Source organism: Colletes latitarsis, unplaced genomic scaffold (assembly GCF_051014445.1).
Source record: "Colletes latitarsis isolate SP2378_abdomen unplaced genomic scaffold, iyColLati1 scaffold0013, whole genome shotgun sequence".
Lineage (NCBI taxonomy): Eukaryota > Metazoa > Arthropoda > Insecta > Hymenoptera > Colletidae > Colletes > Colletes latitarsis.
In genome coordinates this window covers 3,334,301-3,406,389 of record NW_027488368.1, presented here as the reverse complement: position 1 = coordinate 3,406,389, position 72,089 = coordinate 3,334,301, and positions in this window count along the sequence as shown.

Sequence of the window (72,089 nt, the reverse complement as noted above, 5' to 3'; positions counted from 1 at the left end):
GATTGCAAATACCAGAACTATCCCAAACGTAACCAGCGTTATCCTCCAAACTATTAATCGGAACCAGCTTTTATTGACTGTTTCAGTGTGGTACCACATTACTACGTTATCCAAACCAGATGAAACCCAGGATATGTCCAACAAGTATGCGAAAAACGCGTAAGTATGAGCCAGATGATTGCAAATACCAGAACTAACCCAGACATAACCAGCGTTATCCTCTAAAACACTAATCGGAACCAGCTTTTCTTGACAGTCTGGTACCACATTACTACGTGATCCAAGCTAGGAAAAGCCCAGGATCTGGCCAACAAGTATGCGAAAAATGCGAAAGTACGAGACAGATGAGGGCAAATACCAGACCTAACCGAGACATAACCGGCGTTATTCTCTAAAATATTAATCGGAACCAGGTTTTTTTGACTGTTTCTGTGTGGTACCACTTTACTACGTGGTCCAAGCCAGAAGAAGGCCAGGATCTGGCCAAAAAGTATGCGAAAAATGCGAAAGTACGAGACAGATGAGGGCAAATACCAGACCTAACCGAGACGTAACCAGCGTTATCCTCTAAAATATTAATCGCAACAAGGTTTAGTTGACTGTTTCGGTGTGGTACCGCATAACTACGTGATCCAAACCGCAAATATCCCAGGATCTGGCCAACAAGTATGCGAAAAATGCGAAAGTATGTGCCTGGTGATTGCAAATACCAGAACTAACCCAAACATAACCAGCGTTACTCTCCCAAATATTAATCGCAACCAGGTTTAATTGACTGTTTCGATGTGGAACCACATTACGACGGGTTCCAAACCACAAAAAACCCGAGATCTGCCCAACAAATAAGCGAAAAATGCGTAAGTACGAGCCAATTGAGGGCAAATACCAGACCTAACTCAGACATAACCGGCGTTATCCTCCAAAATAGTAATCGCAACCAAGTTTAATTGACTGTTTCGGTGTGGAACCACATTACTACGGGATCCAAACCAGAAAAAAACCCAGGATCTGGCCAACGGCTATGCGAAAGACGCGAAAGTATGAGCCAGATGATTGCAAATACCAGAACTATCCCAGTCATAACTAGCGTTATCCTCTAAAATACTAATCGAAACCAGCTTTTATTGACAGTCTGGTACCACTTTACTACGTGGCCCAAGCCAGAAAAAGGCCATGATCTGGCCGACAAGTATGCGAAAAATGCGAAAGTACGAGCCAGATTAGGGCAAATACCAGACCTAACCCAGACATAACCGGCGTTATCCTCTAAAATATTAATCGGAACCAGGTTTAATTGACTGTTTCAGTGTAGCACCACATTACTACCTGGTCCAAGCCTGAAAAAGGCCAAGATCTGGCCAACAAGAATGCGCAAAATGCGAAAGTACGAGCCAGATAAGTCCCAGACCTATCCGAGACATAACTGGCGTTATCCTCTAAAATAGTAATCTCAACCATGCTTAATTGACTGTTTCGGTGTGGTACCGCATTACGACGTGATCCAGACCAGAAAAAGGCTAGGACCTGGCCAACAAGTATGCGAAAAATGCGAAAGTACGAGCCAGATGAGGGCAAATCCCAGTCCTAACCAAGACATAACCGGCGTTATCCTCTAAAATACAAATCGGAACCACCTTCTGTTGACTGTTTCGGTGTGGTACCGCATTACTACGTGATCCAAACCAAAAAAGGCCAAGAACTGGCCAACAAGTATGCGAAAAATGCGAAAGTACGAGCCAGATGAGGGCAATTCCCAGACCTAACCGAGACATTACCGGCGTTATCCTCTAAAATACTAATCGGAACCAACTTCTGTTGACTGTTTCGGTGTGGTACCGCATTACTACGAGATCAAAACCAAAAAAGGCCAAGTACTGGCCAACAAGTATGCGAAAAATGCGAAAGTACGAGCCAGATGAGTGCAATTCCCAGACCTGAACGAGTCATAACCGACGTTATCATCTAAAATATTAATCGCAACCAGGTTTAATTGACTGTTTCGGTGTGGTACCGCATTACTACGTGATCCAAACCAGAAAAAGGCCAGGATCTGGCCAACAAGAATGCGAAAAATGCGAAAGTATGAGCCACATGATTGCAAATACCAGAACTAACCCAGACATAACCAGCGTTATCCTCAGAAATATTAATCGGAACCAGCTTTTATTGACTGTTTCAGTGTGGTACCACATTACTACGTGATCCAAACCTGAAAAAGCCCAGGATCTGGCCAACAAGTATGCGAAAAACGCGAAAGTACGAGCCAGATGAGGGCAAATCCCAGACCTAACCGAGACATAGCTTGCGTTATCCTCTAAAATATTAATCGCAACCAGGTTTAATTGGCTGTTTTGGTGTGGATCCACATTACTACGGGATCCAATCCAGAAAATACGCTGGATCTGGTCAACAACTATGTGAAAAACGCGAAAGTATGAGCCAGATGATTGCAAATACCAGAACTAACACAGACATAACCAGCGTTATCCTCTAAAATACTAATCGGAAACAGCTTTTATTGACTGCTTCAGTGTGGTACCACATTACTACGTGATCCAAGACTGGAAAAGCCCAGGATCTGGCCAACAAGTATGCGAAAAACGCGAAAGTACGAGCCAGATGAGGGCAAATACAAGACCTAACCCAGACATAACCGGCGTTATCCTTCAAAAGAGTAATCGCAACTAGGTTTAATTGACTGTTTCGGTGTGAAACCTCATTACTACGGGATCCAAACCAGTAAAAAACCCAGGATCTGGCCAACAACTATGCGAAAAACGCGAAAGTATGAGCCAGATGATTGCAAATACCAGAACTATCCCAGTCATAACCAGCGTTATCCCCTAAAATATTATTCGCAACCAGGTTTAATTGACTGTTTCGGTGTGGTACCACATTATTACGGGATCCAAACCAGAAGAAGGCCAGTATCTGGCCAACAAGTATGCGAAAAATGCGAAAGCATGAGCCAGATGAGGGCAAATACCAGACCTAGCCCAGACATAACCGGCGTTATCCTCTAAAATATTAATCGCAACCAGGTTTAATTGATTGTTTCGGTGTGGTACCGCATTACTACATGATCTAAACCAGAAAAATGCCAGGATCCGGCCAACAAGTATGCGAAAAACGCGAAGGTATGAGCCAGATGAGGGCAAATACCAGACCTAACCCAGACATAACCGGCGTTATCCTCCAAAATATTAATCGCATCCAGGTTTAATTGATTGTTTCGGTGTGGTACCACATTACTACGTGATCCAAACCAGAAAGCACCCAGGATCTGTCCAACAAGTATGCAAAAAACGCGAAAGTATGAGCCAGATGATTGCAAATACCAGAAATTTCCCAGACATAACCAGCGTTATCCTCTAAAATACTAATCGGAACCAGCTTTTATTGACAGAGTGGTACCACATTACTACGTGATCCAAACCAGAAAGCACCCAGGATCTGTCCAACAAGTATGCAAAAAACGCGAAAGTATGAGCCAGATGATTGCAAATACCAGAAATTTCCCAGACATAACCAGCGTTATCCTCTAAAATACTAATCGGAACCAGCTTTTATTGACAGAGTGGTACCACATTACTACGTGATCCAAACCAGATAAAGCCCAGGATCTGGCCAACAAGTATGCGAAAAATGCGAAAGTACGAGACAGATGAGGGCAAATACCAGTCTTAACCGAGACGTAACCGGCGCTATCCTCTAAAATATTAATCGGAACCAGGTATAATTGACAGTTTCATTGTGGTACCACATTACTACGTGGTCCAAGCCAGAAAAAGGCCAGGATCTGGCCAACAAGTATGCGAAAAAAGCGAAAGTATGAGCCAGATGATTGCAAATACCAGAACTTTCCCAGACATAACCAGCGTTATCCTATAAAATACTAATTGCAACCAGCTTTAATTGACTAATTCGGTGTGGTACAGCATTACTACGTGATCCAAACCAGAAAAAGGCAAGGACCTGTCCAACAAGTATGCCAAAAATGCGAATGGACGAGCCAGATGAGGGGAAATACCAGACCTAACCTATACATAACCGGCGTTATCTCTAAAGTATTAATCGCAACCAGGATTAATTGACTGTTTCGTTGTGGTACCGCGTTACTACGTGATCCAAGCCAGAAAAAACCCAGGATCTGCCCAACAAGTATGCGAAAAACGCGAAAGTACGAGCCAGATGATTGCAAATACCAGTCCTAACCGAGACGTAACCGGCGTTATTCTCTAAAATATTAATCGGAACTAGCTTTTGTTGACTGTTTCAGTGTGGTACCACATTACTACGTGATCCAAACCAGAAAAAGGCCAGGATCTGGCCGACAAGTATGCGAAAAATGCGAAAGTACGAGCCAGATGATTGCAAATACCAGTCCTAACCGAGACGTAACCGGCGTTATCCTCTAAAATATTAATCGGAACCAGGTATAATTGACTGTTTCAGTGTGGTACCACATTACAACGTGGTCCAAGCCAGAAAAAGGCCAGGATCTGGCCAACAAGTATGCGAAAAGTGCGAAAGTACGAGCCAGATGAGTGCAAATCCCAGACCTAACCGAGACATAACCGGCGATATCCGCTAGAATATTAATCGGCACCAGCTTTTATTGACTGTTTCATTGTGGTACCACATTACCACGTTATCCAAACCATAAAAAACCCGGGACCTGCCCATCAAGTATGCGAAAAACGCGTAAGTATGAGCCAGATGATTGCAAATACCAGAACTAACCCAGACATAACCAGCGGTATCCTCTAAAATACTAATCGGAACCAGCTTTTATTGACAGTGTGGTACCACATTACTACGTGATCCAAGCCAGAAAAAGCCCAGGATCTGGCCAACAAGTATGCGAAGAGTGCGAATGTACGAGCCAGATGAGGGCAAATCCCAGACCTGACCGAGACATAACCGGCGTTATCCTCCAAAATATTAATCGCATCCAGGTTTAATTGATTGTTTCGGTGTGGTACCGCATTACTACGTGATCCAAACCAGAAAAATGCCAGGATCCGGCCAACAAGTATGCGAAAAACGCGAAGGTATGAGCCAGATCATTGCAAATACCAGAACGAACCCAAACGTAACCAGCGTTATCCTCCAAACTAATAATCGGAACCAGCTTTTATTGACTGTTTCAGTGTGGTACCACATTACTACGTGATCCAAACCAGAAAGCACCCAAGATCTGTCCAACAAGTATGCGAAAAACGCGAAAGTATGAGCCAGATGATTGCAAATACCAGAAATTTCCCAGACATAACCAGCGTTATCCTCTAAAATACTAATCGGAACCAGCTTTTATTGACAGAGTGGTACCACATTACTACGTGATCCAAACCAGATAAAGCCCAGGATCTGGCCAACAAGTATGCGAAAAATGCGAAAGTACGAGACAGATGAGGGCAAATACCAGTCTTAACCGAGACGTAACCGGCGCTATCCTCTAAAATATTAATCGGAACCAGGTATAATTGACAGTTTCATTGTGGTACCACATTACTACGTGGTCCAAGCCAGAAAAAGGCCAGGATCTGGCCAACAAGTATGCGAAAAAAGCGAAAGTATGAGCCAGATAATTGCAAATACCAGAACTTTCCCAGACATAACCAGAGTTATCCTATAAAATACTAATTGCAACCAGCTTTAATTGACTAATTCGGTGTGGTACAGCATTACTACGTGATCCAAACCAGAAAAAGGCAAGGACCTGTCCAACAAGTATGCCAAAAATGCGAATGGACGAGCCAGATGAGGGGAAATACCAGACCTAACCTATACATAACCGGCGTTATCTCTAAAGTATTAATCGCAACCAGGATTAATTGACTGTTTCGGTGTGGTACCGCGTTACTACGTGATCCAAGCCAGAAAAAACCCAGGATCTGCCCAACAAGTATGCGAAAAACGCGAAAGTACGAGCCAGATGATTGCAAATACCAGTCCTAACCGAGACGTAACCGGCGTTATTCTCTAAAATATTAATCGGAACCAGCTTTTATTGACTGTTTCAGTGTGGTACCACATTACTACGTGATCCAAACCAGAAAAAGGCCAGGATCTGCCAACAAGTATGCGAAATATGCGAAAGTACGAGCCAGATGATTGCAAATACCAGTCCTAACCGAGACGTAACCGGCGTTATCCTCTAAAATATTAATCGGAACCAGGTATAATTGACTGTTTCAGTGTGGTACCACATTACAACGTGGTCCAAGCCAGAAAAAGGCCAGGATCTGGCCAACAAGTATGCGAAAAGTGCGAAAGTACGAGCCAGATGAGTGCAAATCCCAGACCTAACCGAGACATAACCGGCGATATCCGCTAGAATATTAATCGGCACCAGCTTTTATTGACTGTTTCATTGTGGTACCACATTACCACGTTATCCAAACCATAAAAAACCTGGGACCTGCCCATCAAGTATGCGAAAAACGCGTCAGTATGAGCCAGATGATTGCAAATACTAGAACTAACCCAGACATAACCAGCGGTATCCTCTAAAATACTAATCGGAACCAGCTTTTATTGACAGTGTGGTACCACATTACTACGTGATCCAAGCCAGAAAAAGCCCAGGATCTGGCCAACAGCTATGCGAAAGACGCGAAAGTATGAGCCAGATGATTGCAAATACCAAAACTATACCAGTCATAACTAGCGTTATCCTCTAAAATACTAATCGAAACCAGCTTTTATTGAGAGTCTGGTACCACTTTACTACGTGGTCCAAGCCAGAAAAAGGCCAGGATCTGGCCGACAAGTATGCGAAAAATGCGAAAGTACGAGCCAGATTAGGGCAAATACCAGACCTAACCCAGACATAACCGGCGTTATCCTCTAAAATATTAATCGGAACCAGGTTTAATTGACTGTTTCAGTGTAGCACCACATTACTACCTGGTCCAAGCCTGAAAAAGGCCAAGATCTGGCCAACAAGAATGCGCCAAATGCGAAAGTACGAGCCAGATAAGTCCCAGACCTATCCGAGACATAACTGGCGTTATCCTCTAAAATAGTGATCTCAACCATGCTTAATTGATTGTTTCGGTGTGGTACCGCATTACTACGTGATCCAGACCAGAAAAAGGCCAGGATCTGGCCAACAAGTATGCGAAAAATGCGAAAGTACGAGCCAGATGAGGGCAAATCCCAGTCGTCACCAAGACATAACCGGCGTTATCCTCTAAAATACTAATCGGAACCATCTTCTGTTGACTGTTTCGGTGTGGTACCGCATTACTACGGGATCCAAACCAAAAAAGGCCAAGAACTGGCCAACAAGTATGCGAAAAATGCGGAAGTACGAGCCAGATGAGGGCAATTCCCAGACCTAACCGAGACATTACCAGAGTTATCCTCTAAAATACTAATCGGAAACAGGTTTTATTGACTGCTTCAGTGTGGTAGCACATTACTACGTGATCCAATCCAGAAAAAGGCCAGGATCTGGCCACAAGTATGCGAAAAATGCGAAAGTATGTGCCTGGTGATTGCAAATACCAGGACTAACCCAAACATAACCAGCGTTACTCTCCCAAATATTAATCGCAACCAGGTTTAATTGACTGTTTCGATGTGGAACCACATTACGACGGGATCCAAACCACAAAAAACCCGAGATCTGCCCAACAAATAAGCGAAAAATGCGTAAGTACGAGCCAATTGAGGGCAAATACCAGACCTAACTCAGACATAACCGGCGTTATCCTCCAAAATAGTAATCGCAACCAAGTTTAATTGACTGTTTCGGTGTGGAACCACATTACTACGGGATCCAAACCAGAAAAAAACCCAGGATCTGGCCAACAGCTATGCGAAAGACGCGAAAGTATGAGCCAGATGATTGCAAATACCAGAACTATCCCAGTCATAACTAGCGTTATCCTCTAAAATACTAATCGAAACCAGCTTTTATTGACAGTCTGGTACCACTTTACTACGTGGCCCAAGCCAGAAAAAGGCCAGGATCTGGCCGACAAGTATGCGAAATATGCGAAAGTACGAGCCAGATTAGGGCAAATGCCAGACCTAACCCAGACATAACCGGCGTTATCCTCTAAAATATTAATCGGAACCAGGTTTAATTGACTGTTTCAGTGTAGCACCACATTACTACCTGGTCCAAGCCTGAAAAAGGCCAAGATCTGGCCAACAAGAATGCGCAAAATGCGAAAGTACGAGCCAGATAAGTCCCAGACCTATCCGAGACATAACTGGCGTTATCCTCTAAAATAGTAATCTCAACCATGCTTAATTGACTGTTTCGGTGTGGTACCGCATTACGACGTGATCCAGACCAGAAAAAGGCCAGGACCTGGCCAACAAGTATGCGAAAAATGCGAAAGTACGAGCCAGATGAGGGCAAATCCCAGTCCTAACCAAGGCATAACCGGCGTTATCCTCTAAAATACTAATCGGAACCACCTTCTGTTGACTGTTTCGGTGTGGTACCGCATTACTACGTGATCCAAACCAAAAAAGGCCAAGAACTGGCCAACAAGTATGCGAAAAATTCGAAAGTACGAGCCAGATGAGGGCAATTCCCAGACCTAACCGAGACATTACCGGCGTTATCCTCTAAAATACTAATCGGAACCAACTTCTGTTGACTGTTTCGGTGTGCTACCGCATTACTACGAGATCAAAACCAAAAAAGGCCAAGTACTGGCCAACAAGTATGCGAAAAATGCGAAAGTACGAGCCAGATGAGGGCAATTCCCAGACCTGAACGAGTCATAACCGACGTTATCATCTAAAATATTAATCGCAACCAGGTTTAATTGACTGTTTCGGTGTGGTACCGCATTACTACGTGATCCAAACCAGAAAAAGGCCAGGATCTGGCCAAGAAGAATGCGAAAAATGCGAAAGTATGAGCCAGATGATTGGAAATACCAGAACTAACCCAGACATAACCAGCGTTATCCTCTGAAATATTAATCGGAACCAGCTTTTATTGACTGTTTCAGTGTGGTACCACATTACTACGTGATCCAAACCTGAAAAAGCCCAGGATCTGGCCAACAAGTATGCGAAAAACGCGAAAGTACGAGCCAGATGAGGGCAAATCCCAGACCTAACCGAGACATAGCTTGCGTTATCCTCTAAAATATTAATCGCAACCAGGTTTAACTGGCTGTTTCGGTGTGGATCCACATTACTACGGGATCCAATCCAGAAAATACGCTGGATCTGGCCAACAACTATGCGAAAAACGCGAAAGTATGAGCCAGATGATTGCAAATACCAGAACTAACACAGACATAACCAGCGTTATCCTCTAAAATACTAATCGGAAACAGCTTTTATTGACTGCTTCATTGTGGTACCACATTACTACGTGATCCAAGCCTGGAAAAGCCCAGGATCTGGCCAACAAGTATGCGAAAAACGCGAAAGTACGAGCCAGATGAGGGCAAATACAAGACCTAACCCAGACATAACCGGCGTTATCCTCCAAAATATTAATCGCATCCAGGTTTAATTGATTGTTTCAGTGTGGTACCACATTACTACGTGATCCAAACCAGAAAGCACCCAGGATCTGTCCAACAAGTATGCGAAAAACGCGAAAGTATGAGCCAGATGATTGCAAATACCAGAAATTTCCCAGACATAACCAGCGTTATCCTCTAAAATACTAATCGGAACCAGCTTTTATTGACAGAGTGGTACCACATTACTACGTGATCCAAACCAGATAAAGCCCAGGATCTGGCCAACAAGTATGCGAAAAATGCGAAAGTACGAGACAGATGAGGGCAAATACCAGTCTTAACCGAGACGTAACCGGCGCTATCCTCTAAAATATTAATCGGAACCAGGTATAATTGACAGTTTCATTGTGGTACCACATTACTACGTGGTCCAAGCCAGAAAAAGGCCAGGATCTGGCCAACAAGTATGCGAAAAAAGCGAAAGTATGAGCCAGATGATTGCAAATACCAGAACTTTCCCAGACATAACCAGCGTTATCCTATAAAATACTAATTGCAACCAGCTTTAATTGACTAATTCGGTGTGGTACAGCATTACTACGTGATCCAAACCAGAAAAAGGCAAGGACCTGTCCAACAAGTATGCCAAAAATGCGAATGGACGAGCCAGATGAGGGGAAATACCAGACCTAACCTATACATAACCGGCGTTATCTCTAAAATATTAATCGCAACCAGGATTAATTGACTGTTTCGGTGTGGTACCGCGTTACTACGTGATCCAAGCCAGAAAAAACCCAGGATCTGCCCAACAAGTATGCGAAAAACGCGAAAGTACGAGCTAGATGATTGCAAATACCAGTCCTAACCGAGACGTAACCGGCGTTATTCTCTAAAATATTAATCGGAACCAGCTTTTATTGACTGTTTCAGTGTGGTACCACATTACTACGTGATGCAAACCAGAAAAAGGCCAGGATCTGCCAACAAGTATGCGAAATATGCGAAAGTACGAGCCAGATGATTGCAAATACCAGTCCTAACCGAGATGTAACCGGCGTTATCCTCTAAAATATTAATCGGAACCAGGTATGATTGACTGTTTCAGTGTGGTACCACATTACAACGTGGTCCAAGCCAGAAAAAGGCCAGGATCTGGCCAACAAGTATGCGAAAAGTGCGAAAGTACGAGCCAGATGAGTGCAAATCCCAGACCTAACCGAGACATAACCGGCGATATCCGCTAGAATATTAATCGGCACCAGCTTTTATTGACTGTTTCAGTGTGGTACCACATTACCACGTTATCCAAACCATAAAAAACCCGGGACCTGCCCAACAAGTATGCGAAAAACGCGTAAGTATGAGCCAGATGATTGCAAATACCAGAACTAACCCAGACATAACCAGCGGTATCCTCTAAAATACTAATCGGAACCAGCTTTTATTGACAGTGTGGTACCACATTACTACGTGATCCAAGCCAGAAAAAGCCCAGGATCTGGCCAACAAGTATGCGAAGAGTGCGAATGTACGAGCCAGATGAGGGCAAATCCCAGACCTGACCGAGACATAACCGGCGTTATCCTCTAAAATATTAATCGCAACCAGCTTTAATTGACTGTTTCGGTGTGGTACCGCATTACTACGGGATCCAAACCAGAAAAAGGCCAGGATCTGGCCAACAAGTATGCGAAAAGTGCGAAAGTACGAGACAGATGAGGGCAAATACCAGACCTAACCGAGACGTAACCAGCGTTATCCTCTAAAATATTAATCGCAACAAGGTTTAGTTGACTGTTTCGGTGTGGTACCGCATAACTACGTGGTCCAAACCAGAAATATCCCAGGATCTGGCCAACAAGTATGCGAAAAATGCGAAAGTATGTGCCTGGTGATTGCAAATACCAGAACTAACCCAAACATAACCAGCGTTACTCTCCCAAATATTAATCGCAACCAGGTTTAATTGACTGCTTCGATGTGGAACCACATTACGACGGGTTCCAAACCACAAAAAACCCGAGATCTGCCCAACAAATAAGCGAAAAATGCGTAAGTACGAGCCAATTGAGGGCAAATCCCAGACCTAACTCAGACATAACCGGCGTTATCCTCCAAAATAGTAATCGCAACCAAGTTTAATTGACTGTTTCGGTGTGGAACCACATTACTACGGGATCCAAACCAGAAAAAAACCCAGGATCTGGCCAACAGCTATGCGAAAGACGCGAAAGTATGAGCCAGTTGATTGCAAATACCAGAACTATCCCAGTCATAACTAGCGTTATCCTCTAAAATACTAATCGAAACCAGCTTTTATTGACAGTCTGGTACCACTTTACTACGTGGTCCAAGCCAGAAAAAGGCCAGGATCTGGCCGACAAGTATGCGAAAAATGCGAAAGTACGAGCCAGATTAGGGCAAATACCAGACCTAACCCAGACATAACCGGCGTTATCCTCTAAAATATTAATCGGAACCAGGTTTAATTGACTGTTTCAGTGTAGCACCACATTACTACCTGGTCCAAGCCTGAAAAAGGCCAAGATCTGGCCAACAAGAATGCGCAAAATGCGAAAGTACGAGCCAGATAAGTCCCAGACCTATCCGAGACATAACTGGCGTTATCCTCTAAAATAGTGATCTCAACCATGCTTAATTGACTGTTTCGGTGTGGTGCCGCATTACTACGTGATCCAGACCAGAAAAAGGCCAGGATCTGGCCAACAAGTATGCGAAAAATGCGAAAGTACGAGCCAGATGAGGGCAAATCCCAGTCGTTACCAAGACATAACCGGCGTTATCCTCTAAAATACTAATCGGAACCATCTTCTGTTGACTGTTTCGGTGTGGTACCGCATTACTACGTGATCCAAACCAAAAAAGGCCAAGAACTGGCCAACAAGTATGCGAAAAATGCGAAAGTACGAGCCAGATGGGGGCAATTCCCAGAACTAACCGAGACATTACCGGCGTTATCCTCTAAAATACTAATCGGAACCACCATCTGTTGACTGTTTCGGTGTGGTACCGCATTACTACGTGATCAAAACCAAAAAAGGCCAAGTACTGGCCAACAAGTATGCGAAAAATGCGAAAGTACGAGCCAGATGAGGGCAATTCCCAGACCTGAACGAGTCATAACCGACGTTATCATCTAAAATATTAATCGCAACCAGGTTTAATTGACTGTTTCGGTGTGGTACCGCATTACTACGTGATCCAAACCAGAAAAAGGCCAGGATCTGGCCAACAAGAATGCGAAAAATGCGAAAGTATGAGCCAGATGATTGCAAATACCAGAACTAACCCAGACATAACCGGCGTTATCCTCTAAAATACTAATCGGAACCACCTTCTGTTGACTGTTTCGGTGTGGTACCGCATTACTACGTGATCAAAACCAAAAAAGGCCAAGTACTGGCCAACAAGTATGCGAAAAATGCGAAAGTACGAGCCAGATGAGGGCAATTCCCAGACCTGAACGAGTCATAACCGACGTTATCATCTAAAATATTAATCGCAACCAGGTTTAATTGACTGTTTCGGTGTGGTACCGCATTACTACGTGATCCAAACCTGAAAAAGGCCAGGATCTGGCCAACAAGAATGCGAAAAATGCGAAAGTACGAGCCAGATGAGGGCAAATCCCAGCCCTAACCAAGACATAACCGGCGTTATCCTCTAAAATACTAATCGGAACCACCTTCTGTTGACTGTTTCGGTGTGGTACCGCATTACTGCGTGATCAAAACCAAAAAAGGCCAAGTACTGGCCAACAAGTATGCGAAAAATGCGAAAGTACGAGCCAGATGAGGGCAATTCCCAGACCTGAACGAGCCATAACCGACGTTATCATCTAAAATATTAATCGCAACCAGGTTTAATTGACTGTTTCGGTGTGGTACCGCATCACTACGTGATCCAAACCAGAAAAAGGCCAGGATCTGGCCAACAAGTATGCGAAAAATGCGAAAGTATGAGCCAGATGATTGCAAATACCAGAACTAACCCAGACATAACCAGCGTTATCCTCTGAAATATTAATCGGAACCAGCTTTTATTGACTGTTTCAGTGTGGTACCACATTACTACGTGATCCAAACCTGAAAAAGCCCAGGATCTGGCCAACAAGTATGCGAAAAACGCGAAAGTTCGAGCCAGATGAGGGCAAATCCCAGACCTAACCGAGACATAGCTTGCGTTATCCTCTAAAATACTAATCGCAACCAGGTTTAATTGGCTGTTTCGGTGTGGATCCACATTACTACGGGATCCAATCCAGAAAATACGCTGGATCTGGCCAACAACTATGCGAAAAACGCGAAAGTATGAGCTAGATGATTGCAAATACCAGAACTAACACAGACATAACCAGCGTTATCCTCTAAAATACTAATCGGAAACAGCTTTTATTGACTGCTTCTGTGTGGTACCACATTACTACGTGATCCAATCCAGAAAAAGGCCAGGATCTGGCCAACAAGTATGCGAAAAATGCGAAAGTACGAGCCAGATGAGGGCAATTCCCAGACCTGAACGAGACATATCCAGCGTTATCGTCTAAAATACTAATCGGAACCAGCTTTTATTGACTGTTTCAGTGTGGTATCACATTACTTCGTGATCCAAACCAGAAAGAGCCCAGGATCTGGCCAACAAGTATGCGAAAAATGCGAAAGTATGTGCCTGGTGATTGCAAATACCAGAACTAACCCAAACATAACCAGCGTTACTCTCCCAAATATTAATCGCAACCAGGTTTAATTGACTGTTTGGATGTGGAACCACATTACGACGGGATCCAAACCACAAAAAACCCGAGATCTGCCCAACAAATAACCGAAAAATGCGTAAGTACGAGCCAATTGAGGGCAAATACCAGACCTAACTCAGACATAACCGGCGTTATCCTCCAAAATAGTAATCGCAACCAAGTTTAATTGACTGTTTCGGTGTGGAACCACATTACTACGGGATCCAAACCAGAAAAAAACCCAGGATCTGGCCAACAGCTATGCGAAAGACGCGAAAGTATGAGCCAGATGATTGCAAATACCAGAACTATCCCAGTCATAACTAGACAGTCTGGTACCACTTTACTACGTGGTCCAAGCCAGAAAATGGCCAGGATCTGGCCGACAAGTATGCGAAAAATGCGAAAGTACGAGCCAGATTAGGGCAAATACCAGACCTAACCCAGACATAACCGGCGTTATCCTCTAAAATATTAAACGGAACCAGGTTTAATTGACTGTTTCAGTGTAGCACCACATTACTACCTGGTCCAAGCCTGAAAAAGGCCAAGATCTGGCCAACAAGAATGCGCACAAATGCGAAAGTACGAGCCAGATAAGTCCCAGACCTATCCGAGACATAGCTGGCGTTATCCTCTAAAATAGTAATCTCAACCATGCTTAAATGACTGTTTCGGTGTGGTACCGCATTACTACGTGATCGAGACCAGAAAAAGGCCAGGATCTGGCCAACAAGTATGCGAAAAATGCGAAAGTACGAGCCAGATTAGGGCAAATACCAGACCTAACCCAGACATAACCGGCGTTATCCTCTAAAATAATAATCGCAACCAGGTTTAATTGACTGTTTCAGTGTGGTACCACAATACCACGTGATCCAAACCAGAAAAAGCCCAGGATCTGGCCAATAAGTATGCGAAAAACGCGAATGTATGAGCCAGATGATTGCAAATACCAGAACTAACTCTGACATAACCAGCGTTTTTTCTAAAACACTGATCGGAAACAGCTTCTATTGACTGTTTCAGTGTGGTACCACATTACTACGTGATCCAAACCAGAAAAAGGCCAGGATCTGGCCAACAAGTATGCGAAAAACGTGAAAGTACGAAACACATGAGGCCAAATCCCAGACCTAACCGAGACATAACCAGCGTTATCCTCTGAAATACTATTCGGAACCAGCTTCTATTGACTGTTTCAGTGTGGTACCACATTACTACGTGATCCAAACCAGAAAAAACCCAGGATCTGGCCAAATATGCGAAAAATGCGAAAGTATGAGCAAGATGATTGCAAATACCAGATCTAACACAGACATAACCGGCGTTATCCTCTAAAATATTAATCGCAACCAGGTTTAATTGACTGTTTCAGTGTGGTACCACATTACTACGTGATCCAAACCAGAAAAAGCCCAGGATCGAGCCAACAGGTATGCGAAACAAACGAAAGCACGAGCCAGATGAGGGCAAATACCAGAACTAACCCAGACATAACCAACGTTATCCTCTAAAATACCTATAGGAACCAGCTTCTATTGACTGTTTCAGTGTGGTACCACATTACTACGTGATACAAAACAGAAAAAGGCCAGGATCTGTCCAACAAGTATGCGAAAAATGCGAAAGTACGAAACACATGAGGCCAAATCCCAGACCTAACCGAGACATAACCAGCGTTATCCTCTGAAATACTATTCGGAACCAGCTTCTATTGACTGCTTCAGTGTGGTACCACATTACTACGTGATCCAAACCAGAAAAATCCCAGGATCTGGCCAACAAGTATGGGAAAAATGCGAAAGTCCGAGCCAGATGAGTGCAAATCCCAGACCTAACCGAGACATAACCGGCGTTATCCTCTAAAATATTAATCGCAACCAGGTTTAATTGACTGTTTCAGTGTGGTACCACATTACTACGTGATCCAAACCAGAAAAAGCCCAGGATCGAGCCAACAGGTATGCGAAACAAACGAAAGCACGAGCCAGATGAGGGCAAATACCAGAACTAACCCAGACATTACCAGCGTTATCGTCTACAATACTAATCGGAACCAGCTTCTACTGACTGTTTCAGTGTGGTACCACATTACTTCGTGATCCAAACCAGAAAAAGTCCTTGATCTGGCCAAGAAGTATGCGAAAAAAACGAAAGCGCGAGTCAGATGAGGGCAAATCCCAGACCTAACAGAGACATAACTGGCGTTATCCTCTCAAATATTAATTGCAACCAGGTTTAATTGACTGTTTCGGTGTGGTACCGCATTACTACGTGATACAAAACAGAAAAAGGCCAGGATCTGTCCAACAAGTATGCGAAAAATGCGAAAGTACGATACACATGGGGCCAAATCCCAGACCTAACCGAGACATAACCAACGTTATCCTCTAAAATACTAATCGGAACCAGCTTGCATTGACTGTTTCAGTGCGGTGCCACATTATTTCGTGATCCAAACCAGAAAAAGCCCAGGACCTGGCCAACAAGTATGCGAAAAAATGAATGCACGAGCCAGATGAGGGCAAATCCCAGACCTAACCGAGACATAACCGGCGTTATCCTCTAAAATATTAATCGCAACCAGGTTTAATTGTCTGTTTCGGTGTGGAACCTCATTACTACGGGATCCAAAACAGAAAAAACCCAGGATCTGACCAACAAGTATGCGAAAAACGCGAAAGTATGGGCCAGATGATTGCAAATATCAGAACTAACCCAGACATAACCGGCGTTATCCTCTAAAATATTAATCGCAACCAGGTTTAATTGTCTGTTTCGGTGTGGAACCACATTACTACGGGATCCAAACCAGAAGAAACCCAGGATCAGGCCAACAAGTATGCGAAAAACGCGAAAGTATGAGCCAGATGATTGCAAATACCAGAACTAACCCAGACATAACCAGCGTTATCCTCTGAGATACTATTCGGAACCAGCTTCTATTGACTGCTTCAGTGTGGTACCACATTACTACGTGATCCAAACCAGAAAAATCCCAGGATCTGGCCAACAAGTATGCGAAAAAATGAATGCACGAGCCAGATGAGTGCAAATCCCAGACCTAACCGAGACATAACCGGCGTTATCCTCTAAAATATTAATCGCAACCAGGTTTAATTGACTGTTTCGGTATGGAACCACATTACTACGGGATCCAAACCAGAAGAAACCCAGGATCAGGCCAACAAGTATGCGAAAAACGCGAAAGTATGAGCCAGATGATTGCAAATACCTGAACTAACCCAGACATAACCAGCGTTATCCTCTGAAATACTATTCGGAACCAGCTTCTATTGACTGCTTCAGTGTGGTACCACATTACTACGTGACCCAAACCAGAAAAATCCCAGGATCTGGCCAACATGTATGGGAAAAATGCGAAAGTACGAAACACATGAGGCCAAATCCCAGACCTAACCGAGACATAACCGGCGTTCTCCACTAAAATATTAATCGGAACCAGCTTTTATTGACTGTTTCAGTGTGGTGCCACATTATCACGTGATCCAAACCAGAAAAAGCCCAGGACCTGGCCAACAAGTATGCGAAAAAATGAAAGCACGAGCCAGATTAGGGCAAATCCCAGACCTAACCGAGACATAACCGGCGTTATCCTCTAAAATATAAATCGGAAACAGGTTTAATTGACTGTTTCGGTGTGGAACCTCATTACTACGGGATCCAAACCAGAAAAAACCCAGGATCTGACCAACCAGTATGCGAAAAACGCGAAAGTATGAGCCAGATGATTGCAAATACCAGAACTAACCCAGACATAACCAGCGATATCCTCTAAAATATTATTCGGAACCAGCTTCTACTGAATGTTTCAGTGTCGTGCCACATTACTACGTGATGCAAACCAGAAAAAGCCCAGGATCTGGCCAACAAGTATGCGAAAAATACGAAAGCGCGAGACAGATGAGGGCAAATCCCAGACCTAACCGAGACATAACCGGCGTTATCCTCTCAAATATTAATCGCAACCAGGTTTAATTGACTGTTTCGCTGTGGAACCTCATTACTACGGGATCTAAGCCAGAAAAAATCCCAGGATCTGGCCAACAGGTATGCGAAAAACGCGAAAGTGCGAGCCAGATGTGGGCAAATACCAGAACTAGCCCAGACATAACCAGCGTTATCCTCTAATATAGTAATCGCAACCAGGTTTAATTGACTGTTTCGGTGTGGTACCGCATTACTACACGATCCTAACCAGAAAAAGCCCTGGATCTGTCCAACAAGTATGCGAAAAATGCGAAAGTACGAGCCAGATGAGGGCAAATACCTGACCAAACCCAGACATTACCGGCGTTATCCTCTAAAATATTAATCGCAACCAGGATTAATTGACTGTTTCGGTGTGGTACCGCGTTACTACGGGATCCAAGCCAAGAAAAACCCAGGATCTGACAAACAAGTATGCGAAAAACGCGAAAGAATGGACCAGATGATTGCAAATACCAGTACTAACCGAGACATAACCGGCGTTATCCTCTAAAATATTAATCGCAACCAGGTTTAATTGACTGTTTCGGTGTGGAACCTCATTACTACGGGATCCAAGCCAGAAAAAACCCAGGAACTGGCCAACAAGTATGCGATAAACGCGAAAGTACGAGCCAGATTAGGGCAAATAACAGAACTAACCCAGACATAACCGGCGTTATCCTCTAAAATATTAATCGCAACCAGGTTTAATAGACTGTTTCGGTGTGGCACCGCATTACTACGTGACACAAACTTGAAAAAGGCCAGGATCTGGCCAACAAGCATGCGAAAAATGCGAAACTACGTGCCAGATGAGGGCAAATACCTGACCTGACCCAGACATTACCGGCGTTATCCTCTAAAATATTAATCGCAACCAGGATTAATTGACTGTTTCGGTGTGGTACCGTGTTACTACGGGTTCCAAGCCAGAAAAAACCCAGGATCTGACCAACAAGTATGCGAAAAACGCGAAAGCACGAGCCAGATGAGGGCAAATCCCAGACCTAACCGAGACATAACCGGCGTTATCCTCTGAGATACTATTCGGAACCAGCTTCTATTGACTGCTTCAGTGTGGTACCACATTACTACGTGATACAAACCAGAAAAAGCCCAGGACCTGGCCAACAAGTATGCGAAAAAAACGAAAGCACGAGCCAGATGAGGGCAAATCCCAGACCTAACCGAGACATAACCGGCGTTATGCTATATAATATTAATCGCAACCAGGTTTAATTGACTGTTTCGGTGTGGTACCACATTACTACGAGATCCTAACCAGAAAAAGCCCTGGATCTGGCCAACAACTATGCGAAAAACGCCAAAGTATGAGACACATGAGGGCAAATACTAGACGTAACCCGGACATAACCGGCGTTATCCTCTAAAATATTAATCGCAACCAGGTTTAATTGTCTGTTTCGGTGAGGAACCTCATTACTAAGGGATCTAAGCCAGAAAAAACCCAGGATCTGGCCAACAAGTATGCGAAAAACGCGAAAGTGCGTGCCAGATGTGGGCAAATACCAGAACTAGCCCAGACATAACCAGCGTTATCCTCTAATATAGTAATCGCAACCAGGTTTAATTGACTGTTTCGGTGTGGTACCGCATTACTACGTGATCCAAACCAGAGAACCCTGGATCTGGCCAACAGGTATGCGAAAAATGCGAAAGTACGAGCCAGATGAGGGCAAATCCCAGAACTAACCCAGACATAACCGGCGTTATCCTATATAATATTAATCGCAACCAGGTTTAATTGACTGTTTCGGTGTGGTACCGCATTACTACGTGATCCTAACCAGAAAAAGCCCTGGATCTGTCCAACAAGTATGCGAAAAATGCGAAAGTACGAGCCAGATGAGGACAAATCCCAGACCTAACCCAGACATAACCGGTGTTATCCTCTAAAATATTAATCGCAACCAGGTTTAATTGACTGTTTCAGTGTCGTCCCACATTACTACCTGAACCAAACCAGAAAAAGCTCAGGGTCAGGCCAACAAGTATGCGTAAAATGCGAAAGTACCAGCCAGATGAGGGCAAATCCCAGAACTTACCCAGACATAACCGGCGTTATCCTCTATGAGATTAATCGCATCCAGGTTTAATTGACTGTTTCAGTGTGGTACAACATTACTACGTGGTCCAAGCCAGAAAAAGGCCAGGATCTGCCCAACAAGTATGCCAAAAATGCGAAAGTACGAGCCAGATGAGGGCAAATCCCAGACGTAACCGTGACATAACCGGCGTTATCCTCTAAAATATTAATCGCAACCAGGTTTAATAGACTGTTTCGGTGTGGCACCGCATTACTACGTGACACAAACTTGAAAAAGGCCAGGATCTGGCCAACAAGTATGCGAAAAATGCGAAAGTACGAGACAGATGAGGGCAAATCCCATACCTAACCGAGACATAACCGGCGTTATCCTCTAAAATACTAATCGGAACCAGCTTTCATTGACTGTTTCAGTGTGGTACCACCTGATTACGTGATCCAAACCAGAAAAGCCCAGGACCTGGCCTACAAGTATGCGAAAAAAACGAAAGCACGAGCCAGATGAGGGCAAATACCAGAACTAACCCAGACATAACCAGCGTTATCCTCTATAATATTAATCGCAACCAGGTTTAATTGGCTGTTTCAGTGGGGTACCACATTACTACGTGGTCCAAACCAGAAAAAGGCCAGGATCTGCCCAACAAGTATGTGAAAAATGAGAAAATACGAGCCAGATAAGGCAAATACCAGAACTAACCCAGACATAACCAGCGTTATCCTCTAAAATACTAATCGGAACCAGCTTTCATTGACTGTTTCAGTGTGGTACCATATTATTACGTGATCCAAACCAGAAAAAGCCCAGGACCTGGCCAACAAGTATGCGAAAAAAACGAAAGCACGAGCCAGATGAGGGCAAATCCCAGACCTAGCCGAGACATAACCGGCATTATCCTCTAAAATATTAATCGCAACCAGGTTTAATTGACTGTTTCAGTGTCGTCCCACATTACTACCTGAACCAAACCAGAAAAAGCTCAGGGTCAGGCCAACAAGTATGCGAAAAATGCGAAAGTACGAGCTAGATGAGGGCAAATCCGAGAACTAACCAAGACATAACCGGCGTTATCCTATATAATATTAATCGCAACCAGGTTTAATTGACTGTTTCAGTGTGGTACCACATTACTACGCGGTCCAAGCCAGAAAAAGGCCAGGATCTGCCCAACAAGTATGCGAAAAATGCGAAAGTACGAGCCAGATGAGGGCAAATACCAGAACTAACCCAGACATAACCAGCGTTATCCTCTAAAATACTAATCGGAACCAGCTTTCATTGACTGTTTCAATGTGGTACCACATTATTACGTTATCCAAACCAGAAAAAGCCCAGGATCTGGCCAACAAGTATGCGAAAAATGCGAAAGTACGAGCCAGATGAGGGCAAATACCAGACCTAACCCAAACATGACCGGCGTTATCCTCTAAAATAGTAATCGCACCCCGGTTTAATTGACTGTTTCGGTGTTGTAACGCATTGCTACGTGATCCAAACCAGAAAAAGCCCAGGATCTGGCCAACAAGTATGCGAAATCGCGAAAGTACGAGCCAGATGATTGCAAATACCAGAACTAACCCAAACATAACCAGCGTTATCCTCTAAAATATTAATCGGAACCAGGTTTAATTGACTGTTTCAGTGTGATACCACAGTACTACGTGGTCCAAGCCAGAAAAAGGCCAGGGTCTGGCCAACAAGTATGCGAAAAATGCGAAAGTACGAGCCAGATGAGGGCAAATCCCAGACCTAACCGAGACATAACCGGCGTTATCCTCTAAAATATTAATCGCAACCAGGTTTATTGACTGTTTCGGTGAGGAATCTCATTACTACGGGATCCAAACCAGAAAAAACCCAGGATCTGGCCAACAAGTATGCGAAATCGCGAAAGTATGAGCCAGATGGTTGCAAATACCTGAACTAACCCAGACATAACCACCGTTATCCTCTGAAATACTATTCGGAACCAGCTTCTATTGACTGCTTCAGTGTGGTACCACATTACTACGTGATCCAAACCAGAAAAATCCCAGGATCTGGCCAACATGTATGGGAAAAATGCGAAAGTACGAAACACATGAGGCCAAATCCCAGACCTATCCGAGACATAACCGGCGTTCTCCACTAAAATATTAATCGGAACCAGCTTTTATTGACTGTTTCAGTGTGGTGCCACATTATCACGTGATCCAAACCAGAAAAAGCCCAGGACCTGGCCAACAAGTATGCGAAAAAATGAAAGCACGAGCCAGATTGGGGCAAATCCCAGCCCTAACCGAGACATAACCGGCGTTATCCTCTAAAATATAAATCGGAACCAGGTTTAATTGACTGTTTCGGTGTGGAACCTCATTACTACGGGATCCAAACCAGAAAAAAGCCAGGATCTGACCAACCAGTATGCGAAAAACGCGAAAGTATGAGCCAGATGATTGCAAATACCAGAACTAACCCAGACATAACCAGCGATATCCTCTAAAATATTATTCGGAACCAGCTTCTACTGAATGTTTCAGTGTCGTGCCACATTACTACGTGATGCAAACCAGAAAAAGCCCAGGATCTGGCCAACAAGTATGCGAAAAATACGAAAGCGCGAGACAGATGAGGGCAAATCCCAGACCTAACCGAGACATAACCGGCGTTATCCTCTCAAATATTAATCGCAACCAGGTTTAATTGACTGTTTCGCTGTGGAACCTCATTACTACGGGATCTAAGCCAGAAAAAATCCCAGGATCTGGCCAACAGGTATGCGAAAAACGCGAAAGTGCGAGCCAGATGTGGGCAAATACCAGAACTAGCCCAGACATAACCAGCGTTATCCTCTAATATAGTAATCGCAACCAGGTTTAATTGACTGTTTCGGTGTGGTACCGCATTACTACACGATCCTAACCAGAAAAAGCCCTGGATCTGTCCAACAAGTATGCGAAAAATGCGAAAGTACGAGCCAGATGAGGGCAAATACCTGACCAAACCCAGACATTACCGGCGTTATCCTCTAAAATATTAATCGCAACCAGGATTAATTGACTGTTTCGGTGTGGTACCGCGTTACTACGGGATCCAAGCCAAGAAAAACCCAGGATCTGACAAACAAGTATGCGAAAAACGCGAAAGAATGGACCAGATGATTGCAAATACCAGTACTAACCGAGACATAACCGGCGTTATCCTCTAAAATATTAATCGCAACCAGGTTTAATTGACTGTTTCGGTGTGGAACCTCATTACTACGGGATCCAAGCCAGAAAAAACCCAGGAACTGGCCAACAAGTATGCGAAAAACGCGAAAGTACGAGCCAGATTAGGGCAAATACCAGAACTAACCCAGACATAACCAGCGTTATCCTCTAATATAGTAATCGCAACCAGGTTTAATTGACTGTTTCGGTGTGGAACCTCATTTCTACTTGGTCCAAGCCGGAAAAAGGCCAGGATCTGGCCAACAAGCATGCGAAAAATGCGAAACTACGTGCCAGATGAGGGCAAATACCTGACCTGACCCAGACATTACCGGCGTTAACCTCTAAAATATTAATCGCAACCAGGATTAATTGACTGTTTCGGTGTGGTACCGTGTTACTACGGGTTCCAAGCCAGAAAAAACCCAGGATCTGACCAACAAGTATGCTAAAAACGCGAAAGCACGAGCCAGATGAGGGCAAATCCCAGACCTAACCGAGATATAACCGGCGTTATCCCCTGATATAGTAATCGCAACCAGGTTTAATTGACTGTTTCGGTGTGGAACCGCATTACTACGTGATCCAAACCAGAAAAAGCCCAGGACCTGGCCAACAAGTATGCGAAAAAAACGAAAGCACGAGCCAGATGAGGGCAAATCCCAGACCTAACCGAGACATAACCGGCGTTATCCTCTTAAATATTAATCGCAACCAGGTTTAGTTGACTGTTTCAGTGCGGTACCACATTACTACATGAACCAAACCTGAAAAAGCCCAGGGTCTGGGCAACAAGTATGCGAAAAACGCGAAAGTATGAGCCAGATGATTGCAAATACCATAACTAACCCAGACATAACCAGCGTTATCCTCTGAGATACTATTCGGAACCAGCTTCTATTGACTGCTTCAGTGTGGTACCACATTACTACGTGATACAAACCAGAAAAAGCCCAGGACCTGGCCAACAAGTATGCGAAAAACGCGAAAGCACGAGCCAGATGAGGGCAAATCCCAGACCTAACCGAGACATAACCAGCGTTATCCTCTGAGATACTATTCGGAACCAGCTTCTATTGACAGTTTCAGTGTGGTACCACATTACTACGTGATCCAAACCAGAAAAAGGCCAGGATCTGGCCAACAAGTATGCGAAAAACGCGAAAGTATGAGACACATGAGGGCAAACGCCAGAACTAACCCAGATATAACCGGCGTTATCCTCTAAAATATTAATCGGATCCAGGTTTAATTGACTGTTTCAGTGTGGTACCTCATTACTACGTGGTCAAAGCCAGAAAAAGGCCAGGATCTGGCCAACAAGTGTGCGAAAAATGCGAAAGTACGAGACAGATGAGGGCATATCCCAGACATAACCGAGACATAACCGGCGATATACTCTAAAATATTAATCGCAACCAGGTTTAGTTGACTGCTTCAGTGTGGTACCACATTACTACGTGATCCAAACCAGAAAATCGAGGATCTGGCCAACAACTATGCGAAAAACGCGAAAGTACGAGCCAGATGGGGGCAAATACCAGACCTAACCCAGACATAACCAGCGTTATCCTCTAAAATACTTATCGGAACCAGCTTCTATTGACTGTTTCAGTGTGCTACCGCAGTACTACGGGATCCAAACCAGAGAGATCTCAGGTTCTGGCCAACAAGTATGCGAAAAACGCCAAAGTATGAGACACATGAGGGCAAATACTAGACGTAACCGTGACATAACCGGCGTTATCCTCTAAAATATTAATCGTAACCAGGTTTAATTGACTGTTTCGGTGTGGAACCACATTACTACGGGATCCAAACCAGAAAATCCAGGATCTGGCCAACAACTATGCGAAAAACGCGAAAGTACGAGCCAGATGAGGGCAAATACCAGACCTAACCGAGACATAACCGGCGTTATCCCATAAAATATTAATCGCAACCATGTTTAGTTGACTGTTTCGGTGTGATACCGCATTACTACGGGATCCAAACCAGAGAGATCTCAGGTTCTGGCCAACAAGTATGCGAAAAACGCCAAAGTATGAGACACATGAGGGCAAATACTAGACCTAACCCAGACATAACCGGCGTTATCCTCTAAAATATTAATCGGACCAAGGTTTAATTGACTGTTTCAGTGTGGAACCACTTTACTACGTTGTCCAAGCCAGAAAAAGGCCAGAATCAGGCCAACAAGTCCGCGAAAAATGCGAAAGTACGTGCCAGATGAGGGCAAATACCAGACCTAACCCAGACATAACCGGCGTTATCCTCTAAAATATAAATCGAACCCAGGTTTAATTGACTGTTTCAGTGTGGAACCACTTTACTACGTTGTCCAAGCCAGAAGAAGGCCAGAATCAGGCCAACAAGTCCGCGAAAAATGCGAAAGTACGAGCCAGATGAGGGCAAATACCAGACCTAACCCAGACATAACCGGCGTTATCCTCTAAAATATTAATCGGACCAAGGTTTAAGTGACTGTTTCAGTGTGGAACCACTTTACAACGTTGTCCAAGCCAGAAAAAGGCCAGAATCAGGCCAACAAGTCCGCGAAAAATGCGAAAGTACGTGCCAGATGAGGGCAAATACCAGACCTAACCCAGACATAACCGGCGTTATCCTCTAAAATATAAATCGAACCCAGGTTTAATTGACTGTTTCGGTGTGGAACCGCATTACTACGTGGTCCAAGCAGGATAAAGGCCAGGATCTGAAGAAGTATGCGAAAAATGCGAAAGAACGAGCCAGATGATTGCAAATACCAGGACGAACCGAGACATATGCGGCGTAATCCTCTAAAATATTAATCGCAACCAGGTTTGATTGACTGTTTCGGTGTGGTACCGCATTACTACGTGGTCCAAGCCAGAAAAAGGCCGGGATCTGAACAAGTATGCGAAAAACGCGAAAGTACGAGCCAGATGAGGGCAAATCCAAGACCTAATCCAGACATAACCGGCGCTATCCTCTAACATATTAATCGCAACCAGGTTTAATTGACTGTTTCAGTGTGGCACCACATTTCTACGGGATCCAAACCAGAAAAAACCCAGGATCTGGCCAACAAGTATGCGAACAATGCGAAAGTACGAGCCAGATGAGTGCATATCCCAGACCTAACCGAGACATAACCGGCGTTATCCTCTAAAATATTAATCGCAACCATGTTTAGTTGACTGTTTCGGTGTGATACCGCATTACTACGTGATCCACGCCAGAAAAAGGCCAGGATCTGGCCAACAAGTATGCGAAAAATGCGAAAGTACGAGCCAGATTAGGGCAAATACCAGACCTAACCCAGACATAACCGGCGATATCCTCTAAAATATTTACCGCGAACATGTTTACTTGACTGCTTCAGTGTGGTACCACATTACTACGTGATCCAACCAGAAAAATCCCAGGATCTGGCCAACAAGTGTGCGAAAAACGCGAAAGTATGAGCCAGATGATTGCAAATACCAGAACTGACACAGACATAACCAGCGTTATCCTCTAAAATACTAATCGGAACCAGCTTCAATTGACTGTTTCAGTGTGGTACCACATTGGTACGGGATCCAAACCAGAAAAAACTCAGGATCTGGCCAACAAGTATGCGAAAAACGCGAAAGTACGAGCCAGATGAGGGCAAATCCCAGACCAAACCCAGACATAACCGGCGTTATCCTCTAAAATATTTATCGCGAACATGTTTAATTGACTGCTTCAGTGTGGTACCACATTACTACGTGGTCCAATCCAGAAAAATCCCAGGATCTGGCCAACAAGTGTGCGAAAAACGCGAAAGTATGAGCCAGATGATTGCAAATGCCACACCTAACCGAGACATATGCGGCGTTATCCTCTAAAATATTTATCGCGAACATGTTTAATTGACTGCTTCAGTGTGGTACCACATTACTACGTGATCCAAACCAGAAAAATCCCAGGATCTGGCCAACAAGTGTGCGAAAAACGCGAAAGTACGAGCCAGATGATTGCAAATACCAGAACTAACACAGTCATAACCTGCGTTATCCTCTAAAATACTAATCGGAACCAGCTTTAATTTACTGTTTCAGTGTGCTACCACATTGGTACGGGATCCAAACCAGAAAAAAACCAGGATCTGGCCAACAAGTATGCGAAAAACGCGAAAGTACGAGCCAGATGAGGGCAAATCCCAGACCAAACCCAGACATAACCGGCGTTATCCTCTAAAATATTTATCGCGAACATGTTTAATTGACTGCTTCAGTGTGGTACCACATTACTACGTGATCCAAACCAGAAAAATCCCAGGATCTGGCCAACAAGTGTGCGAAAAACGCGAAAGTACGAGCCAGATGATTGCAAATACCAGAACTATCCCAGACATAACCAGCGTTATCCTTTAAAATATTGTTCGCAACCAGGTTTAATTGACTGTTTCAGTGTGGTACCACATTACTACGTGATTCAAACGAGAAAAAGCCCAGGATCTGGACAACAAGTATGCGAAAAACGCGAAAGTATGAGGCACATGAGGGCAAATACTAGACGTAACCCAGACATAACCGGCGTTATCCTCTAAAATACTAATCGCAACCAGGTTTAATTGACTGTTTCGGTGTGGTACCGCATTACTACGTGATCCACGTCTGAAAAAGGCCAGGATCTGGCCAACAAGTGTGCGAAAAATGCGAAAGTACGAGCCAGATGATTGCTAATACCAGAACTAACCCTGACATAACCAGCGTTATCCTCTAAAATACTTATCGGAACCAGCTTCTATTGACTGTTTCAGTGTGGTACCACATTACTACGTGATCCAAACGAGAAAAAGCCCAGGGTCTGGCCAACAAGTATGCGAAAAACTTGAAGGTATGTGCCAGATAATAGCAAATACCAGAACTAACCCAGACATAACCAGCGTTATCCTCTAAAATTCTTATCGGAACCAGCTTCTATTGACTGTTTCAGTGTGTTAACGTATTACTACGGGATCCAAACCAGAAAAAACTCAGGATCTGGCCAACAAGAATGCGAAAAACGCGAAAGTACGAGCCAGATGAGGGCAAATACCAGACGTAACCCAGACATAACCGGCGTTATCCTCTAAAATATTAATCGCAACCAGGTTTAATTGACTGTTTCGGTGTGGAACCACATTACTACGGGATCGAAACCAGAAAAATCCCAGGATCTGGCCAACAACTATGCGAAAAACGCTAAAGTACGAGCCAGATGAGGGCAAATACCAGACCTAACCCAGACATAACCGGCGTTATCCTCTAAAATATTAATCGCAACCAGGTTTAATTGACTGTTTCGGTGTGGGACCACATTACTACGGGATCCAAACCAGAAAAATCCCAGGATCTGGCCAACAACTATGCGAAAACCGCGAAAGTACGAGCCAGATGAGGGCAAATACCAGACCTAACACAGACATAACCGTCGTTATCCTCCAAAATAGTAATCGCAATCAGGTTTAATTGCCTGTATCGATCGGTGTGGTACCTCGTTACTACGTGACTGTAACCAGAAAAAGGCCAGGATCTGGCCAACAAGTATGCGAAAAATGCGAAAGTACGAGCCAGATGAGGGCAAATACCAGACCTAACCCAGACATAACCGGCGTTATGCTCTAAAATATTAATCGGACCAAGGTATAATTGACTGCTTCAGTGTGGAACCACTTTACTACGTTGTTCAAGCCAGAAAAAGGCCAGAATCAGGCCAACAAGTGTGCGAAAAATGCGAAAGTACGAGACAGATGAGGGCATATCCCAGACATAACCGAGACATAACCGGCGATATCCTCTAAAATATTAATCGCAACCAGGTTTAGTTGACTGCTTCAGTGTGGTACCACATTATTACGTGATCCAAACCAGAAAATCCAGGATCTGGCCAACAACTATGCGAAAAACTCGAAAGTACGAGCCAGATGGGGGCAAATACCAGACCTAACCCAGACATAACCAGCGTTATCCTCTAAAATACTTATCGGAACCAGCTTCTATTGACTGTTTCAGTGTGTTACCGCATTACTACGGGATCCAAACCAGAGAGATCTCAGGATCTGGCCAACAAGTATGCGAAAAACGCGAAAGTACGAGCCAGATGAGGGCAAATACCAGACCTAACCCAGACGGAACCGGCGTTATCCTCTAAAATATTAATCGCAACCAGGTTTAATTGACTGTTTCGGTGTGGAACCACATTACTACGGGATCCAAACCAGAAAAATCCCAGGATCTGGCCAAGAACTATGCGAAAAACGCCAGAGTACGAGACAGATGAGGGCATATCCCAGACATAACCGAGACATAACCGGCGATATCCTCTAAAATATTAATCGCAACCAGGTTTAGTTGACTGCTTCAGTGTGGTACCACATTACTACGTGATCCAAACCAGAAAATCCAGGATCTGGCCAACAACTATGCGAAAAACGCGAAAGTACGAGCCAGATGGGGGCAAATACCAGACCTAACCCAGACATAACCAGCGTTATCCTCTAAAATACTTATCGGAACCAGCTTCTATTGACTGTTTCAGGGTGTTACCGCATCACTACGGGATCCAAACCAGAGAGATCTCAGGATCTGGCCAACAAGTATGCGAAAAACGCGAAAGTACGAGCCAGATGAGGGCAAATACCAGACCTAACCCAGACGTAACCGGCGTTATCCTCTAAAATATTAATCGCAACCAGGTTTAATTGACTGTTTCGGTGTGGAACCACATTACTACGGGATCCAAACCAGAAAAATCCCAGGATCTGGCCAACAACTATGCGAAAAACGCCAAAGTATGAGACACATGAGGGCAAATACTAGACGTAACCCAGACATAACCGGCGTTATCCTCTAAAATATTAATCGCAACCAGGTTTAATTGACTGTTTCGGTGTGGAACCACATTACTACGGGATCCAAACCAGAAAATCCAGGATCTGGCCAGCAACTATGCGAAAAACGCGAAAGTACGAGCCAGATGAGGGCAAATACCAGACCTAACACAGACATAACCGTCGTTATCCTCCAAAATAGTAATTGCAATCAGGTTTAATTGCCTGTATCGGTGTGGTACCTCGTTACTACGTGACTGTAACCAGAAAAAGGCCAGGATGTGGCCAACAAGTATGCGAAAAATGTGAAAGTACGAGCCAGATGAGGGCAAATACCAGACCTAACCCAGACATAACCGGCGTTATCCTCTAAAATCTAAATCGAACCCAGGTTTAATTGACTGTTTCAGTGCGGTACCACTTTACTACGTGGTCCTTGCCAGAAAAATCCCAGGATCTGGCCAACAACTATGCGAAAAACGCCAGAGTACGAGACAGATGAGGGCATATCCCAGACATAACCGAGACATAACCGGCGATATCCTCTAAAATATTAATCGCAACCAGGTTTAGTTGACTGCTTCAGTGTGGTACCACATTACTACGTGATCCAAACCAGAAAATCCAGGATCTGGCCAACAACTATGCGAAAAACGAGAAAGTACGAGCCAGATGGGGGCAAATACCAGACCTAACCCAGACATAACCAGCGTTATCCTCTAAAATACTTATCGGAACCAGCTTCTATTGACTGTTTCAGCGTGTTACCGCATCACTACGGGATCCAAACCAGAGAGATCTCAGGATCTGGCCAACAAGTATGCGAAAAACGCGAAAGTACGAGCCAGATGAGGGCAAATACCAGACCTAACCCAGACGTAACCGGCGTTATCCTCTAAAATATTAATCGCAACCAGGTTTAATTGACTGTTTCGGTGTGGAACCATATTACTACGGGATCCAAACCAGAAAAATCCCAGGATCTGGCCAACAACTATGCGAAAAACGCTAAAGTACGAGCCAGATGAGGGCAAATACCAGACCTAACCCAGACATAACCGGCGTTATCCTCTAAAATATTAATCGCAACCAGGTTTAATTGACTGTTTCGGTGTGGGACCACATTACTACGGGATCCAAACCAGAAAAATCCCAGGATCTGGCCAACAACTATGCGAAAAACGCGAAAGTACGAGCCAGATGAGGGCAAATACCAGACCTAACACAGACATAACCGTCGTTATCCTCCAAAATAGTAATCGCAATCAGGTTTAATTGCCTGTATCGGTGTGGTACCTCGTTACTACGTGACTGTTACCAGAAAAAGGCCAGGATCTGGCCAACAAGTATGCGAAAAATGCGAAAGTACGAGCCAGATGAGGGCAAATACCAGACCTAACCCAGACATAACCGGCGTTATGCTCTAAAATATTAATCGGACCAAGGTATAATTGACTGCTTCAGTGTGGAACCACTTTACTACGTTGTTCAAGCCAGAAAAAGGCCAGAATCAGGCCAACAAGTGTGCGAAAAATGCGAAAGTACGAGACAGATGAGGGCATATCCCAGACATAACCGAGACATAACCGGCGATATCCTCTAAAATATTAATCGCAACCAGGTTTAGTTGACTGCTTCAGTGTGGTACCACATTATTACGTGATCCAAACCAGAAAATCCAGGATCTGGCCAACAACTATGCGAAAAACTCGAAAGTACGAGCCAGATGGGGGCAAATACCAGACCTAACCCAGACATAACCAGCGTTATCCTCTAAAATACTTATCGGAACCAGCTTCTATTGACTGTTTCAGTGTGTTACCGCATTACTACGGGATCCAAACCAGAGAGATCTCAGGATCTGGCCAACAAGTATGCGAAAAACGCGAAAGTACGAGCCAGATGAGGGCAAATACCAGACCTAACCCAGACGTAACCGGCGTTATCCTCTAAAATATTAATCGCAACCAGGTTTAATTGACTGTTTCGGTGTGGAACCACATTACTACGGGATCCAAACCAGAAAAATCCCAGGATCTGGCCAACAACTATGCGAAAAACGCCAGAGTACGAGACAGATGAGGGCATACCCCAGACATAACCGAGACATAACCGGCGATATCCTCTAAAATATTAATCGCAACCAGGTTTAGTTGACTGCTTCAGTGTGGTACCACATTACTACGTGATCCAAACCAGAAAATCCAGGATCTGGCCAACCACTATGCGAAAAACGCGAAAGTACGAGCCAGATGGGGGCAAATACCAGACCTAACCCAGACATAACCAGCGTTATCCTCTAAAATACTTATCGGAACCAGCTTCTATTGACTGTTTCAGCGTGTTACCGCATCACTACGGGATCCAAACCAGAGAGATCTCAGGATCTGGCCAACAAGTATGCGAAAAACGCGAAAGTACGAGCCAGATGAGGGCAAATACCAGACCTAACCCAGACATAACCGGCGTTATCCTCTAAAATATAAATCGAACCCAGGTTTAATTGACTGTTTCAGTGTGGTACCGCATTAGTACGTGATCCAAAACAGAAAAAGCCCTGGATCTGGCCAACAAGTATGCGAAAAATGCGAAAGTATGAGACAGATGACGGCAAATACTAGCACTAACCAAGACTTAACCGGCGTTATCCTGTAAAATATTAATCGCAACCAGGTTTAATTGACTGTTTCGGTGTGGAACCACATTACGACGGTATCCAAACCACAGAAAACCCAGGATCTGCCCGACAAGTAAGCGAAAAATGCGAAAGTATGAGCCAGGTAGTTGGAAATACCAGAACTAACCCAGACATTACCGGCGTTATCCTCAAAAATATTAATCGCAACCAGGTTTAATTGACAGTTTCAGTGTGGTACCACATTACTACGGGATCCAAACCAGAAAATCCAGGATCTGGCCAACAACTATGCGAAAAACGCGAAAGCACGAGCCAGATGAGGGCAAATACCAGACCTAACACAGACATAACCGTCGTTATCCTCCAAAATAGTAATCGCAATCAGGTTTAATTGCCTGTATCGGTGTGGTACCTCGTTACTACGTGACTGTAACCAGAAAAAGGCCAGGATCTGGCCAACAAGTATGCGAAAATTGCGAAAGTACGAGCCAGATGAGGGCAAATACCAGACCTAACCCAGACATAACCGGCGTTATCCTCTAGGATATTAATCGCCACCAGGTTTAATTGACTGTTTCGGTGTGGTACCGCATTAGTACGTGATCCAAACCAGAAAAAGCCCTGGATCTGGCCACCAAGTATGCGAAAAATGCGAAAGTATGGGACAGATGACGGCAAATACTAGCGCTAACCAAGACTTAACCGGCGTTATCCTGTAAAATATTAATCGCAACCAGGTTTAATTGACTGTTTCGGTGTGGAACCACATTACGACGGTATCCAAACCACAGAAAACCCAGGATCTGCTTGACAAGTAAGCGAAAAATGCGAAAGTATGAGCCAGATGGTTGGAAATACCAGAACTAACCCAGACATAACCGGCGTTATCCTCAAAAATATTAATCGCAGCCAGGTTTAATTGACTGTTTCAGTGTGGTACCACATTACTACGTGATCCAAACCAGAAAAAGGCCAGGATCTGGCCAACAAGTATGCGAAAACGCGAAAGTATGAGACAGATGAGGGCAAATGCCAGACCTAACCCAGACATAACCGGCGTTTTCCTCTAAAATATTAATCGGAACCAGGTATTACTGACTGTTGCGGTGTGGTACCACATTTCTACGTGGCCCAAGCCGGAAAAAGGCCAGCACCTGGCCAACAAGTATGCGAAAAATGCGAAAGTACGTGCCACATGAGGGCAAATACCAGACCTATCCCAGACAAAACCTGCGTTATCCTCTAAAATATTAATCGCAACCAGGTTTGATTGACTGTTTCGGTGTGGTACCACATTACTACGTGATCCAAGCCAGAAAAAGCCCAGGATCTGGCCAACAAGTGTGCGAAAAATGCGAAAGTACGAGACAGATGAGGGCATAACCCACACATAACCGAGACATAACCGGCGTTAACCTCTAAAATATTAATCGCAACCAGGATTAATTGACTGCTTCGGTGTGGTACCGCGTTACTACGTGATCCAAACCAGGAAAAACACAGGATCTGCCCAACAAGTATGCGAAAAACGCGAAAGATTGAGCCAGATAATTGCAAATACCGGAACTAACCCAGACATAACCAGCGTTATCCTCTAAAATACTATTCGGAACCAGCTTTCATTGACTGTTTCAGTGTGGTACCACATTACTACCTGATCCAAACCAGAGAAAGCCCAGGATCTGGCCAACTATTATGCGGGAAATGCGAAAATACGAGCCAGATGAGGGCAAATCCCAGACCTCACCGGGACATAACCGGCGCTATCCTCTAAAATATTAATCGCAACCAGGTTTAATTTACTGTTTCGGTGTGGTACCGTATTACTACGTGATCGAAACCAGAAAAAGGCCAGAGTCTGGCCAACAAGTATGCGAAAAACGCGAAAGTACGAGCCAGATGAGGGCAAATACCAGACCTTACCCAGACATAACCGGCGTTATCCTCTATAATACTAATCGCTTCCGGCTTTAATTGACTGTTTCGGTGTGGTACCGCATTACTACGTGATCCAAACCAGAAAAGGCCCAGGATCTGGCCAACAAGTATGCGAAAAATGCGAAAGTACGAGCCTGATGAGTGCAAATACCAGACCTAACCCAGACATAACCGGTGTTATCCTCTAAAATATTAATCGGAACCAGGTTTAATTGACTGTATCAGTTTGGTACCACATTACTGCTTTGTCAAAGCCAGAAAAAGTCCAGGATCTGGCCAACAAGTATGCGAATAATGCGAAATTACGAGCCAGATGGGGGCAAATACCAGACCTAACCCAGACATAACCGGCGTTATCCTCCAATATATTAATCGCAACCAGGTTTAGTTGATTGTTTCGGTGTGGTACCGCATTACTACGTCATCCAAACCAGGAAAAGCCCAGGATCTGGCCAACTATTGTGCGAGAAATGCGAAAGTACGAGCCAGATGAGGGCAAATCCCAGACCTAACCGTGACATAACCGGCGTTATCCTCTAAAATACTAATCGCATCCAGCTTTAATAGATTGTTCCGGTGTGGTACCGCATTACTACGTGATCCAAACCAGAAAAAGGCCACGATCCGGCCAACAAGTATGCGAAAAACGCGAAAGTATGAGCCAGATGATTGCAAGTGCCAGAACTAACACAAACGTAACCAGCGTTATCCTCCAAACTAATAATCGGAGCTTCTATTGACTGTTTCAGTGTGGTACCACATTACTACGTGATCCAAACCAGAAAAAACCCAGATGATAGCAAATACCAGAACTAACAAAGACATAACCAGCGTTATCCTCCAAAATATTAATCGCAACCAGGATTAATTGACTGTTTCGGTGTGGTACCGCGTTACTACGTGATCCAAACCAGAAAACCCCCAGGATCTGCCCAACAAGTATGCGAAAAACGCGAAAGTATGAGCCAGATGATTGCAAATACCAGAACTATCTCATACATAACCAGCGTTGTCCTCTAAAATACTATTCGGAACCAGCTTTCATTGACTGTTTCAGTGTGGTACCGCATTACTACGTGGTCCAAGCCAGAGAAAGGCCAGGATCTGCCCAACAAGTATGCGAAAAATGCGAAAGTACGAGCCAGATGATTGCTAATACCAGAACTAACCCTAACGTAACTAGCGTTATCCTCCAAACTATTAATTGGAAGCAGCTCATATTGACTGTTTCTGTGTGGTACCACATTACTACGTGATCCAAACCAGAAACAACCCAGGATCTGCCCAACAAGTATGCGAAAAACGCGAAAGTATGAGCCTGATGATTGCAAATACCAGAACTAACCCAGACATAACCAGCGTTATCCTCTAAAATATTGATCGAACCCTGGTTTAATCGACTGTTTCAGTGTGGTACCACATTACTATGTGATCCAAACCAGAAAATAACCCAGGATCTGTTCAAAGAGTATGTGAAGTGTGCGAAAGTATGAGTCAGATGAGGGCAAATCCCAGACCTAACCTAGACCTAACATGTGTTATCCTCTAAAATATTGATCGAAACCAGGTTTAATGGACTGTTTCAGTGTGGTACCACACTACTACGGGATCCAAACCAGAAAAAACCCAGGATCTGTTCAACTAGTATGTGAAAAACGCGAAAGTATGAGCCTGATGAGGGCAAATCCCAGACCTATCCCAGACCTAACTTGCGTTATCCTCTAAAATATTGATCGAAACCAGGTTTAATCGACTGTTTCAGTGTGGAACCACATTACTACGTGATCCAAACCAGAAAAAACCCAGGATCTGTTTAACACGTAGGTGAAAAACGCGAAACTGCGAGCCTGATGAGGTCAAATCTTAGACCTAACCCAGACCTAAGATGCGTTATCCTCTAAAATATTTATCCAAAACAGGTTTCATTGAATGTTTCAGTGTGGTACCACTTCACTACGTGATCCAATCCAGAAATAGCCCAGGATCTAGCCATGAAGTATGAGAAATATGCGATAGTAAGAGCCTGATGAGGGCAAATCCTAGACCTATCCCAGACCTAACTTGCGTTATCCTCTAAAATATTGATCGAAACCAGGTTTAATTGACTGTTTCAGCGTGGTACCACATTACTACGTGATACAATACAGAAACAGCCCAGGATCTAGCCATGAAGTATGAGAAATATGCGAAAGTATGAGCCTGATGAGGGCAAATCCTAGACGTAACCCAGACCTAACATGCGTTATCCTCTAAAATATTTATCAAGACCAGGTTTAATAGAATGTTTCAGTGTGGTACCACATTACTACGTGATCCAAACCAGAAAAAACCCAGGATCCGTTCAACAAGTATGTGAAGAATGCGAATGTATGAGTCTGATCAGTGAAAATCTTTGGCCTTACCAAGACCTAACTTGCGTTATCCTCTAAAATATTGATCGAAACCAGGTTTAATTGACTGTTTCAGCGTGGTACCACATTACTACGTGATACAATACAGAAACAGCCCAGGATCTAGCCATGAAGTATGAGAAATATGCGAAAGTATGAGCCTGATGAGGGCAAATCCTAGACGTAACCCAGACCTAACTTGCGTTATCCTCTAAAATATTGATCAAGACCAGGTTTAATTGACTGTTTCAGTGTTGTACTTCATTACTACGTGATGCAATCCAGAAATAGCCCATGATCTAGCCATGAAGTATGAGAAATATGCGAAATTATGAGCCTGACGAGGGCAAATCCTAGACCTAACCCAGACCTAACATGCGTTTTCCTCTAAAATATTGACCGAAACCTGGTTTAATCGACTGTTTCAGTGTGGTACCACATTACTATGTGATCCAAACCAGAAAATAACCCAGGATCTGTTCAAAGAGTATGTGAAGTGTGCGAAAGTATGAGTCAGATGAGGGCAAATCCCAGACCTAACCTAGACCTAACATGTGTTATCCTCTAAAATATTGATCCAAACCAGGTTTAATGGAATGTTTCAGTGTGGTACCACATAACTATGTGATCCAAACCAGAAAATAACGCTGGATCTGTTCAACGAGTATGTGAAGTGTGCGAAAGTATGATGAAATATGCCTGATGAGGGCAAATCCCAGACCTATCCCAGACCTAACATGCGTTATCCTCTAAAATATTTATCAAGACCAGGTTTAATGGACTGTTTCAGTGTGGTACCACACTACTACGTGATCCAAACCAGAAAAAACCCAGGATCCGTTCAACAAGTATGTGAAGTGTGCGAAAGTATGAGCCTGATGAGGGCAAATCCTAGACCTAACCCAGACCTAACATGTGTTATCCTCTAAAATATTTATCAAGACCAGGTTTAATTGAATGTTTCAGTGTGGTCCCACATTAGTACGTGATCCAAACCAGAAAAAACCCAGGATCCGTTCAACAAGTATGTGAACAATGCGAAAGTATGAGTGCGATGAGTGAAAATCCCAGACCTAACCCAGACCTAAGATGCGTTTTCCTCTAAAATATTTATCCAAAACAGGTTTCATTGAATGTTTCAGTGTGGTACCACTTTACTACGTGATCCAATCCAGAAATAGCCCAGGATCTAGCCATGAAGTATGAGAAATATGCGATAGTAAGAGCCTGATGAGGGCAAATCCTAGACCTATCCCAGACCTAACTTGCGTTATCCTCTAAAATATTGAGCGATACCAGGTTTAATCGACTGTTTCAGTGTGGTACCACATTACTATGTGATCCAAACCAGAAAATAACCCAGGATCTGTTCAACGAGTATGTGAAGTGTGCGAAAGTATGAGTCTGATGAGTGAAAATCCCAGGCCTAACCTAGACCTAACATGCGTTATCCTCAAAAATATTGATCGAAACCTGGTTTAATCGACTGTTTCAGTGTGGTACCACTTAACTACGTGATCCAATCCAGAAATAGCCAAGGATCTAGCCATGAAGTATGAGAAATATGCGAAAGTATGAGCCTGATGAGGGCAAATCCTAGACCTAACCCAGACCTAACATGTGTTATCCTCTAAAATATTTATCAAGACCAGGTTTAATTGAATGTTTCAGTGTGGTACCACATTACTACGTGATCCAAACCAGAAAAAACCCAGGATCCGTTCAAGAAGTATGTGAAGAATGCGAAAGTATGAGTGCGATGAGTGAAAATCCCAGGCCTGACCTAGACCTAACATGCGTTATCCTCTAAAATATTGAGCGAAACCAGATTTAATCGACTGTTTCAGTGTGGTACCACATTACTATGTGATCCAAACCAGAAAATAACCCAGGATCTGTTCAACGAGTATGTGAAGTGTGCGAAAGTATGAGTCTCATGAGGGCAAATCCCAGACCTATCCCAGACCTAACATGCGTTATCCTCTAATATATTTATCAAGACCAGGTTTAATTGACAGTTTTAGTGTGGTACCACATTACTACGTGATCCAAACCAGAAAAAACCCAGGATCCGTGCAACAAGTATGTGAAGAATGCGAAAGTATGAGTGCGATGAGTGAAAATCCCAGGCCTGCCCTAGACCTAACATGCGTTATCCTCTAAAATATTGAGCGAAACCAGGTTTAATGGACTGTTTCAGTATGGTACAACACTACTACGGGATCCAAACCAGAAAAAACCCAGGATCTGTTCAACAAGTATGTGAAAAACGCGAAAGTATGAGCCTGATGAGGGCAAATCCCAGACCTATCCCAGACCTAACTTGCGTTGTCCCCTAAAGTATTGATGGAAACCAGGTTTAATTGACTGTTTCAGTGTTGTACTTCATTACTACGTGATGCAATCCAGAAAAAGCCCAGGATCTAGCCATCAAGTATGAGAAATATGCGAAAGAATGAGCCTGATGAGAGCAAATCCCAGACCTAACCTAGACCTAACATGAATTATGCTCTAAAATATTGGTCGAAACCAGGTTTAATCGACTGTTTCAGTGTGGTACCACATTACTATGTGATCCAAACCAGAAAATAACCCAGGATCTGTTCAAAGAGTATGTGAAGTGTGCGAAAGTATGAGTCAGATGAGGGCAAATCCCAGACCTAACCTAGACCTAACATGTGTTATCCTCTAAAATATTGATCCAAACCAGGTTTAATGGAATGTTTCAGTGTGGTACCACATAACTATGTGATCCAAACCAGAAAATAACGCTGGATCTGTTCAACGAGTATGTGAAGTGTGCGAAAGTATGATGAAATATGCCTGATGAGGGCAAATCCCAGACCTATCCCAGACCTAACATGCGTTATCCTCTAAAATATTTATCAAGACCAGGTTTGATGGACTGTTTCAGTGTGGTACCACACTACTACGTGATCCAAACCAGAAAAAACCCAGGATCCGTTCAACAAGTATGTGAAGTGTGCGAAAGTATGAGCCTGATGAGGGCAAATCCTAGACCTAACCCAGACCTAACATGTGTTATCCTCTAAAATATTTATCAAGACCAGGTTTAATTGAATGTTTCAGTGTGGTCCCACATTAGTACGTGATCCAAACCAGAAAAAACCCAGGATCCGTTCAACAAGTATGTGAACAATGCGAAAGTATGAGTGCGATGAGTGAAAATCCCAGACCTAACCCAGACCTAAGATGCGTTTTCCTCTAAAATATTTATCCAAAACAGGTTTCATTGAATGTTTCAGTGTGGTACCACTTTACTACGTGATCCAATCCAGAAATAGCCCAGGATCTAGCCATGAAGTATGAGAAATATGCGATAGTAAGAGCCTGATGAGGGCAAATCCTAGACCTATCCCAGACCTAACTTGCGTTATCCTCTAAAATATTGAGCGACACCAGGTTTAATCGACTGTTTCAGTGTGGTACCACATTACTATGTGATCCAAACCAGAAAATAACCCAGGATCTGTTCAACGAGTATGTGAAGTGTGCGAAAGTATGAGTCTGATGAGTGAAAATCCCAGGCCTAACCTAGACCTAACATGCGTTATCCTCAAAAATATTGATCGAAACCTGGTTTAATCGACTGTTTCAGTGTGGTACCACTTAACTACGTGATCCAATCCAGAAATAGCCAAGGATCTAGCCATGAAGTATGAGAAATATGCGAAAGTATGAGCCTGATGAGGGCAAATCCTAGACCTAACCCAGACCTAACATGTGTTATCCTCTAAAATATTTATCAAGACCAGGTTTAATTGAATGTTTCAGTGTGGTACCACATTACTACGTGATCCAAACCACAAAAAACCCAGGATCCGTTCAAGAAGTATGTGAAGAATGCGAAAGTATGAGTGCGATGAGTGAAAATCCCAGGCCTGACCTAGACCTAACATGCGTTATCCTCTAAAATATTGAGCGAAACCAGATTTAATCGACTGTTTCAGTGTGGTACCACATTACTATGTGATCCAAACCAGAAAATAACCCAGGATCTGTTCAACGAGTATGTGAAGTGTGCGAAAGTATGAGTCTCATGAGGGCAAATCCCAGACCTATCCCAGACCTAACATGCGTTATCCTCTAATATATTTATCAAGACCAGGTTTAATTGACAGTTTTAGTGTGGTACCACATTACTACGTGATCCAAACCAGAAAAAACCCAGGATCCGTGCAACAAGTATGTGAAGAATGCGAAAGTATGAGTGCGATGAGTGAAAATCCCAGGCCTGCCCTAGACCTAACATGCGTTATCCTCTAAAATATTGAGCGAAACCAGGTTTAATGGACTGTTTCAGTATGGTACAACACTACTACGGGATCCAAACCAGAAAAAACCCAGGATCTGTTCAACAAGTATGTGAAAAACGCGAAAGTATGAGCCTGATGAGGGCAAATCCCAGACCTATCCCAGACCTAACTTGCGTTGTCCCCTAAAGTATTGATGGAAACCAGGTTTAATTGACTGTTTCAGTGTTGTACTTCATTACTACGTGATGCAATCCAGAAAAAGCCCAGGATCTAGCCATCAAGTATGAGAAATATGCGAAAGAATGAGCCTGATGAGAGCAAATCCCAGACCTAACCTAGACCTAACATGAATTATGCTCTAAAATATTGGTCGAAACCAGGTTTAATTGACTGTTTCAATGTGGTCCCACATTACTACGTGATCCAAACCAGAAAAAACGCAGGATCCGTTCAACAAGTATGTGAAGAATGCGAAAGTATGAGTCTGATGAGTGAAAATCCCAGGCCTAACCTATACCTAACATGCGTTATCCTCAAAAATATTGATCGAAACCTGGTTTAATCGACTGTTTCAGTGTGGAACCACATTACTACGTGATCCAAACCAGAAAAAACCCAGGATCAGTTCAACAAGTATGTGAAAAACGCGAAAGTATTAGCCTGATGAGGGCAAATCCTAAACGTAACCCAGTCCTAACATACGTTATCCTCTAAAATATTTATCAAGACCAGGTTTAATTGAATGTTTCAGCGTGGTACCACATTACTACGTGATACAATCCAAAAATAGCCCAGGATCTAGCCATGAAGTATGAGAAATATGCGAAAGTATGAGCCTGATGAGGGCAAATCCCAGACCTAACCTAGACCTAACATGCGTTATCCTCTAAAATATTGATCGCAACCAGGTTTAATGGACTGTTTCTGTGTGGTACCACACTACTACGTGATCCAAACCAGAAAAAACCCAGGATCTGTTCAACAAGTATGTGAAAAACGTGAAAATATGAGCCTGATGAGGGCAAATCCCAGACCTATCCCAGACCTAACTTGCGTTATCCTCTAAAATATTGATCGAAACCAGGTTTAATTGACTGTTTCAGTGTGGTCCCACATTACTACGTGATGCAAACCAGAAAAAACCCAGGATCCGTTCAACAAGTATGTGAAGAATGCGAAAGTATGAGTTTGATGAGTGAAAATCCCAGGCCTAACCTAGACCTAACATGCGTTATCCTCAAAAATATTGATCGAAACCTGGTTTAATCGACTGTTTCAGTTTGGTACCACATTACTATGTGATCCAAACCAGAAAATAACCCAGGATCTGTTCAACGAGTATGTGAAGTGTGCGTAAGTATGAGTCTGATGAGGGCAAATCCCAGACCTATCCCAGACCTAACTTGCGTTATCCTCTATAATATTTATCAAGACCAGGTTTAATTGAATGTTTCAGCGTGGTACCACATTACTACGTGATACAATCCAGAAATAGCCCAGGATCTAGCCATGAAGTATGAGAAATATGCGTGTTAGGGGGAGGAGGTTTGAAAATATCGAGGGGCAATCAACTCGAATTAAACTCTGTCGTGGTAAACCTTCACGCACAAGAGTGTTCACTCTTTTCCCGTTCCAATCAGCCTCGTTTCGATCCGGCTCGAAGGACCTTATGTTAGGGGGAGGAGGTTTGAAAATACCTCGCCTAACGGGGGTCCGGATCTCGAGGGAAGGAACAGACGGAGAATAAGCGAGACAATTATAATTTTGTTTTCGCCGGATCGCCTTATGCGGCCGAGCCGTTTATTTGGTCGGTGTAGGTTTTTTGACAATCGGCCGTCTGCCAGACGATCTGTGTTGCGGCCCGTGTTGTTACCCTGAAACAGAAAGAGATACGACTAGGCGTTAAATACCTGTCGACGTGAGTCACGTCGCTTGTCTTTCTCTCTTTGGTACGCTCCTGGTCGGTGCTTGTCGCACCTAGGAGCGGGAATCTCTGCCGCCGCGATACGCAGCTAAGCTAGTGGACTGTACGTGTGTGAGCGTTCCCTTTAAACCGGGAATCGCTCGCTTTCTTCCAATTAGGGAATTTCCTCTCGGTTTTCTGTTCGACTGCAACACTTGATTGTCGCAGGAGAGGCTGCCTAGAGGGAGGTTGTAAGGCTCCAACCGTCACCCGGTCCTCGGCCCCTTACCGTCTTCGTATGCGTGTGTACGGAACACGATGCGGTGCAGTCTTTCAATGGCGTATAGGACGTCTTACTATTGAGACTGGCACCACGACGCCTTGTGAGTCGCGTTCTACGCGCAGTGACCGTACAAGACTGGCGATCAGAGAACAACGCTCTGGCATTCGCCGGAAGCTGGGCTTAGAATAACTCGTCCCACGCTCCGACTGGAAGGCGGCATGTCCACCCAAGGTATTTACGCCAATAAGGCTCCTTTAGGTGGTTGTAAGACCGTTCGATTGAATCAAGGGAGGATCGAGTCTTAATCTCGATACCTCTCGCACGACCGCTGTTTGCAGCGATACGCGGAAAATTCGGGAACTCGATGATACCAAAGAGTTTCCCGCAGTCTTTAATCGGGTCGTACTCACGACCGAATCGATTAACTGGTTTGATTCGACAACCGGAATTACACGCAGTTTACTGGGGGCAGTTTGCTTACGCAAGCTAATCCCGTAAAGCTGCGGCTATACGTCGGTTGCCCGCTTTGTGAAAGTTCGAATAACTCGAACTTTCAACGTCGCGTGGGAATCAACCGCTAGAACCCGAGAATTTTCTTTATGCCTTTTTTTTCGTAATTTTTTCGAATGCTCGAATAACTCGAAGCAATTCGAATATTGTGAGGGCCTGTTGAATTTCAACGAATGCTCGAATAACTCGAAGCAATTCGGAATATTTTAAATTAGGTAAAGCGTGATCGTTTATCGATTCGCGCTTGGCAGGCTCTCGTTTGCAAGTGACGGACGAGCACGAGCTGCCGAAAAGTACGCGTAAGAGAGGGGGAATCCTCCGACGCGCGGCGCTGTCGCCGTGGCTCTCGTCCGTCTTTTTCTAACATGTAATTATCGCACCTTCTCTATGGTCGAGCGTTTAACCGAAAAGTTCGAAATCGAACGTTACTGTACTGCTCGCGTGACTTACAGAAAAACTCAAGGAGCGAGAGTTTTTCTGCTGCCTTCTGTTTCGAGTCGCGGACGCGTCGACCTAAAATGTTCTGGTCGGTCGCGTATATTGAAAACAAAGCGGATTAACGGCTAATTACGGGTTTAAATAAATCCAATTAACTCGATCTTTAAACAATGCGAAAGTATGAGCCCGATGAGGGCAAATCCTAGACCTAACCCAGACCTAACATGCGTTATCCTCTAAAATATTTATCAAGACCAGGTTTAATTGAATGTTTCAGTGTGGTACCACATTACTACGTGAACCAAACCAGAAAAAAACCCAGGATCTGATCAACGAGTATGTGAAGTGTGCGAAAGTATGAGTCTGATGAGGGCAAATCACAGACCTATCCCAGACCTAACTTGCGATATCCTCTAAAATATTGATCGAAACCAGGTTTAATTGACAGTTTTAGTGTGGTACCACTTTACTACGTGATTCAAAGCAGAAAAAACCCTCGATCAGGTCAGCATGCATGTTAAAACTGCGAAAGTATGAGCCTGATGATGGCAAATCCCACACCTATCCCAGACCTAACATGCGTTATCCTCTAAAATATTTATCAAGACCAGGTTTAATTGAATGTTTCAGTGCGGAACCACATTACTACGTGATGCAATCCAGAAAAAGCCTAGGATCTAGCCATGAAGTATAAGAAATATGCGAAAGAATGAGCCTGATGAGGGCAAATCCTAGACCTAACGCAGACCTAACATGCGTTATCCTCTAAAATATTGAGCGAAACCAGGTTTAATGGACTGTTTCTGTGTGGTACCACACTACTACGTGATCCAAACCAGAAAAAACCCAGGATCTGTTCAACAAGTATGTGAAAAACGCGAAAGTATGAGCCTGATGAGGGCAAATCCCAGACCTATCCCAGACCTAACTTGCGTTATCCTCTAAAATATTGATCGAAACCAGGTTTAATTGACTGTTTCAGTGTGGTCCCACATTACTACGTGATGCAAACCAGAAAAAACCCAGGATCCGTTCAACAAGTATGTGAAGAATGCGAAAGTATGAGTTTGATGAGTGAAAATCCCAGGCCTAACCTAGACCTAACATGCGTTATCCTAAAAAATATTGATCGAAACCTGGTTTAATCGACTGTTTCAGTGTGGTACCACATTACTATGTGATCCAAACCAGAAAATAACCCAGGATCTGTTCAACGAGTATGTGAAGTGTGCGAAAGTATGAGTCTGATGAGGGCAAATCCCAGACCTATCCCAGACCTAACATGCGCTATCCTCTAAAATATTTATCAAGACCAGGTTTAGTTGATTGTTTCAGTGTGGTCCCACATTACTTCGCGATCCAAACCAGAAAAAACCCAGGATCCGTTCAACAAGTATGTGAAAAACGGGAAAGTATGAGCCTGATGAGGGCAAATCCCAGACCTATCCCAGACCTAACTTGCGTTATCCTCTAAAATATTTATCAAGACCAGGTTTAATTGATTGTTTCAGTGTGGTCCCACATTACTACGTGATCCAAACCAGAAAAAACCCAGGATCCGTTCAACAAGTATGTGAAGAATGCGAAAGTATGAGTCTGATGAGTGAAAATCCCAGGCCTGACCTAGACCTAACATGCGTTATCCTCTAAAATATTGAGCGAAACCAGGTTTAATGGACTGTTTCAGTGTGGTACCACACTACTACGTAATCCAAACCAGAAATAGCCCAGGATCTAGCCATGAAGTATGAGAAATATGCGAAAGTATGAGCCTGATGAGGGCAAATCCTAGACCTATCCCAGACCTAACTTGCGTTGTCCTCTAAAATATTGATGGAAACCAGGTTTAATTGACTGTTTCAGTGTTGTACTTCATTACTACGTGATGCAATCCAGAAAAAGCCCAGGATCTAGCCATCAAGTATGAGAAATATGCGAAAGAATGAGCCTGATGAGAGCAAATCCCAGACCTAACCTAGACCTAACATGAATTATTCTCTAAAGTATTGGTCGAAACCAGGTTTAATTGACTGTTTCAGTGTGGTCCCACATTACTACGTGATCCAAACCAGAAAAAACCCAGGATCCGTTCAACAAGTATGTGAAAAACGCGAAACTGTGAGCCTGATGAGGGCAAATCTTAGACCTAACCCAGACCAAAGATGCGTTATCCTCTAAAATATTTCCCCAGACCAGGTTTCATTGAATGTTTCAGTGTGGTACCACTTTCGCTACGTGATCCAATCCAGAAATAGCCCAGGATCTAGCCATCAAGTATAAGAAATATGCGAAAGAATGAGCCTGATGAGGGCAAATCCTAGACCTAACCCAGACCTAACATGCGTTATCCTCTAAAATATTGATCGCAAGCAGGTTTAATGGACTGTTTCTGTGTGGTACCACACTACTACGTGATCCAAACCAGAAAAAACCCAGGATCTGTTCAACAAGTATGTGAAAAACGCGAAAGTATGAGCCTGGTGAGGGCAAATCCCAGACCTATCCCAGACCTAACATGCGATATCCTCAAAAATATTGATCGAAACCTGGTTTAATCGACTGTTTCAGTTTGGTACCACTTTACTACGTGATCCAAAGCAGAAAAAACCCTCGATCAGGTCAGCATGCATGTTAAAACTGCAAAAGTATGAGCCTGATGATGGCAAATCCCAGACCTATCCCAGACCTAACATGCGTTATCCTCTAAAATATTTATCAAGACCAGGTTTAATTGAATGTTTCAGTGCGGAACCACATTACTACGTGATGCAATCCAGAAAAAGCCTAGGATCTAGCCATCAAGTATAAGAAATATGCGAAAGAATGAGCCTGATGAGGACAAATCCTAGACCTAACCCAGACCTAACATGCGTTATCCTCTAAAATATTGATCGCAACCAGGTTTAATGGACTGTTTCTGTGTGGTACCACACTACTACGTGATCCAAACCAGAAAAAACCCAGGATCTGTTCAACAAGTATGTGAAAAACGCGAAAGTATGAGCCTGATGAGGGCAAATCCCAGACCTATCCCAGACCTAACTTGCGTTATCCTCTAAAATATTGATCGAAACCAGGTTTAATTGACTGTTTCAGTGTGGTCCCACATTACTACGTGATGCAAACCAGAAAAAACCCAGGATCCGTTCAACAAGTATGTGAACAATGCGAAAGTATGAGTTTGATGAGTGAAAATCCCAGGCCTAACCTAGACCTAACATGCGTTATCCTCAAAAATATTGATCGAAACCTGGTTTAATCGACTGTTTCAGTGTGGTACCACATTACTATGTGATCCAAACCAGAAAATAACCCAGGATCTGTTCAACGAGTATGTGAAGTGTGCGAAAGTATGAGTCTGATGAGGGCAAATCCCAGACCTATCCCAGACCTAACATGCGTTATCCTCTAAAATATTGATCCAAACCAGGTTTAATGGACTGTTTCAGTGTGGCACCACTTTACTACGTGATCCAAAGCAGAAAAAACCCTCGATCAGGCCAACATGTATGTTAAAACTGCGAAAGTATGACCCTGATGAGGGCAAATCACAGACCTAACCCAGACCTAACATGCGTTATCCTCTAAAATATTTATCAAGACCAGGTTTAATTTAATGTTTCAGTGTGGTACCACATTACTACGTGATCCAAACCTGAAAAAACCCTGGATCTGTTCAACAAGTATGTGAAAAACGCGTAATTGTGAGCCTGATGAGGGCAAATCTTAGACCTAACCTTGACCTAACATGCGTTATCCTCTAAAATATTTATCCAGACCAGGTTTCATTGAATGCTTCAGTGTGGTACCACTTTACTACGTGATCCAATCCAGAAATAGCCCAGGATCTAGCCATGAAGTATGATATATATGCGAAAGTGTGAGCCCGATGAGGGCAAATCCTAGACCTAGCCCAGTCCTAACATGCGTTATTCTCTAAAATATTTCTCAAGACCAGGTTTAATTGAATGTTTCAGTGTGGTACCACATTACTACGTGAGCCAAACCAGAAAAAACCGAGGATCCGTACAACCAGTATGTGAAGAATGCGAAAGTATGAGTCTGATCAGTGAAAATCTCAGGCCTTACCTAGACCTAACTTGCGTTGTCTTCTAAAATATTGATGGAAACCTGGTTTCATTGACTGTTTCAGTGTGGTACTACATTACTACGTGATGCAATCTAGAAAAAGCCCAGGATCTAGCCATCAAGTATGAGAAATATGCGAAAGAATGAGCCTGATGACAGCAAATCCCAGACCTAACCTAGACCTAACATGCGTTATCCTCTAAAATATTGAGCGAAACCATGTTTAATGGACTGTTTCAGTGTGGTACCACATTACTACGTGATCCAAACCAGAAAAAACCCAGGATCTGTTCAACAAGTATGTGAAAAACGCGAAACTGTGAGCCTGATGGGGGCAAATCTTAGACCTAACATTGACCTAACATGCGTTATCCTCTAAAATATTTATCCAGACCAGGTTTCATTGAATGTTTCAGTGTGGTACCACTTTACTACGTGATCCAATCCAGAAATAGCCCAGGATCTAGCCATGAAGTATGAGAAATATGCGAAAGTAAGAGCCTGATGAGGGCAAATCCTAGACCTAACCCAGACCTAACATGCGTTATCCTCTAAAATATTTATCAAGACCAGGTTTAATTGATTGTTTCAGTGTGGTCCCACATTACTACGTGATCCAAAACAGAAAAAACCCAGGGTCCGTTCAACAAGTATGTGAAGAATGCGAAAGTATGAGTCTGATGAGTGAAAGTCCCAGGTCTAACCTAGACCTAACTTGCGTTATCCTCTAAAATATTGATCGAAACCAGGTTTAATTGACTGTTTCAGTGTGGTACCACATTACTACGTGATCCAAACCAGAAAACACCCAGGGTCCGTTCAACAAGTATGTGAAGAATGCGAAAGTATGAGTCTGATGAGTGAAAGTCCCAGGTCTAACCTAGACCTAACATGCGTTATCCTCAAAAATATTGATCGAAACCTGGTTTAATCGACTGTTTCAGTGTGGTAACATATTACTATGTGATCCAAACCAGAAAATAACCCAGGATCTGTTCAACGAGTATGTGAAGGGTGCGAAAGTATGAGTCTGACGAGGTCAAATCCCAGACCTATCCCAGACCTAACTTGCGTTATCCTCCAAAATATTGATCGAAACCAGGTTTAATCGACTGATTCAGTGTGGAACCACATTACTACGTGATCCAAACCAGGAAAAACCCAGGATCATTTCAACAAGTATGTGAAGAATGCGAAAGTATGAGTCTGATGAGTGAAAACCCCAGGCCTAACCTAGATCTAACATGCGTTGTCCTCTAAAATATTGATGGAAACCAGGTTTAATGTACTGTTTCATTGTAGCACCACTTTACTACGTGATCCAAAGCAGAAAAAACCCTCGATCAGGCCAACATGTATGTTAAAACTGCGAAAGTATGACCCTGATGAGGGCAAATCACAGACCTAACCCAGACCTAACTTGCGTTATCCTCCAAAATATTTATCAAGACCAGGTTTAATTGATTGTTTCAGTGTGGTACCACATTACTACGTGATCCAAACCAGAAAAAACCCTGGATCTGTTCAACAAGTATGTGAAAAACGCGTAATTGTGAGCCTGATGAGGGCAAATCTTAGACCTAACCTTGACCTAACATGCGTTATCCTCTAAAATATTTATCCAGACCAGGTTTCATTGAATGCTTCAGTGTGGTACCACTTTACTACGTGATCCAATCCAGAAATAGCCCAGGATCTAGCCATGAAGTATGATATATATGCGAAAGTGTGAGCCCGATGAGGGCAAATCCTAGACCTAGCCCAGTCCTAACATGCGTTATTCTCTAAAATATTTCTCAAGACCAGGTTTAATTGAATGTTTCAGTGTGGTACCACATTACTACGTGAGCCAAACCAGAAAAAACCGAGGATCCGTACAACCAGTATGTGAAGAATGCGAAAGTATGAGTCTGATCAGTGAAAATCTCAGGCCTTACCTAGACCTAACTTGCGTTATCTTCTAAAATATTGATGGAAACCTGGTTTCATTGACTGTTTCAGTGTGGTACTACATTACTACGTGATGCAATCTAGAAGAAGCCCAGGATCTAGCCATCAAGTATGAGAAATATGCGAAAGAATGAGCCTGATGACAGCAAATCCCAGACCTAACCTAGACCTAACATGCGTTATCCTCTAAAATATTGAGCGAAACCATGTTTAATGGACTGTTTCAGTGTGGTACCACATTACTACGTGATCCAAACCAGAAAAAACCCAGGATCTGTTCAACAAGTATGTGAAAAACGCGAAACTGTGAGCCTGATGGGGGCAAATCTTAGACCTAACATTGACCTAACATGCGTTATCCTCTAAAATATTTATCCAGACCAGGTTTCATTGAATGTTTCAGTGTGGTACCACTTTACTACGTGATCCAATCCAGAAATAGCCCAGGATCTAGCCATGAAGTATGAGAAATATGCGAAAGTAAGAGCCTGATGAGGGCAAATCCTAGACCTATCCCAGACCTAACTTGCGTTATCCTCTAAAATATTGATCGAAATCAGGTTTAATTGACTGTTTCAGCGTGGTACCACTTTACTACGTGATCCAAAGCAGAAAAAACCCTCGATCAGGCCAACATGTATGTTAAAACTGCGAAAGTATGACCCTGATGAGGGCAAATCCCAGACCTAACCCAGACCTATTATGCGTTGTCCTCTAAAATATTGATGGAAACCAGGTTTAATTGACTGTTTCAGTGTTGTACTTCATTACTACGTTATGCAATCCAGAAAAAGCCCAGAATCTAGCCATCAAGTATGAGAAATATGCGAAAGAATGAGCCTGATAAGAGCAAATCCCAGACCTAACCTAGACCTAACATGAATTATTCTCTAAAATATTTATCAAGACCAGGTTTAATTGATTGTTTCAGTGTGGTCCCACATTACTACGTGATCCAATCCAGAAAAAGCCCAGGATCTAGCCATCAAGTATGAGTAATATGCGAAAGAATGAGCCTGATGAGAGTAAATCCCAGACCTAACCTAGACCTAACATGAATTATTCTCTAAAATATTGATCGAAACCAGGTTTAATTGACTGTTTCAGTGTGGTCCCACATTACTACGTGATCCAAACCAGAAAAAACCCAGGATCTAGCCATGAAGTATAAGAAATATGCGAAAGTATGAGCCTGATGAGGGCAAATCCTAGACCTAACCCAAACCTAACATGCGTTATCCTCTAAAATATTTATCAAGACCTGGTTTAATTGAATGTTTCAGTGTGGTACCACATTACTACGTGATCCAATCCAGAAATAGCCCAGGATCTAGCCATGAAGTATGAGAAATATGCGAAAGTATGAGTCTGATGAGTGAAAATCCCAGGCCTAACCTAGACCTAACATGCGTTATCCTCAATAATATTGATCGAAACCAGGTTTAATCGACTGTTTCAGTGTGGTGCAACATTACTACGTGATCCTAACTTGAAAAAAACCCAGGATCTGATCAACGAATATGTCAAGTGTGCGACAGTATGACCCTTATGAGAGCTAATCCCAGACCTATCCCAGACCTAACATGCGTTATCCTCTAAAATATTGATCGAAACCAGGTTTAATTGACTGTTTTAGTGTGGTACCACATTACTACGTGATCCAATCCAGAAATAGCCCAGGATCTAGCCATGAAGTATGAGAAATATGCGAAAGTGTGAGCCCGATGAGGGCAAATCCTAGACCTAGCCCAGTCCTAACATGCGTTATTCTCTAAAATATTTCTCAAGACCAGGTTTAATTGAATGTTTCAGTGTGGTACCACATTACTACGTGATCCAAACCAGAAAAAACCGAGGATCCGTACAACCAGTATGTGAAGAATGCGAAAGTATGAGTCTGATCAGTTAAAATCTCAGGCCTTACCTAGACCTAACTTGCGTTGTCTTCTAAAATATTGATGGAAACCTGGTTTCATTGACTGTTTCAGTGTGGTACTACATTACTACGTGATGCAATCTAGAAAAAGCCCAGGATCTAGCCATCAAGTATGAGAAATATGCGAAAGAATGAGCCTGATGACAGCAAATCCCAGACCTAACCTAGACCTAACATGCGTTATCCTCTAAAATATTGAGCGAAACCAGGTTTAATGGACTGTTTCAGTGTGGTACCACATTACTACGTGATCCAAACCAGAAGAAACCCAGGATCTGTTCAACAAGTATGTGAAAAACGCGAAAGTGTGAGCCTGATGGGGGCAAATCTTAGACCTAACCTTGACCTAACATGCGTTATCCTCTAAAATATTTATCCAGACCAGGTTTCATTGAATGTTTCAGTGTGGTACCACATTACTACGTGATCCAAACCTGAAAAAACCGAGGATCCGTACAACCAGTATGTGAAGAATGCGAAAGTATGAGTCTGATCAGTTAAAATCTCAGGCCTTACCTAGACCTAACTTGCGTTGTCTTCTAAAATATTGATGGAAACCTGGTTTCATTGACTGTTTCAGTGTGGTACTACATTACTACGTGATCCAATCCAGAAATAGCCCAGGATCTAGCGATGAAGTATGAGAAATATGCGAAAGTAAGAGGCTGATGAGGGCAAATCCTAGACCTATCCCAGACCTAACTTGCGTTATCCTCTAAAATATTGATCGAAATCAGGTTTAATTGACTGTTTCAGCGTGGTACCACATTACTACGTGATACAATCCAGAAACAGCCCAGGATCTGGCCATGAAGTATGAGCAATATGCGAAAGTATGAGCCTGATGAGGGCAAATCCTAGACCTAACCCAGACCTAACATGCGTTATCCTCTAAAATATTTATCAAGACCAGGTTTAATTGATTGTTTCAGTGTGGTCCCACATTACTACGTGATCCAAAACAGAAAAAACCCAGGATCTGTTCTACATGTATGAGAAATATGCGAAAGAATGAGCCTGATGAGAGCAAATCCCAGACCTAACCTAGACCTAACATGAATTATTCTCTAAAATATTGATCAAAACCAGGTTTAATTGACTGTTTCAGTGTGGTCCCACATTACTACGTGATCCAAACCAGAAAAAACCCAGGATCCGTTCAACAAGTATGTGAAGAATGCGAAAGTATGAGTCTGATGAGTGAAAATCCCAGGTCTAACCTAGACCTAACATGAATTATTCTCTAAAATATTGATCAAAAGCAGATTTAATTGACTGTTTCAGTGTGGTCCCACATTACTACGTGATCCAAAACAGAAAAAACCCAGGATCCGTTCAACAAGTATGTGAAGAATGCGAAAGTATGAGTCTGACGAGGTCAAATCCCAGACCTATCCCAGACCTAACTTGCGTTATCCTCTAAAATATTGATCGAAACCAGGTTTAATCGACTGTTTCAGTGTGGTACCACATTACTACGTGATCCAAACCAGGAAAACCCCAGGATCAGTTCAACAAGTATGTGAAAAACGCGAAAGTATGAGCCTGATTAGGGCGAATCCCAGACCTATCCCAGACCTAACTTGCGTTATCCTCTAAAATATTGATCGAAACCATGTTTAATTGACTGTTTCAGCGTGGTACCACATTACTACCTGATACAATCCAGAAACAGCCCAGGATCTAGCCATGAAGTATGAGAAATATGCGAAAGCATGAGCCTGATGAGCGCAAATCCTAGACCTAACCCAAACCTAACATGCGTTATCCTCTAAAATATTTATCAAGACCAGGTTTAATTGAATGTTTCAGTGTGGTACCACATTACTACGTGATGCAATCCAGAAAAAGCCCAGGATCTAGGCATCAAGTTTGAGAAATATGCGAAAGAATGAGCCTGATGAGGGCAAATCCTTGACCTAACCCAGACCTAACATGCGCTATCCTCTAAAATATTGATCGCAACCAAGTTTAATGGACTGTTTCAGTGTGGTACCACACTACTACGTGATCCAAACCAGAAAAAACCCAGGATCTGTTCAACAAGTATGTGAAGAACGCGAAAGTATGAGTCTGATGAGGTCAAATCCCAGACCTATCCCAGACTTAACTTGCGTTATCCTCTAAAATATTGATCGAAACCAGGTTTAATCGACTGTTTCAGCGTGGCATCACATTACTACGTGATACAATCCAGAAACAGCCCAGGATCTAGCCATGAAGTATGAGAAATATGCGAAAGTAAGAGCCTGATGAGGGCAAACCCTAGACCTATCCCAGACCTAACGTGCGTTATCCTCTAAAATATTGATCGAAATCAGGTATAATTGACTGTTTCAGCGTGGTGCCACATTACTACGTGATACGATCCAGAAACAGCCCAGGATCTAGCCATGAAGTATGAGCAATATGCGAAAGTATGAGCCTGATGAGGGCAAATCCTAGACCTAACCCAGACTTAACATGCGTTATCCTCTAAAATATTTATCAAGACCAGGTTTAATTGATTGTTTCAGTGTGGTCCCACATTACTACGTGATCCAAAACAGAAAAAACCCAGGATCTGTTCTACATGTATGAGAAATATGCGAAAGAATGAGCCTGATGAGAGCAAATCCCAGACCTAACCTAGACCTAACCTGAATTATTCTCTAAAATATTGATCGAAACCTGGTTTAATTGACTGTTTCAGTGTGGTCCGACATTACTACGTGATCCAAACCAGAAAAAACCCAGGATCCGTTCAACAAGTATGTGAAGAATGCGAAAGTATGAGTCTGATGAGTGAAAATCCCAGGTCTAACCTAGACCTAACATGCGGTATCCTCAAAAATATTGATCGAAACCTGGTTGAAACGACTGTTTCAGTGTGGTACCATATTACTATGTGATCCAAACCAGTAAATAACCCAGGATCTGTTCAACGAGTATGTGAAGGGTGCGAAAGTATGAGTCTGACGAGGTCAAATCCCAGACCTATCCCAGACCTAACTCGCGTTATCCTCTAAAATATTGATCGAAACCAGGTTTAATCGACTGTTTCAGTGTGGTACCACACTACTACGTGATGCAATCCAGAAAAAGCCCTGGATCTAGCCATCAAGTTTGAGAAATATGCGAAAGAATGAGCCTGATGAGGGCAAATCCTTGACCTAACCCAGACCTAACATGCGCTATCCTCTAAAATATTGATCGCAACCAAGTTTAATGGACTGTTTCAGTGTGGTACCACACTACTACGTGATCCAAACCAGAAAAAACCCAGGATCTGTTCAACAAGTATGTGTAAAACGCGAAAGTAAGAGTCTGATGAGGTCAAATCCCAGACCTATCCCAGACTTAACTTGCGTTATCCTCTAAAATATTGCTCGAAACCAGGTTTAATCGACTGTTTCAGCGTGGTATCACATTACTACGTGATACAATCCAGAAACAGCCCAGGATCTAGCCATGAAGTATGAGAAATATGCGAAGGTATGAGCCTGATGAGGGCAAATCCTGGACCTAACCCAAACCTAACATGCGTTATCCTCTAAAATATTAAGCAAGACCAGGTTTAATTGAATGTTTCAGTGTGGTACCACATTACTACGTGAACCAAACCAGAAAAAACCCAGGATCCGTTCAACAAGTATGTTAAAACTGCGAAAGTATGACCCTGATGAGGGCAAATCCCAGGCCTAACCTAGACTTAATATGCGTTGTCCTCTAAAATATTGATGGAAACCAGTTTTAATTGACTGTTTCAGTGTTGTACTTCATTACTACGTTATCCAATCCAGAAAAAGCCCAGAATCTAGCCATCAAGTATGAGAAATATGCGGAAGAATGAGCCTGATAAGAGCAAATCCCAGGCCAAGCCTAGACCTGACATGAATTATTCTCTAAAATATTGATTGAAACCAGGTTTAATTGACTGTTTCAGTGTGGTCCCACATTACTACGTGATCCAAACCAGAAAAAACCCAGGATCCGTTCAACAAGTATGTGAAGTGTGCGAAAGTATGAGTCTGATGAGGGCAAATCCCAGACCTATCCCAGACCTAACATGCGCTATCCTCCAAAATATTTATCAAGACCTGGTTTAATTGATTGTTTCAGTGTGGTCCCACATAACTACGTGATCCAATCCAGAAAAAGCCCAGGATCTAGCGATCAAGTATGAGTAATATGCGAAAGAATGAGCCCGATGAGAGTAAATCCCAGACCTAACCAAGACCTAACATGAATTATTCTCTAAAATATTGATCGAAACCAGGTTTAATTGACTGTTTCAGTGTGGTCCCACATTACTACGTGATCCAAACCAGAAAAAACCCAGGATCCGTTCAACAAGTATGTGAAGAATGCGAAAGTATGAGTCTGATGAGTGAAAATCCCAGGTCTAACCTAGACCTGACATGCGTTATCCTCAATAATATTGATCGAAACCAGGTTTAATCGACTGTTTCAGTGTGGTACCCCATTACTACGTGATCCAAACCAGAAAAAAACCCAGGATCTGATCAACGAGTATGTCAAGTGTGCGACAGTATGACCCTGATGAGGGCTAATCCCAGACCTATCCCAGACCTGACATGCGTTATCCTCTAAAATATTGATCGAAACCAGGTTTAATTGAATGTTTCAGTGTGGTACCACATTACTACGTGATCCAAACCAGAAAAAACCCAGGATCTGTTCAACAAGTATGTGAAAAACGCGAAACTGTGAGCCTGATGAGGGCAAACCTTAGACCTAACCTTGACCTAACATGCGTTATCCTCTAAAATATTTATCCAGACCAGGTTTCATTGAATGTTTCAGTGTGGTACCACTTTACTACGTGATCCAATCCAGAAATAGCCCAGGATCTAGCCATGAAGTATGAGCAATATGCGAAAGTATGAGCCCGATGAGGGCAAACCCTAGACCTAACCCAGACCTAACATGCGTTATTCTCTAAAATATTTATCAAGACCAGGTTTATTTGAATGTTTCAGTGTGGTACCACATTACTACGTGATCCAAACCAGAAGAAACCCAGGATCCGTTCAACAGGTATGTGAAGAATGCGAAAGAATGAGTCTGATCAGTGAAAATCTCAGGCCTTACCTAGACCTAACTTGCGTTGTCTTCTAAGATATTGATGGAAACCTGGTTTCATTGACTGTTTCAGTGTGGTACTACATTATTACGTGATGCAATCTAGAAACAGCCCAGGATCTAGCCATGAAGTATGAGAAATATGCGAAAGTATGAGCCTGATGAGGGCAAATCCTAGACCTAAACCAGACCTAACATGCGTTACCCTCTAAAATATTTATCCAGACCATGTTTAATTGATTGTTTCAGTGTGGTCTCACATTACTACGTGTTCCAAACCAGAAAAAACCCAGGATCTGTTCAACATGTATGAGAAATATGCGAAAGAATGAGCCTGCTGAGAGCAAATCCCAGACCTAACCTAGACCTAACATGAATTATTCTCCAAAATATTGATCGAAACCAGGTTTAATTGACTGTTCCAGTGTGGTCCCACATTACTACGTGATCCAAACCAGCAAAAACCCAGGATCCGTTCACCAAGTATGTGAAGAATGCGAAAGTATGAGTCTGATGAGTGAAAATCCCAAGCCTATCCTAGACCTAACATGCGTTATCCTCTAAAATATTGATCGAAACCAGGTTTAATGGACTGTTTCAGTGTTGTACCACACTACTTCGTGATTCAAACCAGAGAAAGCCCAGGATCTGTTCATGAAGTATGTGAAAAACGCTATACTGTGAGCCTGATGAGGGCAAATCTTACACCTAACCCAGACCTAAGATGCGTTATCCTCTAAAATATTTATCCAGACCAGGTTTCATTGAATGTTTCAGTGTGGTACCACTTTACTACGTGACCCAATCCAGAAATAGCCCAGGATCTAGCCATCAAGTTTGAGAAATATGCGAAAGAATGAGCCTGATGAGAGCAAATCCCAGACCTAACCTAGACCTAACATGAATTATTCTCTAAAATATTGATCGAAACCAGGTTTAATGGACTGTTTCAGTGTGGAACCACACTACTACGTAATCCAAACCAGAAAAAACCCAGGATCCGTTCACCAAGTATGTGAAGAATGCGAAACTATGAGTCTGATGAGTGAAAATCCCCGGCCTAACCTAGACCTAACATGCGTTATCCTCAAAAATATTGACCGAAACCTGGTTTAATCGTCTGTTTCAGTGTGGTACCACATTACTATGTGATCCAAACCAGAAAATAACCCAGGATCTGTTCAACGAGCATGTGAAGTTTGCGAAAGTATGAGTCTGATGAGGTCAAATCCCAGAACAAACCCAGACTTAACTTGCGTTATCCTCTAAAATATTGATCGAAACCAGGTTTAATCGACTGTTTCAGTGTGGTACCACATTACTACGTGATCCAAACCAGAGAAAACCCAGGATCCGTTCAACAGGTATGTGAAGACTGCGAAAGTATGAGTCTGATGAGTGAAAATCCCAGACCTAACCTAGACCTAACATGCGTTATCCTCTAAAATATTGATCCAAACCAGGTATAATGGACTGTTTCAGTGTGGTACCACACTACTACGTGATCCAAACCAGAAAAAACCCAGGATCTGTTCAACAAGTATGTGCAAAACGCGAAAGTATGAGCCTGATGAGGGCAAATCCAAGACCTATCCCTGACCTAACTTGCGTTGTCCTCTAAGATATTGATGGAAACCAGGTTTAATTGACTGTTTCAGTGTTGTACATCATTACTACGTGATGTAATCCAGAAAAAGCCCAGGATCTAGCCATCAACTTTGAGAAATATGCGAAAGAATGAGCCTGATGAGGGCAAATCCCAGACCTAACCTAGACCTAACATGAATAATTCTCTAAAACATTGATTGAAACCAGGTTTAATTGACTGTTTCAGTGAGGTCCCACATTACTACGTGATCCAAGCCAGAGAAAACCCAGGATCCGTTCAACAAGTATGTGAAGAATGCGAAAGTATGAGTCTGATGAGTGAAAATCCCAGGCCTAACCTAGACCTAACATGCGTTATCCTCAAAAATATTGTACGAAACCTAGTTTAATCGACTGTTTCAGTGTGGTACCACATTACTATGTGATCCAAACCAGAAAAAACCCAGGATCTGTTCAACAAGTATGTGAAGAACGCTAAACTGTGAGCCTGATGAGGGCAAATCTTAGACCTAACCCAGACCTAAGATGCGTTAACCTCTAAAATATTTATCCAGACCAGGTTTCATTGAATGTTTCATTGTGGTACCACTTTACTACGTGATCCAATCCAGAAATAGCCCAGGATCTAGCCATGAAGTATGAGAAATATGCGAAAGTAAGAGCCTGATGAGGGCAAATCCTAGACCAATCCCAGACCTAACTTGCGTTATCCTCTAAAATATTTATCAAGACCAGGTTTAATTGAATGTTTCAGTGTGGTACCACATTACTACGTGATCCAAACTAGAAAAAACCCAGGATCCGTTCAACAAGTATGTGAAGAATGCGAGAGTATGAGTCTGATCAGTGAAAATCTCAGGCCTTACCTAGACCTAACTTGCGTTGTCCTCTAAAATATTGATGGAAACCAGGTTTAATTGACTGTTTCAGTGTTGTACATCATTACTACGTGATGTAATCCAGAAAAAGCCCAGGATCTAGCCATGAGGTATGAGAAATATGCGAAAGTAAGAGCCTGATGAGGGCAAATCCTAGACCTATCCCGGACCTAACTTGCGTTATCCTCTAAAATATTGATCGAAACCTGGTTTAATCTACTGTTTCAGTGTGGTACCACATTACTATGTGATCCAAACCAGAAAATAACCCAGGATCTGTTCAACAAGTATGTGAAAAACACGAAAGTATGAGTCTGATGTGGCCAAATCCCAGACCAATCCCAGAGTTAAATTGCGTTATCCTCTAAAATATTGATCGAAACCAGGTTTAGTCGACTGTTTCAGTGTGGTACCACACTACTACGTGATCCAAACCAGAAAAAACCCAGGATCTAGCCATCAAGTATGAGAAATATGCGAAAGAATGAGCCCGATGAGAGCAAATCCCAGACCTAACCTAGACCTTACATGCGTTATCCTCTAAAATATTGAGCGAAACCAGGTTTAATGGACTGTCTCAGTGTGGTACCACACTACTTCGTGATCCAAACCAGAAAAAACCCAGGATCTGTTCAACAAGTATGTGAAAAACGCTAAACTGTGAGCCTGATGAGGGCAAATCTTAGACCTAACCCAGACCTAAGATGCGTTAACCTCTAAAATATTTATCCAGACCAGGTTTCATTGAATGTTTCAGTGTGGTACCACTTTACTACGTGATCCAATCCAGAAATAGCACAGGATCTAGCCATGAAGTATGAGAAATATGCGAAAGGATGAGCCTGATGAGGGCAAATCCTAGACCTAACCCAGGCCTAACATGCGTTATCCTCTAAAATATTTATCAAGACCAGGTTTAATTGATTGTTTCAGTGTGGTCCCAGATTACTACGTGACCCAAACCAGAAAAAACCCAGGATCTGTTCAACATGTATGAGAAATATGCGAAAGAATGAGCCTGATGAGAGCAAATCCCAGACCTAACATAGACCTAACATGAATTATTCTCTAAAATATTGATCGAAACCAGGTTGAATTGACTGTTTCAGTGTGGTCCCACATTACTACGTGATCCAAACCAGAAATAACCCAGGATCCGTTCACCAAGTATGTGAAGAATGCGAAACAATGAGTCTGATGAGTGAAAATCCCAGGCCTGAACTAGACCTAACATGCGTTATCCTCTAAAATATTGAGCGAAACCAGGTTTAACGGACTGTTTCAGTGTGGTACCACACTACTTCGTGATCCAAGCCAGAAAAAACCCAGGATCTGTTCAACAAGTATGTGAAAAACGCTAAACTGTGAGCCTGATGAGGGCAAATCTTAGACCTAACCCAGACCTAAGATGCGTTATCCTCTAAAATATTTATCCAGACCAGGTTTCATTGAATGTTTCAGTGTGGTATCACTTTTCTACGTGATCCAATCCAGAAATAGCCCAGGATCTAGCCATGAAGTATGAGAAATATGCGAAAGAATGAGCCTGATGAGAGCAAATCCAAGACCTAACCTAGACCTTACATGCGTTATCCTCTAAAATATTGAGCAAAACCAGGTTTAATGGACTGTTTCAGTGTGGTACCACACTACTTCGTAATCCAAACCAGAAAAAACCCAGGATCTGTTCAACAAGTATGTGAAAAACGCGCAAGTATGAGCCTGATGAGGGCAAATCCCAGACATATCCCAGACCTAACTTGTGTTGTCCTCTAAGATATTGATGGAAACCAGGTTTAATTGACTGTTTCAGTGTTGTACTTCATTACTACGTGATGCAATCCAGAAAAAGCCCAGGATCTAGCCATCAAGTATGAGAAATATGCGAAAGAATGAGCCTGATGAGAGCAAATCCCAGACCTGACCTAGACCTAACATGAATTATTCTCTAAGATATTGATCGAAACCAGGTTTAATTGACTGTTTCAGTGTGGTCCCACATTACTACGTGATCCAAACCAGAAAAAACCCAGGATCCGTTCAACAAGTATGTGAAGAATGCGAAAGTATGAGTCTGATGAGTGAAAATCCCCGGCCTAACCTAGACCTAACATGCGTTATCCTCAAAAATATTGACCGAAACCTGGTTTAATCGTCTGTTTCAGTGTGGTACCACATTACTATGTGATCCAAACCAGAAAATAACCCAGGATCTGTTCAACGAGCATGTGAAGTGTGCGAAAGTATGAGTCTGATGAGGTCAAATCCCAGACCAAACCCAGACTTAACTTGCGTTATCCTCTAAAATATTGATCGAAACCAGGTTTAATCGACTGTTTCAGTGTGGTACCACATTACTACGTGATCCAAACCAGAGAAAACCCAGGATCCGTTGAACAAGTATGTGAAGAATGCGAAAGTATGAATCTGATGAGTGAAAATCCCAGGCCTAACCTAGACCTAACATGCGTTATCCTCTAAAATATTGATCCAAACCAGGTATAATGGACTGTTTCAGTGTGGTACCACACTACTACGTGATCCAAACCAGAAAAAACCCAGGATCTGTTCAACAAGTATGTGAAAAACGCGAAAGTATGAGCCTGATGAGGGCAAATCCACGACCTATCCCAGACCTAACTTGCGTTGTCCTCTAAGATATTGATGGAAACCAGGTTTAATTGACTGCTTCAGTGTTGTACTTCATTACTACGTGATGTAATCCAGAAAAAGCCCAGGATCTAGCCATCAAGTTTGAGAAATATGCGAAAGAATGAGCCTGATGAGGGCAAATCCCAGACCTAACCTAGACCTACCATGAATAATTCTCTAAAACATTGATTGAAACCAGGTTTAATTGACTGTTTCAGTGTGGTCCCACATTACTACGTGATCCAAACCAGAAAAAACCCAGGATCCGTTCAACAAGTATGTGAAGAATGCGAAAGTATGAATCTGATGAGTGAAAATCCCAGGCCTAACCTAGACCTAACATGCGTTATCCTCAAAAATATTGTTCGAAACCTGGTTTAATCGACTGTTTCAGTGTGGTACCACATTACTATGTGATCCAAACCAGAAAAAACCCAGGATCTATTCAACAAGTATGTGAAGAACGCTAAACTGTGAGCCTGATGAGGGCAAATCTTAGACCTAACACAGACCTAAGATGCGTTAACCTCTAAAATATTTATCCAGACCAGGTTTCATTGAATGTTTCAGTGTGGTACCACTTTACTACGTGATACAAACCAGAAACAGCCCAGGATCTAGCCATGAAGTATGAGAAATATGCGAAAGAATGAGCCTGATGAGAGCAAATCCAAGACCTAACCTAGACCTTACATGCGTTATCCTCTAAAATATTGAGCGAAACCAGGTTTAATGGACTGTTTCAGTGTGGTACCACACTACTTCGTAATCCAAACCAGAAAAAACCCAGGATCTGTTCAACAAGTATGTGAAAAACGCTAAACTTTGAGCCTGATGAGGGCAAATCTTAGACCTAACCCAGACCTAAGATGCGTTATCCTCTAAAATATTTATCCAGACCAGGTTTCATTGAATGTTTCAGTGTGGTACCACTTTTCTACGTGATCCAATCCAGAAATAGCCCAGGATCTAGCCATGAAGTATGAGAAGAATGCGAAAGTATGAATCTGATGAGTGAAAATCCCAGGCCTAACCTAGACCTAACATGCGTTATCCTCTAAAATATTGATCCAAACCAGGTATAATGGACTGTTTCAGTGTGGTACCACACTACTACGTGATCCAAACCAGAAAAAACCCAGGATCTGTTCAACAAGTATGTGAAAAACGCGAAAGTATGAGCCTGATGAGGGCAAATCCACGACCTATCCCAGACCTAACTTGCGTTGTCCTCTAAGATATTGATGGAAACCAGGTTTAATTGACTGTTTCAGTGTTGTACTTCATTACTACGTGATGTAATCCAGAAAAAGCCCAGGATCTAGCCATCAAGTTTGAGAAATATGCGAAAGAATGAGCCTGATGAGGGCAAATCCCAGACCTAACCTAGACCTAACATGAATAATTCTCTAAAACATTGATTGAAACCAGGTTTAATTGACTGTTTCAGTGTGGTCCCACATTACTACGTGATCCAAACCAGAAAAAACCCAGGATCCGTTCAACAAGTATGTGAAGAATGCGAAAGTATGAATCTGATGAGTGAAAATCCCAGGCCTAACCTAGACCTAACATGCGTTATCCTCAAAAATATTGTTCGAAACCTGGTTTAATCGACTGTTTCAGTGTGGTACCACATTACTATGTGATCCAAACCAGAAAAAACCCAGGATCTGTTCAACAAGTATGTGAAGAACGCTAAACTGTGAGCCTGATGAGGGCAAATCTTAGACCTAACACAGACCTAAGATGCGTTAACCTCTAAAATATTTATCCAGACCAGGTTTCATTGAATGTTTCAGTGTGGTACCACTTTACTACGTGATACAAACCAGAAACAGCCCAGGATCTAGCCATGAAGTATGAGAAATATGCGAAAGAATGAGCCTGATGAGAGCAAATCCAAGACCTAACCTAGACCTTACATGCGTTATCCTCTAAAATATTGAGCGAAACCAGGTTTAATGGACTGTTTCAGTGTGGTACCACACTACTTCGTAATCCAAACCAGAAAAAACCCAGGATCTGTTCCAACAAGTATGTGAAAAACGCTAAACTGTGAGCCTGATGAGGGCAAATCTTAGACCTAACCCAGACCTAAGATGCGTTATCCTCTAAAATATTTATCCAGACCAGGTTTCATTGAATGTTTCAGTGTGGTACCACTTTTCTACGTGATCCAATCCAGAAATAGCCCAGGATCTAGCCATGAAGTATGAGAAATATGCGAAAGAATGAGCCTGATGAGAGCAAATCCAAGACCTAACCTAGACCTTACATGCGTTATCCTCTAAAATATTGAGCGAAACCAGGTTTAATGGACTGTTTCAGTGTGGTACCACACTACTTCGTAATCCAAACCAGAAAAAACCCAGGATCTGTTCAACAAGTATGTGAAAAACGCGAAAGTATGAGCCTGATGAGGGCAAATCCCAGACATATCCCAGACCTAACTTGTGTTGTCCTCTAAGATATTGATGGAAACCAGGTTTAATTGACTGTTTCAGTGTGGTACTACATTACTACGTGATCCAATCCAGAAATAGCACAGGATCTAGCCATGAAGTATGAGAAATATGCGAAAGTAAGAGCCTGATGAGGGCAAATCCTAGACCTATCCCAGACCTAACTTGCGTTATCCTCTAAAATATTGATCGAAACCTGGGTTAATCTACTGTTTCAGTGTGGTACCACATTACTATGTGATCCAAACCAGAAAATAACCCAGGATCTGTTCAACAAGTATGTGAAAAACGCGATAGTATGAGTCTGATGTGGTCAAATCCCAGGCCTAACCTAGACCTAACATGCGTTATCCTCAAAAATATTGATCGAAACCTGGTTTAATCAACTGTTTCAGTGTGGTGCCACATTACTACGAGAACCAAGCCAGAAAAAACCCAGGATCCGTTCAACAAGTATGCGAAGAATGCGAAAGTATGAGTCCGATCAGTGAAAATCTCAGGCCTTACCTAGACCTAACTTGCGTTGTCCTCTAAAATATTGATGGAAACCAGGTTTCATTGACTGTTTCAGTGTGGTACTACATTACTACGTGATGCAATCCAGGAAAAGCCCAGGATCTAGCCATCAAGTATGAGAAATATGCGAAAGAATGAGCCTGATGAGAGCAAATCCCAGACCTAACCTAAACCTAACATGCGTTATCCTCTAAAATATTGAGCGAAACCAGGTTTAATGGACTGTTTCAGTGAGGTACTACACTACTTCGTGATCCAAACCAGAAAAAGCCCAGGATCTGTTCAACAAGTATGTGAAAAACGCTAAACTGTGAGCCTGATGAGGGCAAACATTAGACCTAACCCAGACATAAGATGCGTTATCCTCTAAAATATTTATCCAGACCAGGTTTCATTGAATGTTTCAGTGTGGTACCACTTTACTACGTGATCCAATCCAGAAATAGCCCAGGATCTAGCCATGAAGTATGAGAAATATGCGAAAGTAAGAGCCTGATGAGGGCAAATCCTAGACCTATCCCAGACCTAACTTGCGTTATCCTCTAAAAGATTGACCGAAACCAGGTTTAATTGACCGTTTCAGCGTGGTACCACATTACTACGTGATCCAATCCAGAAAAAACCCAGGATCTGTTCAACAAGTATGTGAAAAACGCGAAAGTATGAGCCTGATGAGGGCAAATCCCAGACATATCCCAGAACTAACTTGCGTTGTCCTCTAAGATATTGATGGAAACCAGGTTTAATTGACTGTTTCAGTGTTGCACTTCATTACTACGTGATGCAATCCAGAAAAAGCCCAGGATCTAGCCATCAAGTTTGAGAAATATGCGAAAGAATGAGCCTGATGAGGGCAAATCCCAGACCTAACCTAGACCTAACATTAATAATTCTCTAAAATATTGATTCAAACCAGGTTTAATTGACTGTTTCAGTGTGGTCCCACATTACTACGTGATCCAAACCAGAAAAAACCCAGGATCCGTTCAACAAGTATGTGAAGAATGCGAAAGTATGAGTCTGATGAGAGAAAATCCCAGGCCTAACCTAGACCTAACATGCGTTATCCTCAAAAATATTGATCGAAACCTGGTTTAATCGACTGTTTCAGTGTGGTACCACATTACTATGTGATCCAAACCAGATAAAACCCAGGATCTGTTCAACGAGCATGTGAAGTGTGCGAAAGTATGAGTCTGATGAGGTCAAATCCCAGACCAATCGCAGACTTAACTTGCATTATCCTCTAAAATATTGATCGAAACCAGGTTTAATCGACTGTTTCAGTGTGGTACCACATTACTACGTGATCCAAACCAGAAAAAACCCAGGATCCGTTCAACAGGTATGTGAAGACTGCGAAAGTATGAGTCTGATGAGTGAAAATCCCAGACCTAACCTAGACCTAACATGCGTTATCCTCTAATATATTGATCCAAACCAGGTATAATGGACTGTTTCAGTGTGGTACCACACTACTACGTGATCCAAACCAGAAAAAACCCAGGATCTGTTCAACAAGTATGTGAAAAACGCGAAAGTATGAGCCTGATGAGGGCAAATCCAAGACCTATCCCAGACCTAACTTGCGTTGTCCTCTAAGATATTGATGGAAACCAGGTTTAATTGACTGTTTCAGTGTTGTACTTCATTACTACGTGATGCAATCCAGAAAAAGCCCAGGATCTAGCCATCAAGTTTGAGAAATATGCGAAAGAATGAGCCTGATGAGGGCAAATCCCAGACCTAACCTAGACCTAACATTAATAATTCTCTAAAATATTGATTGAAACCAGGTTTAATTGACTGTTTCAGGGTGGTCCCACATTACTACGTGATCCAAACCAGAAAAAAACCCAGGATCCGTTCAACAAGTATGTGAAGAATGCGAAAGTATGAGTCTGATGAGTGAAAATCCCAGGCCTAACCTAGACCTAACATGCGTTATCCTCAAAAATATTGATCGAAACCTGGTTTAATCGACTGTTTCAGTGTGGTACCACATTACTATGTGATCCAAACCAGATAAAACCCAGGATCTGTTCAACAAGTGTGTGAAGAACGCTAAACTGTGAGCCTGATGAGGGCAAATCTTAGACCTAACCCAGACTTAAGATGCGTTAACCTCTAAAATATTTATCCAGACCAGGTTTCATTGAATGTTTCAGTGTGGTACCACTTTACTACGTGATCCAATCCAGAAATAGCCCAGGATCTAGCCATGAAGTATGTTAAAACTGCGAAAGTATGAGTCTGATGAGGTCAAATCCCAGACCTATCCCAGACCTAACTTGCGTTATCCTCTAAAATATTGATCGAAACCAGGTTTAATCGACTGTTTCAGTGTGGTCCCACATTACTACGTGATCCAATCCAGAAATAGCCCCGGATCTAGCCATGAAGTATGAGAAATATGCGAAAGTATGAGCCCGATGAGGGCAAACCCTAGACCTAACCCAGACCTAACATGCGTTATTCTCTAAAATATTTATCAAGACCAGGTTTAATTGAATGTATCAGTGTGGTACCACATTACTACGTGATCCAAACCAGAAAAAACCCAGGATCCGTTCAACAGGTATGTGAAGAATGCGAAAGAATGAGTCTGATCAGTGAAAATCTCAGGCCTTACCTAGACCTAACTTGCGTTGTCTTCTAAAATATTGAGCGAAACCAGGTTTAATGGACTGTTTCAGTGTGGTACCACACTACTTCGTGATTCGAACCAGAGAAGGCCCAGGCTCTGTCCAAGAAGTATGTGAAAAACGCTAAACTGTGAGCCTGATGAGGGCAAATCTTAGACCTAACCCATACCTAAGATGCGTTATCTTCTAAAACATTTATCCAGACCAGGTTTCATTGAATGTTTCAGTGTGGTACCACTTTACTACGTGATGCAATCCAGAAAAAGCCCAGGATCTAGCCATCAAGTTTGAGAAATATGCGAAAGAATGTACCTGATGAGAGGAAATCGCAGACCTAACCTAGACCTAACATGAATTATTCTCTAAAATATTGACCGAAACCAGGTTTAATTGACTGTTTCAGTGTGGTCCCACATTGCTACGTGATCCAAACCAGAAAAAACCCAGGATCTGTTCAACAAGTATGTGAAAAACGCTAAACTGCGAGCCTGATGAGGGCAAATCGTAGACCTAATCCAGACCTAAGATGCGTTAACCTCTAAAATATTTATCCAGACCAGGCTTCATTGAATGTTTCAGTGTGGTACCACTTTACTACGTGATGCAATCCAGGAAAAGCCCAGGATCTAGCCATGAAGTATGAGAAATATGCGAAAGTATGAGCCTGATGAGGGCACATCCTAGACCTAACCCAGACCTAACATGCGTTAGCCTCTAAAATATTTATCAAGACCTGGTTTAATTGAAAGTTTCAGTGTGGTACCACATTACTACGTGATCCAATCCAGAAAAAGCCCAGGATCTAGCCATCAAGTTTGAGAAATATGCGAAAGAATGTACCTGATGAGAGCAAATCGCAGACCTAACCTAGACCTAACATGAATTATTCTCTAAAATATTGACCGAAACCAGGTTTAATTGACTGTTTCAGTGTGGTCCCACATTACTACGTGATCCAAACCAGAAAAAAACCAGGATCCGTTCAACAAGTATGTGAAGAATGCGAAAGTATGAGTCCGATGAGTGAAAATCCCAGGCCTAACCTAGACCTAACATGCGTTATCCTCAAAAATATTGATCGAAACCTGGTTTAATCAACTGTTTCAGTGTGGTACCACATTACTATGTGATCCAAACCAGAAAATAACCCAGGATCCGTTCAACAAGTATGTGAAAAACGCTAAACTGTGAGCCTGATGAGGGCAAATCTTAGACCTAACCCAGACCTAAGATGCGTTAACCTCTAAAATATTTATCCAGACCAGGTTTCATTGAATGTTTCAGTGTGGTACCACTTTACTACGTGATCCAATCCAGAAATAGCCCAGGATCTAGCCATGAAGTATGTTAAAACTGCGAAAGTATGAGTCTGATGAGGTCAAATCCCAGACCAATCCCAGACTTAAATTGCGTTATCCTCTAAAATATTGATCGAAACCAGGTTTAATCGACTGTTTCAGTGTGGTACCACACTACTACGTGATCCACACCAGAAAAAACCCAGGATCTAGCCATCAAGTATGAGAAATATGCGAAAGAATGAGCCTGATGAGAGCAAATCCCAGACCTAACCTAGACCTTACATGCGTTATCCTCTAAAATATTGAGCGAAACCAGGTTTAATGGACTGTTTCAGTGTGGTACCACACTACTTCGTGATCCAAACCAGAAAAAACCCAGGATCTGTTCAACAAGTATGTGAAAAACGCTAAACTGTGAGCCTGATGAGGGCAAATCTTAGACCTAACCCAGACCTAAGATGCGTTAACCTCTAAAATATTTATCCAGACCAGGTTTCATTGAATGTTTCAGTGTGGTACCACTTTACTACGTGATCCAATCCAGAAATAGCACAGGATCTAGCCATGAAGTATGAGAAATATGCGAAAGTAAGAGCCTGATGTGGGCAAACCCTAGACCTATCCCAGACCTAACTTGCGTTATCCTCTAAAATATTGATCGAAACCAGGTTTAATTGACTGTTTCAGCGTGGTACCACATTACTACGTGATACAATCCAGAAACAGCCCAGGATCTAGCCTTGAAGTATGAGAAATATGCGAAAGTATCAGCCTGATGAGTGAAAATCCCAGGCCTAACCTAGACCTAACATGCGTTATCCTCTAATATATTGATCCAAACCAGGTATAATGGACTGTTTCAGTGTGGTACCACACTACTACGTGATCCAAACCAGAAAAAACCCAGGATCTGTTCAATAAGTATGTGAAAAACGCGAAAGTATGAGCCTGATGAGGGCAAATCCAAGACCTATCCCAGACCTAACTTGCGTTGTCCTCTAAGATATTGATGGAAACCAGGTTTAATTGACTGTTTCAGTGTTGTACTTCATTACTACGTGATGCAATCCAGAAAAAGCCCAGGATCTAGCCATGAAGTTTGAGAAATATGCGAAAGAATGAGCCTGATGAGGGCAAATCCCAGACCTAACCTAGACCTAACATGAATAATTCTCTAAAATATTGATTGAAACCAGGTTTAATTGACTGTTTCAGTGTGGTCCCACATTACTACGTGATCCAAACCAGAAAAAACCCAGGATCCGTTCAACAAGTATGTGAAGAATGCGAAAGTATGAGCCTGATGAGGGCAAATCCAAGACCTATCCCAGACCTAACTTGCGTTGTCCTCTAAGATATTGATGGAAACCAGGTTTAATTGACTGTTTCAGTGTTGTACTTCATTACTACGTGATGCAATCCAGAAAAAGCCCAGGATCTAGCCATCAAGTTTGAGAAATATGCGAAAGAATGAGCCTGATGAGGGCAAATCCCAGACCTAACCTAGACCTAACATGAATAATTCTCTAAAATATTGATTGAAACCAGGTTTAATTGACTGTTTCAGTGTGGTCCCACATTACTACGTGATCCAAACCAGAAGAAACCCAGGATCCGTTCAACAAGTATGTGAAGAATGCGAAAGTATGAGTCTGATGAGTGAAAATCCCAGGCCTAACCTAGACCTAACATGCGTTATCCTCAAAAATATTGACCGAAACCTGGTTTAATCGACCGTTTCAGTGTGGTACCACATTACTATGTGATCCAAACCAGAAAAAACCCAGGATCTGTTCAACAAGTATGTGAAGAACGCTAAACTGTGAGCCTGATGAGGGCAAATCTTACACCTAACCCAGACCTAAGATGCGTTAACCTCTAAAATATTTATCCAGACCAGGCATCATCGAATGTTTCAGTGTGGTACCACTTTACTACGTGATCCAATCCAGAAATAGCCCAGGATCTAGCCATGAAGTATGAGAAATATGCGACAGTAAGAGCCTGATGAGGGCAAATCCTGGACCTATCCCAGACCTAACTTGCGTTATCCTCTAAAATATTTATCAAGACCAGGTTTAATTGAATGTTTCAGTGTGGTACCACATTACTACGTGATCCAAACTAGAAAAAACCCAGGATCCGTTCAACAAGTATGTGAAGAATGCGATAGTATGAGTCTGATCAGTGAAAATCTCAGACCTTACCTAGACCTAACTTGCGTTGTCCTCTAAAATATTGACGGAAACCAGGTTTCATTGACTGTTTCAGTGTGGTACTACATTACTACGTGA